This window comes from Rhodamnia argentea, chromosome 4 (assembly GCF_020921035.1).
Source record: "Rhodamnia argentea isolate NSW1041297 chromosome 4, ASM2092103v1, whole genome shotgun sequence".
NCBI classification, from domain to species: domain Eukaryota; kingdom Viridiplantae; phylum Streptophyta; class Magnoliopsida; order Myrtales; family Myrtaceae; genus Rhodamnia; species Rhodamnia argentea.
This window is the reverse complement of record NC_063153.1, coordinates 6,409,352-6,480,779: the sequence shown is the minus strand read 5'-3', so window position 1 is coordinate 6,480,779 and position 71,428 is coordinate 6,409,352. Positions and strand designations below refer to the sequence as shown.

At 39.1% G+C, this 71,428-nt stretch overlaps 4 protein-coding genes across 6 annotated transcripts; all 4 read left to right on the top strand.

The window, feature by feature from the left end:
- Window positions 1–2,156: 2,156 nt before the first annotated feature.
- Window positions 2,157–4,233, top strand: LOC115736047 (PTI1-like tyrosine-protein kinase At3g15890). The gene is made up of 4 exons (XM_048277996.1): window positions 2,157–2,203; window positions 2,320–2,470; window positions 2,911–3,173; window positions 3,519–4,233. The coding sequence occupies exons 1-4, from the start codon at window positions 2,157–2,159 to the stop codon at window positions 4,231–4,233; spliced, it is 1,176 nt and encodes a 391-aa protein (XP_048133953.1).
- Window positions 4,234–42,416: 38,183 nt separating this feature from the next.
- LOC115736224 lies at window positions 42,417–44,873 on the top strand. 2 transcript variants are annotated; one of them, XM_030667805.2, is made up of 7 exons: window positions 42,500–42,536; window positions 42,892–42,938; window positions 43,376–43,499; window positions 43,614–43,715; window positions 44,023–44,093; window positions 44,192–44,254; window positions 44,341–44,873. In XM_030667805.2, exons 3-7 carry the CDS (start codon window positions 43,436–43,438, stop codon window positions 44,659–44,661), a joined length of 621 nt encoding a protein of 206 aa, XP_030523665.1. In that variant the 5' UTR covers window positions 42,500–42,536; window positions 42,892–42,938; window positions 43,376–43,435; the 3' UTR covers window positions 44,662–44,873. The 2 variants fall into 2 exon arrangements, with proteins under 2 accessions (XP_030523664.1, XP_030523665.1); XM_030667804.2 differs by lacking the exon at window positions 42,892–42,938 and having other exon boundaries at window positions 42,417–42,536.
- Window positions 44,874–45,745: 872 nt separating this feature from the next.
- On the top strand, window positions 45,746–49,138 carry LOC115736220 (probable receptor-like serine/threonine-protein kinase At5g57670). Its single transcript, XM_030667795.2, has 10 exons — window positions 45,746–46,164; window positions 46,301–46,419; window positions 46,510–46,628; window positions 46,708–46,829; window positions 46,913–47,302; window positions 47,400–47,654; window positions 47,946–48,103; window positions 48,190–48,405; window positions 48,544–48,693; window positions 48,776–49,138. The coding sequence occupies exons 1-10, from the start codon at window positions 46,032–46,034 to the stop codon at window positions 48,920–48,922; spliced, it is 1,809 nt and encodes a 602-aa protein (XP_030523655.1). The 5' UTR covers window positions 45,746–46,031; the 3' UTR covers window positions 48,923–49,138.
- A 12,681-nt stretch (window positions 49,139–61,819) lies between these two features.
- LOC115736225 (ADP-ribosylation factor 1) lies at window positions 61,820–68,219 on the top strand. Of its 2 annotated transcripts, none has more exons than XM_030667808.2 (9): window positions 61,820–62,120; window positions 62,230–62,410; window positions 62,524–62,562; window positions 62,655–62,717; window positions 64,914–64,932; window positions 65,610–65,721; window positions 66,859–66,906; window positions 67,130–67,260; window positions 68,105–68,219. In XM_030667808.2, exons 2-9 carry the CDS (start codon window positions 62,308–62,310, stop codon window positions 68,136–68,138), a joined length of 549 nt encoding a protein of 182 aa, XP_030523668.1. In that variant the 5' UTR covers window positions 61,820–62,120; window positions 62,230–62,307; the 3' UTR covers window positions 68,139–68,219. The 2 variants fall into 2 exon arrangements, with proteins under 2 accessions (XP_030523668.1, XP_048134201.1); XM_048278244.1 differs by having other exon boundaries at window positions 61,820–62,147.
- The last annotated feature ends 3,209 nt before the right edge of the window (window positions 68,220–71,428 follow it).

Sequence of the window (71,428 nt, the reverse complement as noted above, 5' to 3'; positions counted from 1 at the left end):
TCAAGACTGAAGATACACCTAAACCAAGACTAATCATTCGTGGACTAATGAAAGTTTCCTGAAACTGAGGATAGATTGGGGAATCGAATTTGTAACCTTGGGCTTGCAAACCAATTCTTGGACGACTCGATCAACCACCTAGTTGATTTAACTAATGACTCGGTTACACATTTTGAATATATCTAAAAATGAGTTGGATTATATAAATAGTTTAAGACTGGATTAAATACCAAACGAAGGTTTTAGAACTCACCATGAAAATTTAGTGCCATAAATCTGAAGTGATATCTTCATATTCTATTTTCAAATATTGACGGCTCTACCTCACAGGAATTTCAAAGCCACATGAGCCACCTTATAGACATAAGGTCCATGGACTAGGGGATTTACGTGCATCCATTTGGATTAGACAAGTCAAATAATTCGGACATCCTATTTTATAAAGAAAAATGATAATGGAATTGGCACACCTTATTAATTCAATTACAATCATTGATTAGTTCTACACCGAAGAGTGTGCGTGTGTGTATATATATATTGTGTGTGTGGGGATGATTCTTGAATGGCTTTGTAATATATTAAAACCCCACATTAGAAGGGAGAGCCCCTACCGAGTGATTAATAAGTAAGAGCCACCCCAATTAGTCACAACCCAATATCGTCACTCAATGAACTTATTTTTTATGGTTTGGCTCTCGAGAAACGAGTGAGGTTGTTACATGTTACATTCATTGTCCGATTCAAATTAGACTTGTCAAATGGATGGATCGAGTTGGATCGAAAATAGTCCGATCCAAATTGACATATTTAACTCGTTTTGACCTATTTTCATTTAATACAAATCTAACAACCCATATCCAACCCTTCAATATCTAACCCATATTACTTAAACACTTTCATATAAACCAATCTAGGAAAACTTAATTAAAAAATTATATTACGAAAATACACTTATGCAATAGAAATCTAGTGGACAATTTTGATTACTTTTTTTACAAAAATTCTGATTTTTTATCATTCTTTTTTCTTTATGAAACCCGGTGAGGGTCACCAGCAAGGGTTGGCCGACATTTGCCGGTCATAGGCAAGGCCGTAACCCTAGTTGATAGCAAGCCCGCGCCAAATCGGGGCGAGAGCGTTGATCCTTGCCAACCGCCAACGAGGGCTTCGTGGTCCTCGCCTACAACCAGCGAGGGTTGGCCGATCGACTGTTGTCGAACTTCTTAGGGAAAAAAAGTAAAAGAAAAAAAAATAAAAATAAAAATAAAAGATTAAAAATATAAAAACTATATGACATCTCATGAATGAATTGATTAAACTAATAACCTTTGTAAACTAAATGGGCTATAAATGGGTTTGTCTTTAAGCCCATTTACAACCCACGTATATGAAATGCTTATAACTCAAACCAATTTATTAAAACTTGATTAACCCATATTTGACCAATCTCATTGAATATGGGTTTTCAACCAATTTTTACACCGCTATTTCAAACGAGAGCATAGAGTGATTGCTCAAACAAAGAGATCGGGTAAAATGAAGTTCCCGATAGGTGTTAGATCGGGCTGTAAAAAGGCACAACTTAACCCCCGACCCTATTAAGCAAAGTTCATGTGATGCCAATCTAACACTCCAGCGCCAAATTGTATTGTAGACGCTCTTCTTGATCCAGTATCATCCAAGACTATCACAAATACCACTGACGGATGTAGAAAATTGACAGGTGGTGTGAAATCTAGGTAAACAACACAATGATTCATCTGTGGGAAGACGTCTGAAACCCATTTGGCGGATGGTTCCATGCGTGCTGAACTTGGTTTCTTTCTTGGACTGTATCCAGTTCATCACTGTGCACATCATGGAGTGGAGTGTCAAACTTTGACATTGGAGATTCATAAAATATTCTGGATTTTGGTAATGACCGTTCAAACTGAAAAGAGCAATAATGAAAACGAATATAAAACTTGATAAGCTCCTCCTCGCATAAAGAAAAGAAACCAAAAACCCTAAAAGAAAGCCGGCCAGGGTCGGCTGGCATTAAGCGCGACACCGACAGAAAGGCCACCAGCTCAGTTTAAAAGAGAAAACTCCATTGACAGATTAAAAAATAAGGCTCTAAATAAGCTGAAACTTCGTGAATCCCATAGTGAGAAACTATGGGATCATCTCTCAGTTGCTGCGGTCCGGACAAGGTCGATGAAGGGTGAGCTCAAATCGAAGTCATTGATCGGTTCCTTCGTCTATAACTTTATCAAACATGCATAGCTCTTATGTTTCTGTTTTTTATTTTTTGTTTTCTTTTTCTGGGTGAATTGTAAGGTTCAGTGGAATAGGTGGAGGCAATAATTCATGGAGGATATTCACATACAAGGAACTGCATTCGGCCACTAATGGTTTCAGTGATGACAACAAGCTTGGAGAAGGAGGGTTTGGGAGTGTCTACTGGGGCAAAACCTCCAATGGTCTTCAGGTGAATCGATCAATTTCCCTTTAAATGGAACCAAGTTGTAATGTAGAATTATGGTTTTGTTTCGTATACTCGTTTTTCATGACTTGAACACGATAAACAGAACCGATCATGCTGGGGTAGAACAAGTGCAGACAAGTATTCTCTTGTCTAGTTTGATCTCACTCTTTATCGAACTTTGGTTAATTACTAGGTACTACTTATTGGAACCTTCGCCACGCAACCTCACTCGAGTCAACTGATCATGCTAGACAACCGTTTGTTCTTAGAAAACTTAAGCAAAATTGACAACGATTGGTGTTAGAATTGAAGTTTCGTCTAAACTCCGAGACCATGTTGGACAACCATTTGTTTCGGTTGTTTTTCCCGGCGCATACTGTGGATCGACTGTATTTCTAGACATTATGTTGGAAACTCAGTGTTGGCGTGAATGTTGGTTCTAGATAGCTGTGAAGAAGTTGAAGGCGATGAACTTGAAGGCCGAGATGGAATTCGCGGTGGAGGTCGAGGTCCTTGGCAGAGTCCAGCACAAGAACTTGTTGGGCCTGCGAGGGTATTGTGCTGGGACAGATCAGCGGCTGATTGTGTATGATTACATGCCAAACCTGAGTCTGCTCTCGCACTTGCATGGTCAGTTCGCAACCGATGCTCAGTTGGACTGGAAAAGGAGGATGAAGATTGCGATTGGGTCCGCCGAAGGCTTGGTGTAAGCATCAGTCACCTTGGCCCTTTTCTTTTCTTTAAATTTGTGAGTTTCTGTTCTTGATTTCTGTTCTAAAGATCTATTAGACAGTGTTGAATGAAGGTCCTTTCAAACTTATAAGATAATCCTGAGAAATGGTGTTGAATGAGAATGAATAATAAGAATAAGACAGTGTTGAATTCGTTTTCCCTTAGAGAAGTCTCTTTCAGGTTAGGAGGACAAATTGGCTCAATTTGCTCCTCTTACATTGAGAAGATCCCAAGCATTTCCCTGAATTGCCTGCCTAGCTATGGGCATCAATTGGTCTGTGATATTTGACTTACCCTGTGATTGAACATTCTTTTGCAGGTACCTGCATCATGAGGTAACACCTCACATAATCCACAGGGACATAAAGGCAAGCAATGTCCTTCTAGACTCCCACTTCGAACCGCTCGTAGCCGATTTTGGCTTCGCGAAGCTCATCCCGGAGGGTGTGAGCCACATGACCACTCGTGTCAAGGGCACCCTGGGGTACCTGGCGCCCGAGTACGCCATGTGGGGGAAGGTCTCGGAGAGCTGCGACGTGTACAGCTTCGGGATCCTCCTCCTTGAGATCGTCACGGGGAGGAAGCCCATCGAGAAGCTCCCGGGGGGGATCAAGAGGACGATCACCGAGTGGGCGGAGCCCTACATTGTGAAGGGCAGGTTCCGGGACCTCGCGGACCCAAAGCTCCGGGGGAACTTTGACGAGGCCCAGCTGAAGCAGGCTATCAACGTGGCGGTGCTGTGCGTGCAGAGCGAAGGCGAGAGGAGGCCCACCATGAAGGAAGTGGTGAGCATCCTGAAGGGCCAAGATCCCAAGGCCAAGGTGATGCACATGAGGATGGAGAGCATCAAGTATGGCGAGGACTTGATGGCACAAGATCAAACGGACGACGACCGCGACGACCGTGACCATCATCATCATCATCAAAAAGGGGATGGTGATGAAAGTGATGCATATGGGATTTTTAGTGCAATAGAGGTGCATAAGATTCGAGACCCTCACCAAAGGTTTGGCAATAATAGGAGAGCCATTTGACAAAGAGAAATACTTTCCGGACAGTCTTATCGTAGACGGTACAATTTCAATCATAGATCCACATACCATCATTGTGTGTTTTGCATAAAGCACTCATTGATTAGGAGATCGTGTGATCAAAAATAATTGACGAGACTATCCGACCGTCAGGCTAGCGCTTCTCTTTGACAGATGTTCTCTTTCCAAGCCAAAGTAAAGTTTGCCTGGTCTCCCATATTTAATCATGTATACAACACACATAATTTCATGTAGTGGTTTATATTCCGTGATCTTGGTAACGCCAGGACTTTAGGATCTGATTGTTGATGTTCTTGCCGAAAGAAAGAACATGATTGTTCGATTTCGTTCTTTTCCCTATGTGTGAAAAGAAAGTATTGCTCTAATTCTTGCCATGCCATTTTGCCTTCATTGTCATCATCTACTCTCTTCCTCACTATTCCTATTTTGTCATGGTCAATCTCCCTTTTTTTTTTTTTTTTTTTGGGCCTAATTTATACTCTCCCTATAATCAGCATGAAATGTATGGTATGGTTACACAACCATCGTCTTACTGCGCTTTTTCCTGTTGTTAATATGACTGTGAAGATACCTTAAGTAGATAAATCATGAGCCTGTACACAATCTCATTTATCTCGTGGGCCTGCGCTAAGAGGCATCAAATGCTTTTCGGACTTATTAGCAATTCTTGGTCAAAACGAATCCCCTAACACAGGCAACAATATGTTTGACAAGGGAAAAGTTATTGTTTTGATATCAATTTAGTTTTAAACCTTTTAGTTGTGCCAATTTAGTCCTAAACCTATTGACAAAGTGTCAATTTAGTCATTCCGACTAACTTATCCCGGAAAATGCTTACGTGAATATCCCGTTAAAGCCAACCGCCCTACGTGACCGGATCATCTGATAAAGACGCTCAGTTGTGCATGTTCCTGGCTACATTCTAGTAGGGAATTTCTTAACCCAAGAGATGCAAGAGTAGTTTCGAACAGGAAATGCAAAACTTTTGAAAACTTCTTTCATGTGTGACTCGGGACCATTGTCTTGGACAAGAAGTTGTCAGAGACCGTGGGGTGCATGTCTCAAGTGCATCTGCGTCATTCGATCTCATGGAGTCTGCTGGATTAACTGAGTGAGATTACTACATTCAAAGATACAGATGGATTCAGAGATGCCTCCAATCAACTTCACAATCCAACATCACATGGAATATGAACCGGAATGATTGGAGTAACTAGCTAGGAGCACAAGATGATCGTTGAATAATCTAAAATCTCAAGAAGATATCTTCTAACACCTAAGTTGAAAACAAGTCGTGACCAAAAAAAAATAAAAAATTGCCCATCTAGCGAGCATCTCCGCCATAATGATCCGCACTTGCTAAGTATTTTGAAATACTGGAGAATTATTTATATACACCTGAAATATACCGTTCCTCTCCACCTAAGTCAGTCATCATATACCATAGTTCATGAACTTGACACCAGATGGTTCTAAAAAATCTTGGTTGTCGCCTAAAAAGCACCTAGTAATAGAGAAGTCGCACCAGATGCAAATAGTGAACACAAGTATATCCAAATCCTTCTGGTATCTGTAAATTGCATAGCAAAATATCAAAACAACGACCTAAACCATCCCACCAACGTTATAGCAAACACATTCACTTTGTCCAAAATTCAATTGCAAGCATCCCAAAGTTGGCTAAGCCGTTATTGTATGAAAGAAAACAGAAAAAGAGCTAATTTGATGGTTCTCTCTTATAACGCGCCAATGGATCAGGGCTTAGAACCCTAGCTCGCTATCATCATCTGAATCATCATCACTGGTCATGCGATACTCTCGGCAAGATGGCACAGGTTTGGTTCCGCTACAACCTTCGCCACGCCGGGTTCGGTACTCCCAGAAAGCAAGCTCGCTTTGATGTCGCACAGCCTCCACTGCACGCTCATACTCATCATTCACTCGTTTCAGTTCCATCTCATACTGTAGATTTCTCGCTTCCAAAACTTGGTGAAACAAATATGCGAACATATCGTCACCGACACTCTTTGGCCAACATTCTTGCTTCGGCTGTGATTGCTCTTCATTTCCTTCACCTCTCATGTCATTCACTTGCTCGCCAACCCAGTCACTAACCCAGTCGATGTTTGCTTGGATCTTTCGCGAGAAGTCAGGGAGATTTTCTAACATGTCAGTGGCAAACTTTCGCCAAATCTCATGCTCCGGCTGTAATTGCTCTCCATTCCCTCCAACTCTCATGTCATTCACTTGCTCGCTACCGCCACCAATGTCTTCTTCGTTCTCTGGCAAGCCATCAGCGCGATATTCATGAATCTCATCGCATAACTTTTGCCAATACTCTTCCTCCTCCTGAAATTGCTCTTCATTGCCTCCACCTCTCATGTCATTCACTTGCTCGCTACCGCGGTCAATGTTGTCTTCATTCTCTGGAGAGCGGAGATCTTCCTGAATCTGCACTGTTACTTCGGGAGGGCGGCACCTGCAGGGAATCACATTGCCTTTGATACATGCCAGATGCTGCTTAAGGCGAGTCATGCCTCCCCACATCACCTGTCCACAGAAATTGCAACGGATGCGCCCAGCGTTGTGGTCAACCACAGTGCAATACTGCCATGCCATATCGCTCCGCTTTCTCTTTCCCATCCTGAAATACAAGTCCACACAATGTATCCAATCTTTTATTGCCAAAGTGACAATATGCTAAGACAGAAACTCATTCCCTGAAGTTGAAATGAAGCGCATCTCCATTTTGCTGTGATAAAATTGTACTGTAGGTCTTAACACTCCTAAAGGTGATGGAGAAGTAAATGATTATCACTTGCATAAACACGGAGTTCTTCTCTTTTTCTTTTTCATGATAAAAATGAACAACATGTTGATTCAAGAAGATGAAAAGAAGAAATACCGCTTAAATTCAAGATTGAAGAAATTCGATAAGCTACCTCATTCGTGAATGAGCAAATAATGATTCCACGTTCCACACATCCGAACAAACGACCATATAGGTTAGCACTATTGAAAGAGATTAGAGATCAAACATACATAGTACTCAGGCTTAAGAGATCATCTACTCAAACGGCCATATAGATCAACATGACCTTCCGAACCTCTGAGAACAATAACATAATTATTCGCTTTCAAGACACTTCTAACATGACATTTCAAATGACTTCGAAAGATGCATATGTTTTGCTAGCGAGAAAATTTCGTCATCCTCTTAAGCCTTTTGTAATATAACATTATTTTAAAAAAAAATCTACTCGGCGGTTGATGTGAATGACAATCTGCAAAGTAGTTGCCACGTCATTTCACATTATTACATAAAATCATTCCGGCCTCTAATATAATTTATTAAATGACAATTGTTGGATCTAGGTTCAAGTTTAAGTGAACAACAGAGATGAGAAAGCTCTCTCTCAATCTCGCCGCCACCAATTGGTATCAAATTGTCATTGCGAACATTCCGAATCAAAATGATGGCAAAAGAAAAGATCATTTAAAATGATAGTGGCGATGAGCAGCGACGAGATTGAAAGAAAGAGCCTTATTGTCATAATTTAGACCTAGATCTAACAGTCGTCATCTGCAAATTTTTCTCAAAGGCCGGAATAATTCTATGTAATAATGTGCAACAACATGAAAACCAGGTCACAACTCGTCATTCACATCAGTCGCCATATGATATCAAAATTCTCCCACGAGGTAAAGCTTTTTTTAAAGACAATCTGTAGCATTGGGTAAAAGCTCGCCGAATCTAATGGCAATAACCTAACAAAATAAGAAGATCGCCCTCCCTAGATTGCCCTAGAAGAGAGGGCGAAAGGAAGAACACAAAGTCAATCACATTCATAACATCATTGCGTGTATCGAAAATGATCGTGTCAAAATTTCATGAAATTTCCGAGCAATTACTTCTAGGACTCTTCAATCGTTCTGCAGAATCACAAATTTCTCTATAAACAATGATTCACATTCCAAGACTCATAAAATCAAACTCGAAAAAGAGAGGAATTGACCGACCTTTGCAAGAAGTTGTTCGAATCTTATGATCTACAATGAAAAAGAGCTAGATATTTTCCCTGCTTTATCCACCCTCTCTCCTTCTTCTACTCTTGTTTAGTACAATAGAATCCAGGATAGGATTTAATATATTTCTTCACTTCTCCATTTAAGGTAAAAGTTATCAATTTTCTCCGCTTTTTATCGACAATCAGTAAATGACTTCCATAGTCTAGAATACGACAATTTGATCATTTATTAGGTGAACTTATTTACAATTTTCTCCCAGGTCCGTGACGATTTTAGTGATATTCCTTATATATATTAAATTTTCCATCCAATGACTTGTATATTGTAATTTCCTTATCTTTTACCTTCTTTACCAATTGTGGTAACCGTGTCTTGGTGTGTAGTATTGAGGCCTAACACAGTTTTCACATGCAGGAAGAAAGGACAGTCAATGTAGGAGGTTTGGGGCCACAAGACCTCCATCCGGCTGAGGATATGGATTCAGCAGAATGCGAAGTTACATGTGCAGGCGGAACTGAATCCTTGTTTGGAGTTTCCAGACTCAGATGGTCGACTTTTTGCGAGTTATGAGTGGGATCGAAGGAGCGACCGGAGCCTCTTGACCCACATCTAGGACCACGATGATAACGAACATTTTTGCAGCAAGAATGTTTTCCTTGTTCCATATGTGAATTGTATATGAGGTTTTTGAGAGTCTACATGAGGTGAAGTGATATTTTCGAGAATTTTGAGATGGTTGAAATTTATCGATGTAATTGTTGTCTAGATAATACTCAGAGACATGGAGTCCTTGTAATTTTTGTTGGGGATTTCTGCTCTACCAAATGTCGTGTATTGAATGTATATTCCTAGGTCCATCAAGTTTTGTTCAAAGCCAACTTCGTGAACTACATTGGCAAAACGTGAAGTGGAGAAGTCCGATAAGAGTTAGTGTGTGGTGGATCAAGATTGCATGCAATATTAAAGAAAAGGATGTTCGTGGAAGGCCCTGGGAGTGGCAGAGGAGAATGAATTGCCCACAACTCTTGGAAAGGAGAAGAATGAGTTGATAATGGCTCGATGCATCTCATGTAATGAGACAGACAAACATGTTGAAAATCACCTAAATGAGCTCGAGAAGATTATAACTGATTTTGACGAAGAAGATTTCTAAATTTATCACTGAGGCTTAAGCTCTAGTTGTTTTATCTCATGTACTAGTTTTATCTATTAGTTTTAATAGATTCACGAGCTAAGTCAACAAAATTAGTGTTTTCGTCAACAATTTTTTGGGTTTGGCTCCTTGAGTCGACCCTAAAGCGACGAAGTCAACCACAAGACGACAAACCCTGAATTTGTCGCCTTTAGCTTGCCTTACGGAGACAATTTTTTTTTTTTCCTTTAGAGCACCTTTGGGTATTCTTAAAGAGACAAAAGCAAGTTTCCTCACTATGACTACAATACAAAGTGACAAATTGTTTAATCAGCGATGAAGACAATATTTTTGCGTCCTTGATGTACCTATGGCCATGAAATTTCTTTCAACATATCTAGAAAACACGAAAATTTATCAAAAAAATCATAAACCTATTGTAATTGTGCCAATTCAATCCTTTTTTTTTTTTTATGATTCAAACATAAAACTTTTGTAATTATATTAATTCAGTCAATCCGATCAAATATAGCTAGTCGGCACCGATATAGACACCAGCCGGCCTTTTGGCGATATAATATTTTGATATTATTTTAAATTTTTTATCTTTTCTTTTGTTTCTTCTCTCTTCTTCTTCTAGCCGATGACCCGCTAGAGGTGACAATCAGTGAGGTCGACCTTGCCGGGCACCGGTGAGGGCAAAGTCAGCCGCGCCAACCTAGATCTAGCGGGGTCTCAACTAGCCTTGCCAACACGGATCTATTGCCATTATTGTGAGAGGCCGTTATCGCGTATTTGCCATTTTTCAAAAAAATAAGCTAGAAAAACTAAAAAAGAAAGAGAAAAATTGTGTTGTAGCAGCTAGGGCTTGGAAGCTCTCGCCGTCGCCACCCACTATCGCCGACATTAGGTGGAGGATGGCCGGTGGGGGTCGCTGAGTGGCCGGCGGGGGCGAGACAGCGCCAGGGATGGCGGGGCCTCGCTGTCGCAGATCTAGGTGAGGAACTTCCCACGGAAAAAGAGAGGAAGAAAAAAATAGAGTGTGAGAGATGCACAGTGCGCGATTGCTGGTTTGTTCGGTCTTCGATCTTCTTCCCCCCTTCTTTAACATCCCCGCTTCTCTGAATCCCTTTCTGCGAGTCATCCGTCTCATCCCCTCCTCCATTTTCTTCTCCTTTCTGCAATTACTTCTCTTTCTCGATGCCATCCTCTTCACTTTCCCAGCCTATGTTGTGCCCGGACCCACCTTGCTCCACTGCCTCCATTACCTAGCTATTTCCCAACGGGTTCTCGGTGCAGCAGTCTGGTCCGATCGGGCTCAACCTCAACTACCCATTCCAAATACCCTAGAGGTTGAGCCTCGCTCATATTTGCAACGGCTCTGCAACGGATCAATTTCTATTTTTTTTTTAGTTATTTAGCTAATCTTTTAAATTAAATTTAATTTATTAAAAATATTTTGGCTTAATTTGTAAAAATATATTACACGTGGTGTCCATGTGGACTAGTTTTTTTTCTAACAAATTGCCATGTGGAGGCCATGTGGACTGACTTTTTTTTAAAAAAAATTTCACATAATATTAAAAAATTAATAAAAATACCATGTATACTGTTTGGCCGGAATTGACACTTAAATAATCATTTTTGGCTAGAATTGGCACTTAAAGTGATCATTTTTCCTCCTATTTGGCACTTAAGTGATCCCAAAAAAATATATTAGTACTAAAGTGAGCATCGTACACAAATATTGACACTCCATGTGACTTTTTGCCAATTTAAAAGTCACAAATACATGTCAATTTGATGGTTCCTTATACAATTTGGCTTTGACATTTCAAATTATTCATAGTATGACCAAATGTTGACTTTTTTTATTTTATTTTGTAAAACCAAAGTCTTTGACATTCGATTAAAATTACCAAAAATCATCGACATCTAACATTTTTAGATTTGATTCCTTTTAGACATTTGATGTATGAACTAAGTGTAGGAGTTATCCACATCCCTTGTGAAAATAGCCGATGGCCGGTTCATAACTCTAAGAAAAAACCCCATTGTTTGAATCGGTTTTTGGGGTGAGAGAAGTCCAAAGTCATTCAACACTAGTATCGGAGCCCATTTTATCAACAAGCCTTGATCCAACAGTCATTCGGGAGATATAGGTTATTACTGCTCCGATTCAAGGTTTGATATGTAAGGGGGAGATTGTTAGAGTTAGCCTACATCTTTTGTGAAAGGGACTAACGGTCGGTTTATAAGTGCGAGGGAAAGCGTCGTCCACGACCAATCAACACTAAGGCAATTAAAGATCTCAAGTCTAATTTCAATGATTTTAAACATGGAATTTTGGGAGAGATGATCAACGTTCGGGAATGAATTTGAAGTGATGGTTAACTTTTACGAAGAAATCAGCTTGCACATTTAAATCCAATTAAGTCTAATAAACTCAATTTCAATACCATTTAGATATCCCGAGAGAATTTACAGAAAATGGAGCAATTGAGACAACTTGGATCGATCAGGTCAAGTTGGTTTGACTAAGATTGACCCGAGTCAATCAAGTCAATCCATTCGGCCCACATAACCACATGGCCTGCCCATCTCTCCTATAATTGCAAAGTTGTCATTATCTTCAAATACACAAATAAAATTGCATGCCATCAGTCCTTAAGCACCGACCTTGGCCATCCATTTTCCTTCTAATCTTAGCCATTAGGAGTTTGTCACCTATCCTTGATCCATGTGACCCAACAAGAATCTATCATATAGTTCATTGCTCACTAAGGAATGCATATAAACCATACGATCAAAATGAACATCAAGAGCTAAGATTAGAGGCTAATTTAAAAATTCCCTCCAAAATTTCCCTCTCTTATTCCCCGTTGGCCAAAAAATCACCGGAGTAAATCATTCTTACACCAAAATTTTTTTAAAGGAAAACTCTCTCTCTCTCTCTCTCTCTCTCTCTCTCTCTCTCTCTCTCTCTCTTAGCAGGTGTCCTCTAGTCGGTGGTATTCCAACCTTTTTTCGGCGTGATTATGTTGCCGATCATCAATCTTGTCGTGCAACGAATTTCCTTAATCCGTCCTCAAGCTAGTTGTGCCAATTGTTGTTTATTTCTCATCATGGAATTCTTCTAATTTTATCGAATGTCTCCGATTCCTTGCCCGAAATCATTTCAAGGTAGGTTTACTATAATCACGTGATGATTATTTTAAATAATCATCCCACGGATCCTTGATTCAATCATTGTCCAAAATTGAAGTCACAACTTCAACCTTTGATTGAATTTCAAGGTAGCATGTGAAGAAAGCGAGTAATAGTAGCTTCTTGCGTTTAGTGTAAAAAAATGCATGCTAGTCGTGACTTCCTTGGGCTGAACTAGATGTGATTTTAGTTGATTGGGTGTTAATTCAAGTTAGATTTTCCATGATTAGGTGTTCTAGTTCAATGAGCCTGAGGAATTATGCCCAACTCAATCAGATCCTTGCAAACCTTAGTTAGTCGAAACCGTTAGGAACGAATTTGATGATGATTTGAATGACATTATGGAATTCATAGGAGTTGTGCTTCAATTAGTTCATGATGATGGTTGATGATATTTGAATGTTGGAATGTATTGAATGAACTTAATCGATGGTGTTCAAGGCTTAGATGAATGCACAGGATCACGTGTTGAATGAGTTGAAGGTTTGAATGTTTTTTTGGAAAATTTGAAGTTGTTCCGACCTTTCGGTGTTCAATGATGTTTAGGAGAAATCGGCTTGGAATTATAAAGCTTGTCTTCTAGTAAATTAAAATAGAGATTATTAGCTTAAATTTGATAGGGTTAATAATACGAAAAACTCCAAATTGATACATCTGCGACAAATTTACTCCAAACTATTTTTTTGACCACTAAAACCCCAAATTGATACACCAGTGACAAATTTACCCGAACCTGGTACACCCGTGACAAATTTACTCTCCGTTAGTTTTCGTTAAATTTTATCTTCAAATTGCTGATTTGGATGATGTGGCGGTTGCCACATGTATACGTTTGGGAATTTTACACTTTACTTATCACATGTGTATCAATTTGAGATTTTTCGTGGTATTAACCCAATTTTAAAAAAAATTAACAAAGAGTAAATTTGTCACATGTGTACCAATTTGAGGTTTTTAGTGGTCAAAATAATTAACTTAGGGTAAATTTATCACAGATGTACCAGTTTGGAGTTTTTGGTATACGAAAAATAGTTTGGAGTAAATTTATCGCAAATGTACAAGTTTGGATTTTTTGTGGTAAAAAAATAGTTTGGAATAAATTTGTCACATGTGTGCCAGTTTAGAATTTTTCGTGGTATTAACCCAATTTGATATGAGATTCATAAAATTTGAAGGTCACTAAGGCTATGAACATCAAGTCCAAAATCACCGCAACAATCGTGCCGCAGCCCAATCTTTCTCACATCGAGGGATTAGGAACATGTTTAGAGGTAATACTCAAAAGGCAGGCCAACTACCCTCAATTGGTAGCCCTTACCTCACGTAACGGTTGATTCATTTTAAGTTTTGAATTACTCCCGAGGATTCTACACAATAAGATAATTGCCACTAGACTTTTCAAGTTAGATAAAAATCAAACGAGATGTGGGAGATTGACGCATTTTCTATGCAACTAGAGATTAACTAGCTTGGGGATGAAATTACGCAAACAATCTAACTAGCGCTCTTTCGGTACCTAACTTGATTTGGGTGTTCATTTAAGTTCAAACATCCTTTTACCAATTATGAGCCCTAAAGATCTTGATCTCCGTAACTGTTCATGCAATGTTCTTTAAAAGATTATTATAATCATAGGAGGTAATCCTAACAAATAGGAGTGATAGGTTCCTGGTCCAGTCCAGTTCTTGAGCAGTCCAATGTAATCGGTTACAGCACAACACCTTATTATACCTCCCTCCAAATCTAGTTGCTTCGCACTTTGATTCTTCGCTTCTTTCTCCATCATCCGTAGAACAGACAAAAGAAGGAACCCCACACATTCGGCTTCTAAATACCTCCATCGGGCGCGAAAAAAGAGAGAAAATAGTAGATAAAACCACCAACCTTGAGATCGATAGTCCGGGACCAATCCATGATGTTAAATATAATGTTTATATTAGGATTAATGTTTTTTTCCTTTATTGTATGTATTTATGTTTATACCATTTATTTTATGTATGTTTATATTGGACTTGTGCCCGATGAGAAATGAATTCATTCAATTATCTATTTCTTTAAATCTAACATTGTATCGGAGCAAGGGCATACTTCTCTATGAGTACTGTACACAAATCCCCAACTATGGCGAATTGACCACTTTCGCCCACCCTCTTCATTGCACCTTCATCTCGCACCGACCGCCCGATGTTGTCTTTATCGTGCTGACTTCGTGATTCGTCCAACGTCTTCATCATGATTCGATCTTCTTCGACTTTGTCTTGATCAATTTGGTCTACTTCGTCTTTCACCTCGTTCTCATGATCGACCTCGGGTTTTGTCTTTGTCACTCATATATCTTCTTACTTCCACTTTGATTTATTAATTTCAGAATTATGGTTGATAATAGTGATCGTATTGATGCTAAGTTTGATGACTCTAATTACATTATTTGGAAATCCGCGGTGATGGCTACTCTTGTTTATCGTGATTTAGATGAGCATGTTGATCGTACTCATTCTTGTCCTATATCTTTGTCCGATGTAGTTGAGCTCCAACCTAGTGGTGATCAAATTGCTCAATGCGAATATGAAATTAGAGCTTAGCATGCTGCTAATCAAAAAGCTGGGCAATCTTATTTTGTTCTATTAGCCATGATCTTCGCCCCCAATTTTCTCAAATTGTTAGTGTGAAATAGTTGTGTGATCGGATTGCTGAGATGTTTACATAGCTAGGTTCTATTCATAATTATGAGCTTATGCAGGAACTTCGTCGTGCCACCCAAGGTACATGATCTATTCGCGATTTCTATAGTTATATGACATCTCTTTGGTCCCAACTTGATGTGTTGGCTTGTATAGTATGTCCCACGTATGCTGGTTGCATTGCTTGTTCTATATCTAAGCTTGAAGATCAGAACAAGTATTGTCTTTATGAATTCTTGATGAACTCTCACCAGATTTCGAGGGAGTTCACGGTCGGATTATCTATCATTATCGTGCTCTTTCTGATCCACCCATCGTTTTGCTCGTCTCGACGAGCACAATCCGAATATGTGATAAAATAAAAATCTTCGAAAAAATAGCCAAAACATGATTTCGTGATCGAAATCATGGAGGCTTTGGTACTACATGTAAGCTACAATTATAGCCTTAAACAACGCCTCAAGATCACTATAATTAGATACACGAATTACAATATCGAAGTAGAGGAAATTACACACCCTATTTGGGATCTATCGTTCTTGATGCGGAATATTGATAAACCAAAGCTCAAGAGCTTCTTCTCTATAACCCCTCAATCATTGGTTTCAATGAAACCGCCTCTCACGTATCGCATTATGTGTCGACTCTTTATTTGAGGTTATGTACGCATTAAGGTTAAAGGAGGGACTTGAGCTCTATTTATAGAGTTTGCATTAAACCATCTCATCACGGATACGGTATAATCCCTCAAACACTGGTTTCAGTGAGACCGCCTCTCTCGTATCACATTCTGTGGTGACTCTTTATGTGAGATTATGTACACATTAGAGTTGGCGGAGGGACTTGAGCGATATTGATAGAGTTTGCTCCAAACCCTCTCATCACGGATACGGTTTAACTCGGCTCACACTAACCAGCCTCGTATTTGAATAATTAAGAAATCTCATCTCATTGTTTTATTTGACCAATAAATAATTATAATATTTATTAATTTAGCCCACATAAAAAAAACTCTTACAAGTTCAATTTTGCAAGTCTATTACCTTTAACCCAACCATGTCTCAACCCCCCGGCCCAAACCCCCCCCCCTCCCAAAGAGAACCTATGGCTAGACATCGCCACGGGCCGGTTTGGGCCCAGATCTGACCCGGGTCAAACCCGTAACAGGCCCATTGATCGGGCCCTCCGGTTCCAAATCGAAACAAGCCCGTGCCATAAGGTCCGGTTACGGGCTCTCATTTAGTGGAATTGGCAAACAAGCCAGTAGGATTATGAATAAAAAAAATTAAAAATTTTAAAAACGGGGAAGACTACTCTTTCCCTAGGTTTGCAACGGCCACTGTCGCCCCCCTCCTTTTTTCTTACTTTATTAATTTAAAAATTCTATCCTAAGTTCCTAACCATTATAAATACCCCTTCCATCTTTCATTTTTTTTTTCCTCATAAATTCTCTCAAATTCTATCAAATCTCTCAATTCTCGCAATCCTCTCAATCCTCTCAATTCTCTCAATCCGCTTTCCGCTCAATTTTCTTAAAAAAATGGCAAGTGGAAGTAGAAGTAGAAACAAAGGCAAGATCCCGATTGGGGGAATTCGATTACCCTCTTGATCCTCATGATTATGCAAATTGGGAATTTGATGTTGATGATATCAACATTATTCCCAATGTGGAGCACGTCCCAACGCAAGAAAGTCTTTATCCTTATATCGGTATGGAAGAAATGTCAACAATAAATAAGCCGGAACTGGAGATTACATCCGACATATGGGACTGTTTCATAAAGAAGGAAAGATTTGATTTAGGCGTAAAAAAGTATGAGGTAGCTTGTAAATATTGTGGGGCAACATATAAATATATAAGTGGAGGCAGCTATGGAACATTCAAATGGCATCGTAGGGCGAAATATCCAACCCAAGTGGGAATTGACACCAGGCAACAACAAATTTTCGGGTTCGCCAATCCTAACACTCCTCCTTTATTTCGTTATAATGAAAAAACTTATAAATAAGAATTAGCTAAATGTATTTCTATTGATCATTTATAATTTAATTTTGGTAAAAATTTTGGTTTTAATCATTTTATACAAACCGCATGTATTCCACAAGCAAAATCCGTTCCGAGAAATACACTTAAACGTGCGTTTTTTGATCTTTATAAAAAGGAAAAAAAGATTTATGAAATTATGAATTTTAATGGACATGTGCATATAGGTAGCAATATTTGGAGTGATCCTTGACAAATTCATTCTTATATGGGTAAAACATGTCATTGGATAGATGATGATTTGAATATTCAAAAAAAAAGTTATTGTATTTAGAGTTTTTTATGATAGACATACGGTAAATAATATTTATAGAATAATTAGGCAAATTTTAGAAGAATATTATTTGCTTAATAAAAAATTTTCAGTTAGTTTTGATAATGTCACAGCAAATACCGCTTCAATTGCCGATTTAGAAATGATTTGTAAACCCGCTTTTGGTGGACAATTTTTTCACGTTTGATGTGCTTATCATATTTTAAATTTATGCGTACAATATAGTTTAAAAACTCTTCATGTTTTTCTCAACCCAATAAAAACAACAATACAATTTTTATGGAAATATCCCCAAATTATGAAATAATGGTGTAGATTTTGTAAAGGAAATAGAAAAAGAACAAAAAATTTTCAAGAGATGTTCCAAATCGTTGGAATTCTACTTTTGCATATAAATATTTATTATATGCATTTATTTCGGATAATATTTCTCAAATTAATTTATTCCCACAAGACTGGGATATTTGTAAAAAATTTTTAGATATTTTAAAAGTTTTTAATGATGTAACTTATACTTTATCCAGTGTTTATTATTCTACTACGCATTTATTTTTAATAGAGTGTATTAATATTGTTAGAATTTTAGAAGAAAATGAAAATGATGATAAATTACGTGATACTATTATAGCAATGCGAACAAAATGGCTACATTATTATAGAAAAATTTCTATTATTCATTTAGTTGCTTGTGTTTTTTATCCATGTATCAAATTAGATGGTTTAGATGATTATTTGGGTATGTATTATGAATGTTTATATTTAAATAAAATGGTAAAAGTTAGAGCTATACAAATAGTGGTTAAAAACGCAATCGTAGAATTATATAATGAATTTTGTAGTAGATATAATCTAGATGATATTAGATCTTCTCAACCTAGTGACATACAAAGTGGAGACCCAGGTAAAATTAGTAGAAGGCACAAACTTCTGTTGAATAGGCAAAAAAAAGCAAAATGGAGCAATATGAAATATTTCTGAAATAGAGAGCTATCTAACCATTTCTTTTGAGTTTGCTGAATCCGAAGACAGCATATACTTCACAATTCTAGATTAGTGGAAGAGGCATTCAACCCAATTCCTAATTCTCATTCTTAATGCAAAACAAGTTTTAGTAACCCCTTGTTTAGCAGTTGAGGTTGAACAAGCATTTAGCCCTAAAGGTAATATTTTGGGCGAACGACATTCAAGATTAGCTCTGGGTTCGGTGGAGGCTCAAGCTTGTGTCGATGATTAGACAAAGGCTTAATTTCGATAACAAGAAATAGATTGCAACCATGAAGCCGAATTCTTCAATGATAGAGATACCACCACCACGGGTACCGGTACTAGAACGAGTAGCAACGATTGATGATGAGATAAGTATGGAGTTATCAAAGGTAAAAGAACTACATGTATTTTGATTCTTCTATCCCCAAGAAGATATGTAGGCGTTTAATGATAATTCATTAAGTTCAAGCCCCTTCTCCCTTCCTTTTTTTCCTCCCTATTTTGATTACAATTTACAATTTGATTACAATTTGTATTTGAAATTTATTATTTCATAATTTCATAATTTATTATTTTCTTTTATTTCATAATTCATTGTTTAAAAATTAAATTCAAAAATCGTAATCAGAACAGGAACCAGCGATTCCATTTTCGATTTTGAACTGGAAGTTGGCCCCAAGCCAGCTCGGAACAACCGGTCCAAAACCGAAACCGCCCCTTAAGGTTTTGGTTTCGGTTCCCCTATGCCACGAACCAGAACCGCCGGTTCATGAACCGGAACCAGTCGGTTCCGGCCCATGGCCATGTCTACCTATAGCCATGTCAAGTGGATGTCAATCAATTTATTTAAATTTACGCCACTTTAACCAATGTTCATTCTTGACAAAAACAAGAAAAGAAAAATGAATAACCTCATAAAGGCCCAAAGATTAAAAATAAGGTCCCAATATGTTACACATAAAAGCACATATCTCAATAACGGAACGCTAACGAATGATAAATTTGAAATATTCATCAAACAATCAAATACCAACCGACTTGACTCATCTTGCGTGATTATCTTTGATGTGTTTTCATAAAAGCACGTATTGCCGAAAATTTTGAGCAAATCGACAAAAAAATCGAACATAAAGGTAAAGTGTTTAGATAAATACCTTATATCTCTCGTGATAGGATGGAATCTCTAATTTACCTTGATAAATGAAATATCCATGATTATGAAACTTTGAAACTGATTTCTAACATTTAGCTTGATGAAGATGAACTGAAACGAGAATTAAGGACCATAGGATAGAGAATCAACAACAAGTTCACGACTTAAAGCATTGATTAAATTTTCGGAGATTATTTTCAAATCGGAGAGGTGAGAGAGAATCTTGAACAATGTTGTATTGAGCATCACTGAATAAGAGCTAGACCTTCAATGATGAGGATGACAAGCGTCGGTGAAGAAGAGCTTAAGAAAGGGAAGAAGAGCGAAGGGCGAATGATAAAAAGTGGGGAGACTCATGAAGAAAAGTGAAAGATGAAGAAGAGCAATTTCAGAAAGTGTTTTAACATTTTAAGATTTAAAATTTTACTTTTATAATTTTATGCAAGAATATTTTCATTAACCTGAAAATATTTTCGGTTGACAAGCCATTTTCGTTGAACCAAACGAGTGAAAGTTGAGAAAACTAATTTGTTAAAAATATTTTTAGTGAAACAAACAAACCCCTAATTTATCAATTTACTGCTATTAATGTTGCTAGTGTAGCATAGATTAATTTCGATGATTTAGACAGGGTCCCATTCATCGTTGAGTGATGAATGGTTGCCCGATTTCGCTAGTTAACAACAAGATACCCAATCAATGCATACATGGGGGAAGAGTTCTAATGGCATAAATGAAAAATGCAACTAGTGGGTGCTGAAAAAGCTAATGTAAGGGGTGAGCGGTTTTAGATTCCGTCCATATTTCAATTGGAACCTAAGACATACTCGTCGAAACCAGTTCATCAACTTTTGAAACTTAAAACTTACCCTACATACCCCCAAATAAAGAACTTACCCCGTCACAGTTTTTGGGATCAATTCTAGGGTTTAACCAGGAGCCAGATTTTTTGTTGTTTCATTTTTAGCTAAGTGAAATAAATGTGAATGCAATAACACAAATAAAAATTTCTTATTTGTCAATAGCAACAATCTGTAAATGATGTACACGTATGTGTAAAATAAAATATTCAATAAAAAATTCAAAACACGTGACATAAAACCTAAATTATGGAACTTAGTCCTCAATCATTTATGAAAAATTGCTCCAAACTCTAACCACATGAAACAAAAGAAAGCCAAAGTGTATGATGAGAAAGTCAAAGTGTATAATTAAATTTATATTTTAGGGTCTTCTCGGCTCCCCCAGGAATTGGGAATCAAATCACATATTACAGGTTCCCAATAAGTAGACCGGCAACTAGATCGAGTCTCACCAGAATCTGAAACTAGATCGGTTCCCGCATGTCTAATTCTTTGGTCTTCGGTTTTACCTTTGAACAATGCTCACCCCTAGTTAATGTGAGAATATATGACGTGTGGTTAAGACTTTGATAGAATTAAAGAAGAATCTAATATCTCAAAGCTTTCACAATGTAACAAACTAAGAATTTGTCATTGTAGGGTGGAAATAAGGCGACAAATTTGACATTTGGTCGCCTTAGACTACACCAAGTCTCAATTTGTTTCGTAAAAGAAGAAATGATTTGAAAAATATTTTTTTGAAAATGATCGCTTATGTCCCTTGAAATAATTAGTTAATGAATGTTATTTTCGTTGTTGACAATAATTTATGTCCAAACATTCTCGTGGACGATGAAATAATTTTCATTTATTTCTTTTTGTAAGAGATATAGTATGTCATAGATCTATTAAACTTGTACCAATTGTACTGGTGAACATGGTTCCAGGGTTGGCTTAGTAGAGGTGAAACCCTATAGGGCAAAGTGCCTTTAGATAACTGTCGAGCTACTCGGTCAACACACGAAACCAGGTGGGACACCGACCCTCAAAAGTGAAGACCTAAGATTTCGTGAGACGTGAAAGTGAGAGACTAGGACAAGGAAGATCTAGTGATGTTATTCTAGGTTCGGGTGAAACCCTATGCAATACCCAATTTCATATTTTTAGGTACCTGTACGAATTCCTAAGGGCTAAGTAGCACCGACACCGGCACACTACACTCGACACGACATGATATGACACAATACGCCGACACATCATTTCTAAAAAATAGAGATTTTCGATACGTTAGAACACGTTGTATATTAAATATATATTTTTTGTATACATAATATACCATTGTTTTTATCATTTTTTTATAAAAATGAAAAATTTACAATAAAGAGCTTTTATAATAAATAAATAAAAAAAAGAAATTTTCTACCATGGATACTCTTGTAAATTGACCCCATCCAGCTTAGGAAAAAAATAATAAAATAAAAGGAAAATTAAATCAATTGGATTGGATGCTCCCGAAGTGACTAGATCTTTAAATGCCCTATGTTTTCTCTCCTCTCTCCTCTGTAATCTTGCGTCTTCTACTCTTTCTTCTCTGTCCTCTCTCATCTTGTGTCTTCCCCATGCTCTCTCTCCGCTCTCTTTACTTTTTAACAAAATCTCACACACTTACCCTAGCTCTCTCTCCTCTCTCCTCTCGTCTTCTCGATGCTTTCTATCCTCTCTCTTTACTTTTTGAATGCACATGCCTCACATTACTCTCTCATCTCTATCTCGCGAAGCCAACAACGTGACGACAACCAGCATGATTTTGGCTACCTTGTCTCTCCTCGGGTGCTCTCTTGCTAATTCTTCCACTACTCATTTGCTTTCTACTTCAGTGCCTATGAAGTTCATTCTCTGCTCGGGCACTCGCTGCTTTCCGGCGCTGGCTTGCTTTCCGCTCGGCGTTGCCTCCTCTTCCACCTAAAACTTTGCACTCTGTCTTCTCCTCCAGATTTGCGGTTTCTCCACCCTCCTTCCTCACCGACTTGCGCATCATTGGGTCTCTCCCTTATCTCTCTCACGGCAAGATGAAGACACCCTCCTTCCCTCTCCACTCGATCTCGGAGTTTCAGATCTGTATTGTTTCGCCCTCCTTCCTCACCGACTCACATGTCCCCAGCATGTCGCTAGCGTTGACCACGTGTTGGACCTCCAACATGCGTTGGCCATGTGTCGGACACGTGTCTATATACGACACCAACGCAGTGACCTCCTTGGCATGTCAATGTTTCATAGCTTGGGGGAACAAACTAGGAACCGACAAAACCCTAAAAAAGAGATTGACATAATACACTTTATATATCTCATTCTATACATTGGCTTTCTCATTATACACTTTGGCTTTCTATTGATTTTAGGTGTTTGGAATTTGAAGAAATTTTTCGTGGATGGTCGATGATTGCAATTCTATAATTTAAGTTTTATGTTATGTGTTTGGTACCTTTAATTGTTTATTTTATTTAGTGTGTTCATCTTTTATGGATTGTCCTTATTGACAAATAGGAACCCGTGAGAGGTTAGGTTTCGGGTTCCAAGGTAGGTTCTAATTTCCAAAAATTAGAATCAATTTTGAGGGGTAAGTTTCAAGTTCTAGGTGGAACTTGAAACCGATCACGTCTAGCCAATTCAGTCATAAACCTTTCAATTGTGCCAAATTATTTCAAATTTCTTCACATTTTACCAATTGAGTCCATAAAGCCAATTTAAGGCGATAATGGCTAACCTAGATGTCGACAGTCCTATGTTGCATGGATGACGATGACGGAGACATTTTTTAAATTATATTTTTTATTTTTTATTTTTCTTTACTCTTTTTAAGTTCAGATTGAGTGTAGGTACTAGGCGGTGGTGTCGTGGCCCTTGCCCGCTACAATGAGGGGGTTGTATTCCTCGTCAACTCTAGTAAAGGCCACGAAGTCCTCGCTTCAATCGGGGGGGAGGGGAAATAGGGTTGGGCGGCAAGGTGGCCGATCGCGATGCCCTCGCTAGCTAAAGCGAGAGCGTGTGCTATAGTCCCTCACCTAGATCTAGGCAAACGAGGGTGTTGCAGCCCTCGCCGACCTTGGGTAAGGCCGTGATGCATAAATCCTATGTAGGTCGGCCAATGACTCTTACCGGTCCTTAGTAAAAGAAAATAAACAAAAATTATAAATAAAAAGTGTTTACGTCAACAATTTTCAGCCTAAATTCATAGGGTAGACTTAATTGACAAATTGTGAAAAGATTTAAGACAAAATCGATACAATTAAAAAGATTTAGAACCGAACTAACACATATGTAATATGTTTTTTTTTTTTGGTAATTTTTCCCCAAGTGGAGTGCATGTGACAAAGGGCGGAGGGAATGTGACAAAGTGTTCTTATTCGTCTAAAGCGACAAATGAACTTTTTGTCGACATAACTCAATCTCGGGTGACAAAACTCTGCCTATTCCCCATGCGTCAAGCCTCCAAAAGGAGTACTCAAGAGAAAATCATTGGATAGAGTCTTTACTCATAAGTGACATCCCAATCCCTCTTACATCCAATGTGAGAATTGGCGTTTTGTACACTCCATCAATGAAGCACTTACTCCCTCCTTCATATCGGCCGACAATGTCGCCCAACAAGAGTTTCCTATGTCATGTGTGAATCAGTTTGTTTTAACCTAGTTCACTATCTTAGATGCCTACTAGAATTCGTGTACATCATTTTCTCTTTGGTGGTCGCTCCCATCTCTAGTGAACCTGAAAAAAGATTTTACATGGAAAATCAATGAGGGAAAACACGACGGCCCAAAAACTTTCACTAATCACCGAGAATAACATGATGTACAAAGTTTCTTCTTTGGTCACATATTAGAGGCTCAACATCAACAATACTATAGCATTTCATTACCACAAAGGTGGATTAATACAAATGGTGCAAAAAAACCCTAATCAATCGGAGAAAATGAGAGACAATTTGGAGAAAGTTTTCAACGAAAGAAACCGATGAACTTGTAGCTCTTGATCTCACCACCAACATACTGAAATTTTGAGCCAATTTCGACAAAGTTTGGCCATCAAACCTTCGCCAGAAGCCGCTGCCTTTTTTTCCTTCTCGGCTACTTGTTCTCTCTTGGCCAATAGCTCTCTCCCTCTCTCCTCTCTGGGCACACTTTCTTGTTCTCTCACTCTCCATGAATGGCAGCAACTTTTTCTTTTCTTTTTTGACTTTTCTCTTGTGTTTTTTTGTTTTTGGATTAATACCATGAAAAACTCCAAATTGGTATACTTACGACAAATTTACCCCAAACTGGTCGATGTATTTTGTGCAAGTGTGGGAAGAATGCATCGAAGTGGCAAGTGGAAAGCATACTGAACCAAATCATACTGCTAAATTAACAAGATGATTCTAAATTTGAGGAACACTACTTGAAGAGAAGAGAAGAGAAGAGAATTTAGTGGCTCATGGTTTTTGAAATCATACTAATATTTCCGAAGGCAAGCTTTGAACCGAGCAAGCTCTGCCCGACATATTACATGAGGGAGCCTTTTATAGGTAAAATTACACACAACATGACAACACTCATCGGATGCTCAAATAATTGAGATCCGTATACCAACTTTAGACCCGACTTAACAAAACTTAACAACTTTTGACCACAAGTGATCAATTATTGAAATAAAAGACACATATAATACACTCGTAACCGACATGATGGTCGGGCGGAGTTGACAGCTCATTATGAAGGATAATAATTTGCATCGTCGTTGTCCGAGCTATCTGGTCCATCTTTCCGACGCTTAAAGGCTCTTCATAATTGTGCTTCTTCAAACTCTGATATTTTCCTATCAAGTTCCGGATCATTAGGGATTCCACTGGAACTAGATGGAACATCTCTTGAGCTGGACGGAATATCCCGGCCGAGGAAAATCATAGGAGTCTTGTGACAGTGGACCACCCTATGGATCTTGAGAGCTTTGAGAATCCATGTCCATTGAGGAATCTGGTTGATTTCTTCAAAATTCTTCAAGTGCTTCAAAGGTGCTAGGATGTATGCTACGTTTATCCTATGAAAAACTAGTTGTGTATGGCCAAATTTCCCAAGGAATGTTTGTTTTCCTGGCATAGAATTCTCTGGAGTTCTCTATACTCATGCGAGATCTGCAAGATTGATCTTGGAAAAGTCTGATGGATTCGAGCAATTTGTTCATGGATATCGGGCTTGAAAGTTGAAGTACCAACTTGAGCTGCATCCGATCATCGGTTACCTTTAGGTCCTATGAAAGACCATGATTTGTGAAAAATCACAACTGTGTGTCTCTCCGGTTCTAGCCTGCCAATTTGCCATTGCATTCTAAACAAATTTCTCCATGCTTGGAGTGGTTGGAACCATGTGAGCATATCCATCATTTGTCTTTGGTCATGAGTTACGTAATCTCTAAAAAGGGCTTGAGATAAAATCTTAACGATCTTATCTGTGGAAAATTCTATGGCTACATGATAAAGATTAAACATGTACCAGAACATCCACTTAAGAATCTCAAACTGGTACACTTGTGACAAATTTGCCCCAAACCGGTACATCCGTAATAAATTTACCCTCCATTAGTTTTCGTTAAATCTAACTGTTGAAATGCTAAGCCGTATGACACGTGACAATTGACGGGTATACCAGCTTGGGATTTTTACCATCTGTTTATCACAAATGTATTAGTGTGAAATTTTTCGTGTTATTAACCTAATTTAACCGAGGGCAAATTTATCACAGGTGTTTCGGTTTGAAATTTTTTGTGGTAAAAAATTAGTTTAGGGTAAATTGTTCATAAGTGTATCAGTTTAGGATTTTTGGTAGTTAAAAAAATAGTTTGGGATAAATTTGTTGCAAGTGTACCCATTTGTGATTTTTCATGGTAAAAAAGAATAGTTTGGGATAAGTTTATCACATGTGTACCAGTTTAGGGTTTTTCATGGTATTAACTCTTTGTTTTTCTTGTGTCTTAGCTAGGCTCCACATAGGCGGACCTAGCCAACAGTCTGTATCATTCGATCTTATGGAGTCTACTGGATTTGCTCAATGAGATGACCGAATTCAAAGATGTAGATGGATTCATAGTGTGTCCGCTCACAATCAACTTCATCATTCAAAATCACATGTAATATAAACCCGCGTGAGGGAGTACCAAAGCCAGGCGCACAAACATGATAGTTGAATAATCTAAAATCTAATGAATCTCTAAGGAATTTAGTCATCGCTAGCCCGCAAAAAAAGAAAAAGAAAAAGGACAAAAGGAAATCGGCCACCCATTACATATCTCCACCAATACGATCCACACTTCTTGAGTATTTTTAAATACCAAGTATCTCATGCTTCCGACATTCATCATCACCGTCCATCCAAATCAATCATTACATATCATATCTCATGACCTGGACATATTGCAAGGATTGCAGTATTGCCCATAAATGTTTTAAAATGATTTTGGTATCAGCAAATCACATGGACAAATTTCAAAACAATGAGCTAAACCATACCACCATGCGCCTGTTAACTCAAGCACGCTACATCACCACCGACATTATAATAAACAGTCACTATGTCCCAAATCCAATTGCATAGGCACAGAGCATGCCAAAGTTAAGCTAAGATGCTACTGTATAAAAGAAACAGGAGAGACCTAACTTGATGATTCTCTATTATAAGGCTCACTTGGATCAGGGCTTAGAACCCTAGCTCGCTATCATCATCCGAATCATCGCTGGTCATGCTATGCTCCTGGTAAGATGGCCCAGGTTTTGTCCCGCTACAACCTTCGCCGTGCCGGATCATGTCCTCCCGGAGAGCAAGCTCACCAGCACGTCGCACTGCATCGAGCGCGCGCTTAGACTCTTCGTTCTTTAGCATCAATTCCGTCGCACTATATGGTTTTCTAGCTTCCCAACCATGGCCGGACGTTTCCTCTCTAAAACGTTTGAAGATATCATCACCGTCTCTCCATCGCCAACATACTTGCGTCGGCTGTAATTGCTCTTCATCTCCTTCACATCTCATGTCATTCACTCGCTCGCTTCCACCATCCATGTATTCTTCGTTCTCTTGCGAGTTGCGCGTGACATATTCATGAATCTCATCGGATAACTTTTGCCAACAATCTTGCTCGCTACTACCATTTGTGTTTTCTACGTTCTCTGGCGAGCTATGGTTTTCTACGTTCTTTGGCGAGCTATGGGTGAGATAAACTTGAGCGTCACACTTAAAGTCGTGCCTACCACCATTTGTGTTTTCTTCGTTCTGCGGCGGGCTATGGGTGAGATAAACTTGAACGGAAGACTTAAAGTTGTCCCAGTATTCTTGCCCCTCCTGTGATTGCTCTTCATTTCCTCCATCTCTCACGTCATTCACTTGCTCGCTACAGCCGTCAATGTTTTCTTCGCTCTTTTGAGAGCCCTGGCCGAGATAGTCCTGAATCTGTGCCGCTACATCGGGAGGACAGTGCCTGCAGGGGGCCACGTTGCCTTTGATACATGCCAGATGCTGCTTAAGTCGAGTCACGCCACCCCACATCACGTGTCCACAGAAATTGCAAGAGACATGCCCGACGTTGCCGTCAACCACGGTGCAGTACTGCCATGCGATATCGTTCCGCTTTCTCTTTCTCATCCTGAAACACAAGTCCACCATAATGTCTCAAATCTTTCATTGCCAATCTGAAAACATGTTAGACATAAACTCATCCCCTAAAGATGAAATGAAGTGCATGTCCATTTTGCCATGTTAAAATTGGACTTTCACATCCAGATCATGAATGATTTTTTCTTTTTGGTCAGAAGATCATGAATGATTGGAATTAACACTCCATGAAATCTTCTCTTGCCCTAGGTGAAATGGATGTGATCCATAAGATAGATCGTCTCACCTTTGATGATTTCTCATTTCACCTCCTTCTTCTTCTTGAGATTCCCTCTTCCTATATGTCCTTCTACGCTAAAATGTGATGGTTTTGCCTAAAAACTCAATCACTAAATGAAGAAGTAACATGATCATAACTTGCATAAACATGGAGGAATTTTTTTCTTTTTTTCTTTTTTTATAATCGTTTCAAGAAAATGAAAACAAGAAAGACCACATAAATTCAAAGATTGAAGAAATACGATAAGCCACCTCATTCGTACATGAGCAATAAAGATTCCACGCTCCACACGTCCAAACAAACGGCCATATTGATCACCACCATTGAAAGAGATAAGAGATCAACTAAATCTAGTACTAAGGCTTAAGAGATCATCCAAACAAACGGCCATATAGATTAACAGGACCTTTTGAACCTATAAAAGAAAAAAAGATAACATAATTGTTCACTTTCATGACACTTTTAACATGACATATAGTTAAAAAAAATTAAATACGTGGTTATTGACTTGAATGACAATCCGTGATGTAATCGCCACATCATTGCACATTATTACGTAAAACCATTCTGGCCTTTGATATAATTTATTAAACGACAACCGTTGGATCTAGGGTTGAATTTAAGTGAACGACAGACATGAGAAAGCTCTCTCTCAATCTCGCCGCCGACCATTTGGCATCAAATCGTCATGCCAACATTCCAAATCATAACAATGGCAAAAGAATGGCGACGAGCGGTAGTGAGATTGAGAGGAAGAGCCTTATCACGCGTTCACGGTCATCGTCAGATCCGATTTTTCTTGAAGGGCAAAAAAATTTCATGTGATGATGTGCGACGACATGATAACTAGGTCACAAATAGTCAATCACATCAACCGCCAACAGATGTCAAAACTGTCCCACGAGTACAAGCTTTTTTCACGACGTTCGAAAGGTTGTGTTAGACGTCCTTTTGGGTAGCATTAGGTAAAACTACGTTGAATCTAATGGTGATAACATGACGATGATAAAAAGTTCCCCCTCCCTCGATTGCCTTAGAAGAGAAGTCAAAAGGGAAAACACAAAACGCAAGCACGTTTACAGATCCGTCATCTGTGTTGAAAACTATCGAATCGAAATTGCTTGAAATCGTGCTACAGAATCAAAAATAAATCTCTATAGGAAATGATCATCCAGGACTCATAAAATCAAACGCAAAAATGAGAGAAATCAACTGACCTTTGCGAGAAGTTGTTCAAATCTTTTGATCTACAATGAAAAAGAGCTAGATATTCTTCCTGCTTTATCCACCCTCTCTCCTTCGTCCACTCTTGTTTAGTACAATGGAATCCAGGATAGGCCTTAATATATACTTTCATTTGTCCATTTAAGGTAAAAGTTATCAATTTTCTCCACGTTTTATTGACGACAGGCAATGACTTCCATACTCTAGAACACGACAATTTAATCATTTATTACGTGAATTTATTGAGAATTTCCTCCCCGATTCTCAATAATATTAGCGAAGTTCCTTTCCTTATAACACCTTTTTTTTTTTTTTTGTTTGTTCAATGGCTTGTATATTGTATTGTCATAATTTCCTTCTCTTTTGCCCTTAATGTAGGCCTAACGCAGTTTCGCAAGCATGAAGAAAGGATAATTCAGTGTAGGGGGTTTCGAGCCTCATGACTCCCATCAGGTTGAGGATATGGATTCAGTAGAACGCGAAGTCACATATGGAGGCAAAACTGAATCCACGTTTGGAGATTTCTTACTCAGATGGATGACTTCTTTCGAGTTGTCAATGAGTTTGAAGGAGCGACTTGACCCACATCTAGGACCACGATGATAACGAACTTTTTGTGATATTATTATCAAGTGTTCTAAAAGCTATAGTTTAATATTTGTCTTTTGCCTAGTACTAAGCAAAGGGATCTAGAAAAATTTGAACTTGGGATCTCCTAATATGAATGTTATATTTTGTGACACCACTACCAACTGTTCTAAAAGTTTAAGTTATTAGATAAATGCTTGATTTAATATTTCAGTTATCTATTAGTTTTTGAGAGTTTTATAGAAAATAAAGTGATCTCCTTGATTTAAGATGGCTAATATTTATTGATGTAAGTTCTATCTAGGTAATACTAAGAGATATGGAGTCCTTGTAATTTTTGTTGGGATTTTCTGCTCTTGTTACGAACGTCCATAAAATTTACCAAACCATGCAAATGTCGTTCGCAGAAAGACATTAAAAGTATCAAAAGTTTCGTATGACGCTTACTTTAATACCAAAATTTTTTATCGGCTAACTTAAGTACTAAATGAGAAAAAAAAACAACTTCCTCACTTTCTCTTGCTTCTCTTCCGCCAGTGCCTCATCACATTATCACCACCTGTGTCAACTACGTCGCCGGCGAGGCCGGGTTTTCGCCGTTGCTTCTGCAAGCGAGAGAGCTAACCCTGAGAAACTCCCCCTGCAGTCTTCATTCTCCTTGTTGCCGATCGTTGCCTTCACCGAAGTGCTTCTCATCTCTGTCGGTTCTGCCGCCACAAGGAGTGCCCTGTTCTTGCCCTGGGAGACACGAAGCAAGTTGGTTGAATCCGAAGCTCCATACCCGTTGCTCGTCTTCGCAAGCGACGTTTCCCGGATCTTCCTTGCACCAGCTGGACTAGTGATTGCAGCTGAGAACATTTCCTCAGCAAGATAACTTTGCACTGTAGCCGATTTATGGTGATTCAGGCCATTGTTGTGGATGATGGATAGATTGTGGATGTGAAAACCCCATAACTTCCGTGTTTACCTCCGTTCTTGTGATGCACACGACTTGTTCGACAAATTGCCCAAACTGCGTCTGTGAATTAGTCTTTAGTCCTGACTTGTTTTGCGTGAATAACATATGTCACATGATTGCAACACTTTGTTGATGGTCGCCTTGTGTCTCCTCCCGCGCTTCTTCTCCTCCTGAACGAACTACTCTAAAAATCGGAATAGAGGGAAAAATTCAAAAATTAAGTCGAGCTCAAATGACTCAAATGAATAAGGGTCGGATTTTTACCTTGGGTTGGCTAGGCTCTCATCTTCGATTTGTTGTCTGAAGTCAACATGGAGGATGTTGGGGAGCTTTATCAAGTAGCGATTTGGAGGGGAATATTGTGGTTTTGGGGGAAAATCGAACAGGGGCTTTGAGTTTCTAATTTGGGGCAAACCTCCGAGACGGCGTCATTTAGGGGTTATATACTAACTAGGCACATTGGTGAGTCACGTCGGTCTGGAAAATTAATAAAAATTTGCCATGCAGGATAACTGGCGACTCGAATTAGAATTGATACTAAAGTTATCGTTATATTTTAAAAAGTAGCATTTAAGTTATCAAAAGAAAAATAGCACTAAAGTGAGAACCATACGAAATTTTTGGCACTTCTAGTATCTTTTTGTCAAATGTCGTGTGTTGAATGTTTATTCATAGGTACATTACTTTCGGTTCGAAGCCAACTTCAATGAACTACGATGACAAAACGTGAAAGATAAGTTCGGTAAGAGTTGGTGTATGGTGGATCAAGATGCAATCCACGCAATGCTAAGGGCATGAGGTTGTTGGATGGCCTTGGGAGTTGGAGAGGACGATGAATTCCCCACAACTACGGAAAAGGAGAAGAAGAATGAGTTGATAATGGCTTGTTGTATCTCATATAATGAGATAGATACGCATGCAGAAAATTGCCTAAATAAGTTCAAGAAGATTATCATTGGTCTGACGAAATAGATGTCTAAATTCATCATTGAGGGTTAAGCTCTAACAGTTTTATCTCATGTAATAATTTTAATTAATATTTATATATATATTCATGACCTAAGGCAACAAAATTAGTGTTTCATCAACAAACTTCAGGTTTGTCGACTGACAAAGTAAGGTGTTGGTCACCTTTGGCTCTCGAATTTTTCAACTTTTGTGGCCAGTGAAGGCGAGCTTCACTTGAGCTCGGCGAGTTGCCGGACCTTGTCTTTGGCTGGCTGTCGGACCTCGAGGACCCGCTGGAGGAAGAAAAAGATAGGAAAGCAAAACAAAATGAAAAGATAAAAAAAATTCTAAAAAAATATTAAAATGTTATTATTAAAAATTGCCAGGTCAAAAAGCACCACGTTAGCAATGTTCCTCCAAAATTGGCTAGATGATTTGAATTGGTACAAATACAAAAAGTTTGTGATTGAATTAACACAAATACAAAATGTTTATGACCGAATTGCCATAATTGCAATATAATTAGGAATTTTTTAGTTATTTTCCCATCAAACATCAAGTAAAAATTCAGGGACAACCTATGGCATTATTCCAACAATTTATGTACAAAATGTTTTCAAAAAGAGACCATAATTTGCTCTCTACTACTAGTGTGTCAAGAATGTTTCAGCCTGTCGGATAGTATGACAACATGCTACCTGGTTAGTAATATTAAGATTGGTTCATGAAATATATAGTTGTTTTAAGACTTGTCCAAAAAATTATTATTCTAAATGAAAGGCCTAATACCCAAAAAACCTCCAACTTTAGCATCTATCTCAATTATATCCATTTTTTTTTTGTAAGGATATCCAAATTTTTTTTGTCTCATAAAACACCCAAAATTTTTACTTTGTCTCAATTCTACCTACCTAATATCGAAAAATCCCCCAATTTTAGCATCTGTCTCAATTATATCCAATTTTTTTTATCTCATTAAAACACCCTAACTTTTATGCTCCATGTGTTTCATGAAAAATGAGCCGTTTCTGAAAAATATTTTTCGGAAGGCAATTTCCAATAAAATAACTATATTTTCTAGTGTTTGGCTAAAATATGAAAAAGACTCAGAAAATATTTCCCGTTGGTATGAGAAATTAGATTTAATTTTTATCCATGCACTCCATTCAATAACTTTTTTTCTTTTTTAGGAAAAAAATTCGAATTTTTTAATGTTCTAATTATTTATCCTTATCTTTTTTTCTTTTTTTACTTATTATTTTTTTTATCATTGTTTTATGTCTATCGCCGGCCATGGCGATCGGCCGGAGGCGAGCTCGAGCCTTGCCACATGTTGATGAGGCCTGGCCTTACTCGAGGCAATCGGTCGGCTGAAGGAGAAGAAGGGAAAAAGAAAAAATTGTAAAAAATAAAAAATAGAGAAAAAAATCAAATTTTGAAAAAATAAATAAAATTGAAAAGAAAGTGAAAAAAATAATTAAAAAGAAATGAGATGTGAAATAGAGGGGGAAAGAAAGATGAGAAAGATATTTTCCTCTCCTCAAAAAGAAGAAAATATTTTTCCCTATTTTCAAGGATTTTTTTTTTTATGGGAGGAAAATGTTTTCCTATATTAGCTTATTTTTACAAACCAAATGCCGAAAAATTTGAAAAATATATTCCAGAAAGTTATTTTTCATGAAACAAACGGAACCTTACTTTTATTCCAATTCTACCACCATCAATCTTGCATCCATAATCACCGTTCGTTAATCCATATTTTGACTCGAATTTACGGCTGAATTTGCCGATAAATCTTTGAAATTCAGAAACTGCACTATTCAAGGACAACGAGATTTGAGAACGTTTGTCCAAATAATCAGACCTTCATGTCTAGCCATTTTTTAGGTTGTTGAGTGTGGAGGAGAATCCGAAATGCATCGTCTTTGAGTGGCTTTGTATCTCATAGAAATGTGTAGTGAAAGTAGACAACAATAGTGAAGTTGGGGGGTTTTTTATATCTACATTGTTGAGGTGTAATTCGTTAATGACGTGAATATGCCCGGTGATTGTGGAGGGAAAACTAGCAGGAGTAGAATTTGGACAAAAATAAAAGCTAGGGGTTTTTTTTTTTTAGATAAAAAATACTCTGGATATAATTGGAACATATGCTAAAGTTGGGGAATTTTTTTGGTATTATGTCGGTAGAATTGAGATAAAAGTAAAAGTTGAGAGTTCTTTATGAGATAATTTTTTTTAATATAATTGACATATAAACTAAAGTTTGGGATTTTTTGGATGTTGGGTCCTACATGAAATGGCAAACTACACCATTTCATTATTTTAATAAATGGAGTCACGGATATGGAAAACTATGGGTGCGCATGGTAACACTTGTGAAAATAGATTTGTGTTGTAGAAGTGCTTTTGGAGTACACCATAAATATGTTTAGTAAAAATTTTCACTTCTAAAGTTGTACTTCTCCCAATTTGAGAAGTTAAGAAAAATTGCTTCTCAACTCAAGAAATACTTTTCACCTCACCCACTTTTCATTGTACCCCCGCCTTCTTTTCGACCAAGCCCGCCTCCGCTTGCTGCCGACCTATGCGGCTAGCCACTATTGATCACCACCCACCTCTATCCTCAACCACCGCCACCCACAGCCGCTCGCCGCCAACTACCAACCACCACCGCCACCGACCATCCCAAGCCGCCGCCCATCGCCGACCTCCTCTAGCCGTCACCGATCGACGCCCGCGACCACCACCAACCATCGACCATCGGTCGCTGCCATCCACTATAGACCTTCGTAAGCCGCCGCCCGTGATCGTCACCCCCCACTACCAACCATCGCTAACCGCCGACCACCACCGCCGCCGACCATCGCTCACCGTAGACCTCCGCCGGCCGTTGCCGGCCGATGACCACTGTCAACCTCCGCAGGCCGCCATCCATCGCCTCCCATGATCGACGACCATCGCCCACCATCGGCTGTAATTTTTCATAAAAGATTTTGTGTTAATAATGTTGTTAAGTAGAAATTTTCAATCCTTACCAAATGAATTTTTCTGATCAGAAATCAACTTCCGAAGTAAAAGTAGAAAAATCAATCTCTGTTTCTGAGTAGTAGTAGAAAAATCAATTTCTAATCAAAAGTTGATTTTTGAAGCGAGAACTTTTGATCGAAATTGATTTCTAAAGCAAAAGTGTTGCTATGCGCATCCTATAAGATGGGTAGAGTAGAAATCCAATTTTAATCATTTATGATAGGTCCTAGTATTGGGCCCACCCATACAACAATGACAAAGAAGAATAATGGGCCGACCCGAACCCCATCCCTGTCCAACTGGAATATCATCATCTTCACCGTCCACCTATCTCAGACCCCCCCAAAAAAACTCGCCGGCAACCGAGTGCCGGCTGCTACGACGCTGACAGGTTCTCTCTCTCCTCTCTCTCTCTCTCTCTCTATGTCTCTGCTTCTTCTACTCTGATTCTCCGTCTAGTTTTCCTTTTTCTTTTGTTTCAACCCTTTTGATTCCCAAGGAATCGCCTCGTCAAGATTCCCTTTTTTTACACCCGAGTTATGCATAACAGGAATTTCCGGTTGCAATGGGTGACTTGTGCCTTCAAGGAGTCGAGAAGTTTAATGGGTACTTTCTTTTGGTGACTTCTCTAGTGAATCGGTTACGAGTGATGCTTGCTGATGTCAATTCGGACTCATGTTCCGTTCATTGTAGAACAACATTAGGTGCTGAAGAGTTGATTGCGGTACACTCATTGTTAGCCGTCCATGATCGATGGGCTTTTGTCTTGAGTGCAGGGTTAAATGAGCTGTCTGTCGTTTTGTTCCACGATTTGTTTGCGAGTCTAGGATGATGTACGTTTGATAGCCAGAATGCTGTCAAGGACTCCTTTTTCTTGGCTAAAAAATAATGGGGTCTGGGTGTTCACATGAAATACTAAGACTTGGTTCGAAGAGGATTGAAGACTAGACTCTTGAAAGAAGAGCGGTGGGTTAACTTTGAAGTTACAATTATTCTGTATTAGGCGGAGTTGTATTTGCGTGATTGTTTTTATGTCCTCACGGTATTTTTTGTGAAAAGTGATTGACATCATAGGCAACTAGGACAAACTTTGGTCATTTCTGGCTGCGAATTGTTTAATTACCAAGGCCGTATCAGTTAGGAGAACATCAAGTACCTTCTTTAACTTATGCACGTGTTCTTTTGTTGAAAAGCCGAAAACTCTCTTGGGGCTATAACTGTTGTGTTTCTAGAAAATGTTTTTTAGAGAGCCGATTTTCAAGAAAATGACAATATTTTTTGGCATTTGGTTGAAACCCGAAAATATTTTCCGTCTTTTAGTTTGAAAAGTCGGGGACTTTTTGAGATTTTCCTTCATGCACTCATTTTATAATTTTTTATTTTTCTTTTGTTATCTTTCCTTTTTGAAAAAAATCAATTTTTTTCTTTTTTTTTTTTCTGTTCACATTTTCTGCCGATTGCATGCCGCAGAAACGGCCGTGGAGGCTTGGCCTTACTCAAGGTTGGCGATGTCTCGATTGTGGCCTGGTCACCGGCCATGGTTGTGGCTGGTGATTGGTCGAAGAAGAAAGGAATAGAAAAGAAGGGAAATAAAAAAAAATTAAAATATAAAATTCTGAATTTTTAAAAAATAAATAAAAATAAAAAAAGTAGAAAATAATTTTTTTTTTTTTTTAAAGAAAAGTGATAGAGAGGAGGAAGGATAGATGAGGAAATGTTTTCCTCTTCTTGAAATGGGGAAAAAGTTTTGAAAAAGTTGTTTCCATTTGTGGAAAATGTTTTCATTAACTAGCTTATTTTTTGCAAACCAAATGTCAGAAAATTCGAAAATTATTTTCCCTAAAGTTATTTTTCGTAAAATAAACAGAGCCTAAATCATTGTAAAAACAAATAATTGCCCTTGTATTACATTTCTCCACCAATGGGGAGAATGACCAAAAAGTCATAAACGTATTGTAACTATGCCAACTCAATTCATTTGGTTAGCTACGCCGACATAAACTTTTTAAATAATAATTTAATAATTTTTGAATTTTTTATGATTTTTTCTTATTTCTTTGTTTCTGTTTTCTTTTGCTATCCTTTTTTTATTCCCCAAACCCAAACCCTTAGGGCCGGGACGCCCTCGCCAGCATTGGGAGAGGGCATTGTAGCCCTTGCCTAGTCTAGTCGACGGCCGTGAGATTGGAGGCCGTCGGGATTGGGCGAGGGTGTCCTAGCCCTCACCGGCCCAAAAGGTTTAGGGAAAAAAACTCAAAAAAAAAAAAGAATAAAAAACATTTAAAATATTTAAAATATTATTAAAATATTATTAAAAAGTTCACGTTAGCGTCAGCTTGGTCAAATGGACTAAATTGGCACAAATATAAAATTTTTAGGGATGAATTGGCTCAAAAAAAGTTTAGGATTGAATTAGCACAATTATAATATGTTTATGACACTTTTGGTAATTTCTCCCCATTAATATGTCCACACTTCTTGGGTATTTTGAAATACTAAGTATCTAATACTTCCAACGTTCATCGTCACCATCTACCTAAACCAATCATCGTATATCAGATTTCATGACCTTGACAAATTGCAATTATTGCAATACTTTGAACATAAATAATTCAAATTGATCTCGGTATCAGCAAGTCGCATAGAAAAAATTCATAACAATGAGCTAAAACCATACCACCCATGCACCTGTCGTCCCAAAATCCAATTGCATAGGCACACAGCATGCCAAAGTTAAGCTGAGATGCTACTGTATAAAAGAAACAGAAGAGACCTAACTTGATGGTTCTCTCTTTTAAGGCACACATGGATCAGGGCTTAGAGCCCTTGCTCGCTATCGTCATCCGAATCACCGCCGGTCATGCTATACTCCGGGTAAGATGGCCCAGGTTTTGTTCCGCTGCAACCTTCGCCGCGCCGGATTACGTCCTCCCAGAAAGTAAGCTTGCTGACACGTCGCACAGCCTCGAGCGTGTGCTTATACTCATCGTTCTTTAGCTTCGATTCCGTCTCACGATCTGGATTTCTAGCTCCCCAACCATGGCTGGACGTTTCTTCGCGAAAATATTTGGACATGTCGTCACCAGTACTCCATCCCCAACATACTTGCGTCGGCTGTAATTGCTCTTCATTTCCTTCACATCTCATGTCATTCACTTGCTCGCTACCACCGGCTATGTTCTCTTCGTTCTCTTGCGGGCCGTGCGTGACATGTTCATGATTCTCCTCGGCTAACTTTTGCAGACAACCTTGCTCGCTACCACCATTTGTGTTTTCTTCGTTCTTTGGCGAGCTATGGCTGAAAATAACTTGCGCCATATCCATTAACTTGTGCCAATATTCTTGGTCCTCCTGTGATTCCTCTTCATTTCCTCCGCCTCTCATGTCATTCACTTGCTCGCCACCTCCGTCGACGCTTTCTTCGCCCTTTTGCTCACCCTGGCCGAGATATTCCTGAATGTGCGCCGCTACTTCGGGAGGGCAGCGCCTGCAGGGGATCACGTTGCCCTTGATGCATGCCAGATGCTGCTTAAGTCGAGTCACGCCGCCCCACATCACATGTTCACAGAAATTGCAACGGACACGCCCGACATTGCCTTCAACCACAGTGCAATACTGCCATGCTATATCGTTCCGCTTTCTCTTTCTCATCCTGAAACACAAGTCCACCTTAATGTTTCAAATCTTTCGTTTTCCAATCTGAAAATATGTCAGACATGAACTCATTTTCTGATGATGACATGAAGTGCACGTCCATGAAATCTTCCCTCGCCCTATGTGAAATGGATGTGATCCATAAGATAGATCATCTCACCTTTAATGATTCTCATTTCATCTCCAACTTCTTCTTGCGATTCCCTCTTCCTATGTGATGTTCTACACTTCTGTTACTTCTTCATTAATTGATTCCGACAATTTTTTATTGCTCGCAAAGGTGCAATGACGGACTAAATGTGACGGTTTTGCCCGAAAACTCAATCACTATATGGAGAAGTAACATGATTATAACTTGCATAAACACGGAGGAGTTCTTTTCTTTTTCCTTTTTCTTTAATTAAATTGAAAAAAAAATTGTTTCAAGAAAATGAAAAGAAGAAAGACCACATGAACTCAAGATTGAAGAAATACGAAAGCCTACCTCATTCGGACATTGAGCAAATAACGATTCCATGTTCCACACAGCCAAACTAACGGCCATGTAGATTAACACGACCTTTGGAACCTCTCAAAAAAATCACATAATTGTTCACTTTCTAGACACTTTTAACATGACATATAGTTTAAAATATATATATAGGTGGCGGTTGGCCTAAATGACAATCTGTGACATAATCACCACGTCATTGCACATTATTACATAAAATCATTCTGGCCTTTGATACAATGTATTAAACGACAACCATTGGATCTAGGGTTGAATTCAAGTGAACAACTGACATGAGAAAGCTTTCTCTCAATCTCGCCGCCGACCTTTTGGTATCAAATTGTCAATACTAACATTCCAAATCATAGTGATGGCAAAAGAATGGTGACGAGCGGCAATGAGATTCAGAGAAAGAGCCTTATCACCGTTACTAGTCATCGTTCGATCCAATTTTTCTCATAGGCCGAAAAAAATTTCATGTGATAATGTGCAACGGCATGATAACTAGGTCACAAATCATCATTCACATAAGCCGCCAACAGATATCAAAATCATCCCACAAGTAAAAGCATTTTTGATGACTTTCGAAAGGTCGTGTTAAAGGTTCATTGTCGTAGCATAAGGTAAAACTACGTTGAATCTAATGGCGATAACATAACAATGATCAGAAGTTCCCCCTCCCTCAATTGCCTTAGAAGAGAAGGCAAAAGGAAAAAAACCAAACGCAAGCACATTTACAGATCCTCGTCAGTATTGAAAACTATCAAGCCAAAACTGCATGAAATCGTTCTACAGAACCAAAAAATTCTCTAAAGACAATCATTCACAATCCAAGACTCATAAAATCCAACGCAAAAAGGAGAGAAATCGACTGACCTTTGCAAGAAGTTATTCGAATCTTATGATCTACAATGAAGAAGAGCTAGATATTTTTCCTGCTCTATCCATCCTCTCTCCTTCATCTACTCTTGTTTTGTACAATACAATCCATGATAGGCTTCAATGTATATCCTTTCACTTCTCCATTTAAGGTAAAAGTTCTCGATTTCCTCCGCTTTTTATCGACGATTAGCCAATGACTTCCATATTCTAGAACACGACAATTTAATCATTTATTACGTGAATTTATTGAGATTTTCTCCCCGATTTGCAATAATTTTAGTGACGTTCCTCAAAACATATTTTTCCATTCGATGGCTTGTATATTGTATTGTCATAATTTCCTTCTCTTTCGCTTTTATTAACTATAGGCCTAACCCAGCTTTACATGATGAAGACAAGACTATCCAATGTTGGGGGCTTGGACCTATTTAATTGGGGAGGCAAATGAGACCTATAAAAATTTGAACTCGGTACCTTCTACTCTGATACCATATGAGATTTTATGGAATTGTTGTCAATTGTTCTAAGAGCTTAAGTTTTATAAGTTTTGTCTAGGCAGTACTAACATATATGGAGTCCTTGTAATTTTTGTTGGGGTTTTCTGCTCTTGTTGTGAATGTCGGTACAATTTACCAAACCATGTGAATGTCGGGCGCAGAATGACACTAGAAGTATCAAAAGTTTCACACGACGCCCATTTTAGTGTCAGAAGTTCTTGTCGGCCCACTTAAGTGCCAAATCGGAGGAAAAAACGATCACTTATGAGTGCTTAGTGACAAATTCAAGTCAAAAATACACGTGGCCTTTTAAATTAAATTTTAATATCTAGGTATTTTTTTATATATAAAAAAGTCCACGTGGAGGATGAGTCGGCTTTCAATCACAAAGCTCTCCTGTTTTCGCCGTTGCTTCTGCAAGCGAGAGAGCTAACCCCGAGAAACTCCCCCTGCAGTCTTCATTCTCGTTGTTGTCGATCGTTGCCTTCACCGAAGGGCTTCTCATCTCTGTCAGTTCGGCCGCCACAAGGATGTTCTTGTGGTGCACACAACTTGTTCGACAAATTGCCCGAACTGATTCCGTGAATTTGTCCTTAATCCTGACTTGTTCTGTGTGTATAACATATGTCACAAGATTGCAACCTCTTTGTCGATGGTCGCCTTGTGTCTCCTCTCGCGCTTCTTCTCCTGGCCAACGAACGATTCGAAAAATCGGAATTGAGGAAAAAATTCGAAATTTGTGGCGAGCTCAAATCAATGAGGGTAGGAAGTTTACCTTGGGTTGACGAGGCTCTCATCTTCGTTGCTGTCTGAAGTCAACATGGAGGAGGTTGGGCAGCGATCAAGTCGCGATTTGGAGGAGAATAGCGTGGTTTTGGGGGAAAATCGAATTGGGGAAAATTCAATTAGGGTTTCTAATTTGAGGCAAACCTACGAGACGGCGTCGTTTAGGGTTATATGCTGACTAGGCACGCCGGCGAGTCAGGTCGATATGAGAAATTAATAAAAATTTGTCATGCAAGATATCCGGCGACCTTTAGTCAATCCTAAGTCGACCATAAAACGGTTGAATTTCTCAACTTTAGTGGCCGCTGAGGGGCGAAATTTGCCTAAGTCCTACGAGTCGCCGGCCCTAGCCTTTGGCCGATCGATGGACCTCGGCGAGCGGTTGGAGGAAGAAGATAGGGAAGGAAAAAAAGAAAAAAAATAAACAAATAATATTAAAATATTGCGCATCGGTAACTTTCAGATAAAATTGAAGAGATGGACTGAATTGACAGTAAATTTGATATTGAATTGACACGAATATATAAAATTTAGGACTAAATCAGTCTAATTATAATAGGCTCGCTAATGCTAGTATGTCTAGAATGTATTAGCTTGTCGGATAGTATTTAAGGTTGGTCTGTAAAATTTATAATTGTTTTAAGACCGGTCTATAAAATTGTTATGCTAAATAAAATGACATACTACGCCATTGCATTACTTTATCAATTGAGTCACTGAAATGGAAAACTGTATAAGATGGGTAGAGTAGAAATTCAATCGTAATCATTAGATAAGCAAACTATAAGATGGTCGCTGATATTGGGCCCACGCATACAACGATGACAAAGAAGAATAATGGGCCGACCCGAACCGTATCCCGGTCCAACTCGAATATCATCATCTTGACTTCACCGTCCATCCCCCCTCTCTCAGACGCCCCAAAAAACCCGCCGGCCGCCGAGCGCTAGCTGCTGAGACACAGACAGGTTCTCTCTCTCTCTCTCTCCTCTTCTTCTACTCTAGTTCTCTCTCAAGTTTGCCTTTTTCTTTTGTTTTGATGGCCAAGATTCGTCTTTTTTTACACCCCAGTTATGCATAGTAGGAATTTCCGGTGGCAACAGGTGACTTGTGCCTTCAAGGAATCGGGAAGTTTAAGTTTTGAACAAGCTTGGGTACTTTGTTTTGGTGACTTCTAGTGAGTCACTATGAGTAATCCTTCTGATGTCGATTCGGACTCATGTTGTGTTCACCGTAGAACAACATTGTGGGAACCTTTTTTTTTTTTTTTTATAGTTAGTTTAGGTGCTGAAGAGTTGATTGCGGTATGCTTATTGTTAGCTGTCTATGATCGATGGGCAGGTTTCGGGGGCTTTTGTCTTGAGTACAGGGTTAAATCAGCTGTCTATGAAGCTCGTTTTGCTCTAGGATTTGTTTGTGAGTCTAGGATGATGTACATTTGATTGCCAGAATGCTGTCAAAGACTTTTTTTTTTTTTTTTTTTTGTGGCTAAAAATAATGGAGTTTGGGTGTTTACATGAAATACTAACCCTTGGTTCAAAGAGGATCGAAGAGGAGACTCTTGAAACAAGATTTGTGGGTTAACTTTGAAGTTAGAATTGTTCTCTATTAAGATGAGTTGTATTGTTGTTTTTATGTCCTCTTGGTATTTATTTGTGAAACGTGATTGATATCATAGGCAACTAGGACAAACTTTTGTTAATTCTGGCTGCGAATAGTTTAATTACTAAGCCCTTTTAAGCTAGTAGAATATTTAGTACCTTCTTTCTCCAGACAAAATTATGATCTGATCCTGTTCTACATTCAGTGACATCTTCAATCTCTCGACTTCACTTTTTGCCACAGTGCTTCTACATAGCCAGCAGAGATGGAGACTACAAGTCAAGAGCTTCTGAAATTAGAGAATGAGAGTTTCTCTTCCTCATTAAAAGGTACGGCTTTTACCTTGATCTTTGGGCTGTAACATTGGCTTCTGTTCGCATGGGTCAAATAGGTGTGTTTAATGTCGTCATTCTTTTTTTCTTTGTTATGTGTTTTATATGCAGAGTCCACCTTGTTTATATGTAAAGAAAAGGATTCGGTCTCTAAAAGAAAGCGACCGCCTCCCAATGGAAAGCCATTAACGAGTTCAGTTCCTTCTAGCCAAGGTATTCAATTTGCCTGTCTAATTTTTCGATCAGGATAGCACATGTTTTATGCTTCAGTGGAGATTTCTGCTGAGAGAGGACTTCCAAAATATTATGATTGATTTTATATGGTTGTGTAATGTGTTAGCTTGGTCTCAGGAGCTTGTTCTCTTGTTTGTTTCCTATTAAAGTATCCACATCGCTTGTCTATGGGCTATGTGCCATGTATATATGTAGCCTTGCTCCACCTGGCAGCTTAAGCTTTTAATTGGATTTTCTAGTCCCGAAAGGGGAAAATTTAATACTCGTCTTTTTGGCATTGCTTCAGTTCTTGGAAAAGTGAGAGATTTTCTGGGAGTCATGTCTGAGGCTAATAAAAAACTGCAGGTTGAAGTCAAGGTTTGTTAAATCATCTTGGTCCTTTGTGACGTTGCCTTTTTCAGCACTATTGCTCTGTCTCGTCTTGACCTACCATGCGCAATTCTTGGTTTGTGTAGGACAATCCCGAAAGATATGACATTGAAGTTCTCAACGGGAATGAGTCAGAAATAATAGAAATGGTATTTTTCCGCTGCTCTATGATGTTCCCTGGTATAATTTTGGGTTATGAAATGGTCACCTGATGCTGTTGACCTTAAAATAACAGGACTTAATGCTGGGGGTTGCCGATCTTCATACCCCTGAGGCAGTAGCTGCTGCAGAATCTGCAGTTGCAAGTCATCATCCTCTGAATCCCTTAGCTGCCAGCATTGGTGAAATGGATTCAGAAGATTCTACCAATGACGATGATGATGACAGCGATGATGGCAGTGAGGACAGTGATGACGATTGTGGTACTAGCCAAGCAGGCATGCCCGTAAAGCACGGGAGATCTGAAAATGCCGAAGAAGATTCGCATGGATTGATAGGAAGGAAACGGTCAAGAAAGCAACCAAAAAAGAGGCCTGAGATTGTCGAGTTGTCTTGATTCTGTTTTGTAATTGTGTCCAGTAATATGAGAAGTGCAAAGGCAGGAGTTTCTTAATTCCTTTGCTTAGCGCTTGAATGGAAATTGAACCCAAGAGCAATGTGTGAGGAATTTTGTTGTTTGCTAGCAATGTGTCAGGCATAGAATTCATATTGTTTGACTGGTGGTGAGACAGATATAAGGGAGGTAATAGTGCATCACATTACAAGGAATTGCTCGAATGAGAAGGGGGATTATCGTATGGGAATCATCAGTCATACTTGCAATGCAAGTAGAACCAGCTTTCATGTGGCCAAACCAAGTCTAAGGGGCCGGTTGTTTGAGCTAAGCTAAAAGTGGAAATTTACTCTTTCACCAAATTTAAAAATATTAGCCAAGTTAAAAAAAAGTGTACGTGTTGTCGACATTTGCATTTCGGGAACATTTCAAGTGCTTCAAATTTAACGAATGCCAAAAATAAGGAGCAGCATGAGTTGATTTAAGAGGTCCGACATCTCTCCGTTCAGTGCCATATCCTGCTTACTCCAAACTCGATATCGAAACAACCTGCTTGTTAATCCCCATCAAACTCACCAACATTTCATGAGGACATGCATCAGTAGCACGTGTGACTGGGAAAACCTTGAAGCCACTCTCTCTCTCTCTCGATCTCTTGAAAGTATTGTATACAATCATGGTAAAGGATGATGTGTGGTCTCATGCACAAAACTGAAGTGGCAAGAAAACAGTGAACATCTCCAAGTTTCCCCACTCATCATGGAGTGAAGAGGCCTTCTTAGACTGACTGGCTCTTCACAGACCCCCCCTCCCACCAAACCCCAATAACTGTACCTTTATGCTTTATCTAACCTCTTTTGGAGGGCTTGAGGCCTTCCTTTTGGCTTCCATAGCAAGACAAATCGAATGTATCTCGCCAACCCGCCTTTGCTTATCCTCCAAAGCACCCAAGGAGTCCACCATAACCAATTAAAGAGGAAAAGAACACAAGCAGGCACAGAAGAAAGAGTAATTACTGCAGAGACAGAATTTTTTGGATATGAACCAACCGCATTTTAAAAGTCTGCATATCTCATCTTTGTTCTGTGGATCCCACGAGAGAGCGAGAGAGAGAGAGAGAGAGAGAGAGATCACTTTTTTTTTTTTAACTGTCTGACACTGCAAAAGAGGTCTTTTTTTATGCTTCTTAAACAAGAATGATGGAATGAGGGAGCTGACGTGGTGTCATCCTCTCTCACTGATCACAATCATGTTCTAGTGATTCCCCACTCATTTATAAGCTTGGCCTTGAGTGCTCCTAAGGGCAAGATAGTGACATGAGCAAGTGAAGTACCCCCGCAGATTCCTCTGTCAGCAACCAAAAAAAAAAAAAAATGAGGCCTTCGAGTGCTGCTAACATACTGGTTGGCATCTCTTCAGACCCATCTGAAAGCAGAGATCTTCTCTCATGGGCAGTCACAACCTTAGCTCGTCCTCATGACAATATTGTTGCCCTCCATGTCCTGGGTCAGTTTACCATCTACAGTTGTTCTGTTGAGTAGAATCTGTGTATTGTGCTTTCGTTTACCTAATGACAAATGCCGGTCCTAAACCGGTGATCTTTGATCTAATGATATGTACTTCCCTTCCTTGTAAACAACAGTGGGTGGATACGTGAAGAAGGGACAAATCACCCGGAAATGTCTGCCGAAAATCCGCAGAGCAAAAGCTTATGTTATATCTGTGCTGGGTGAATTCGCTAAGACCTGCCAGTCACACCAGGTGCACTATCTTCAAATTCTTTATGGAATTGTATCAGATTAACTGATTTTGAGTGTCTGTTTCTCGGAGCTCATTGTCCTTACTTTTCAGATAAACTTGGAAGCTAGAGTAGGATTCAGCACAAGTGTTGGGAGAGGTCTAGTTAAAGAAGCGAAATCTATTTCAGCAGAATATCTCCTTCTTCGGGGATCGAGAGGAGAATCTGCTAGGTAACAGTTTTCTTGTGAAAATCTACTTTATGACCTGCAATTTCTGATTCCTTTACCTTTTTTGCCTAATTCAAATCAGATACTCACATGGGATTCTAAGGTATTGTTTTGAGAATGCACCTCAAGACTGTGCAGTCGTCTCGGTGGGGAAATGTACTACGAAACAACAGACTTACACATCTCCTCCCAAGCAATCAAAAGGTTGGTTGTAGTAAAATCTATTAATTTTAATGTTCCGATGGAAGTTATTGTCAGCTGAAAATATCTGTGTTTGCTTCTGACAGTTAAAACTCATCAACTAAGTTCAACATGGCCGAACCAGACAATTTGCAATGGCATAGAACAATCCCATGTTAAGTTTACCGATCTGGAAACAAAGAGTACAAGGTTTTCACCAACAACAGTTCTTGATGATCTTGAAAAGGATTCTTGGACAACCACAGATGAATATACCTCTAGCTTCCGTGACTCTATTGTGGCAGCAACCCCTCCTCGGCCTCAAAATGTCAAGGCAGGATCAATCAGAAGGAAATGTGCATCTCCCTGCAAATTCATATACTCTTTATTGATTTCACCATTTAGAAAAAGAAATACTAAAACAGAGAGCCACCAGCCTCCGCTGCGGTGCTTCAGTCACGAGAAAATCCTGAATGCTACAAATAATTTCCATCCAGGTAAACTTCCGAATCTGGAAGTGACAAAATGAAGCTGTACGAGATTTGGGAATGTGCTTTATCAATTTTTTATTTCCGTTTTCGATTCATCCTGCAGATAATATGGTGGGACAAGGTGGGTTTTCAGAGGTATACCGAGGCAATCTTTCCAATGGACAGGTAATAGCAGTGAAGAGGTTGGCCAAGGACAACAATGATGAAAACAAAGAAAGAGAATTTCTGATGGAATTGGGCACAATAGGACATGTCAGCCATCCCAATACCGCCAGCTTAGTTGGTTATTGTGTTGAAAACGGGCTCTACCTGGTTTTCAACTTCTCTGAGAATGGAAATTTGGCTTCTGCTTTGCATGGTGAGTATCACTTCCCTTGGCCAAAGTAACTGTCAAGCCCATAACTTGCTGCAAAAAATGTCCAAAACTTCAATCATTCTGTAGAGATCAACAGGAAGGTCAAGCCTAATCAACAGCATAGTTAAGAAGCTGAGAAAGATAAGAAAGAAGTGAAAAATCAAAAGTAAAAGATCAGGGCAAGCAAGACTCTGGGAATTATTTGTCCAAAAGTATCGTTTCTAAAGTGGTATGGTTCTTCTTTTAGTTGAAAAATTCCATGTTTCAGTGGCATTATAGCTCTCTCTCTTTCAGGTAAAGCAACCGAGTCACTTGAGTGGCCCATACGATACAGGATTGCCCTGGGCGTTGCAAGAGGTTTGCACTATCTTCACAAATGCTGCAAGCATCGCATTATTCATCGAGACATAAAAGCGTCAAATATCCTTCTCGGCCCTGACTACGAACCACAGGTAGAAAATGATTATATTTTCGCAGCTTCGAGCTGCATAGCGATTTTTCATGCCATTCCGCATAAACTTCGGTGTCCTTTCTGTAGATTACCGACTTTGGTCTAGCAAAGTGGCTACCAAACAAGTGGACTCATCACGCCGTGATTCCAATCGAGGGCACATTCGGTTATATTGCACCAGAGTATTTCATGCATGGGATTGTGGACGAAAAGACGGATGTGTTTGCATTTGGAGTGCTGCTATTGGAAATAGTGACCGGCCGTAGGCCTGTCAATTCATCAAAGCAGAACATTCTCCTCTGGGTATATCATCTTCATTTTTGCGTTTATATCAGTCAAAGAGGCCACTGCAGTGATTCGAATCACAACAATAAGAAAAGTAATCAATTCCTCATTTTCCTTTTCACTCATCTCTAATTGTTCAGCTAATTAACATTGTAGGCAATGCCTCTCATGGAATATGGAAACATTGCCGAATTGGCGGATCCGAAAATGGAGGGAAAGTACGACTCTGATCAATTGCACAAAGTGGTGTTAACTGCTTCCTATTGTGTGAGACAATCCTCTCTATTGCGACCGACGATGAGTGAGGTACATGAAACCTTTTAGCTTAGTGAAAAGCATGTCGCTATATAAAGTTTGCCCTGTCTGAATGAATAATCTCATGAACTAGGTGTTGGAGCTCCTGACTAATGGCCTCGACTCCGACATAGCAAAAAGCTGGAGGACACCCAAATTCTCCTCTGATGAGATGGATGACTACTCCATGGTATTTGGATACGAAGTTCCAACCGATATTTCCTTGGAGGATTCCGTGTGAGTAGGCGATTGCGTTGGCAATTCATTATGTCTAGATGTTGTCGAAATTCTTTGTTTACAAGGTTCAAGCATATTCAACAGAATTCAGTTGCTTTTAGACCAAGTCCTACATTTGTAACTTCAGTTCTGTAAATCTTATATTGAACAAGGTACTGAAACATAGAGGATGTATCTAGCTTGGCTTGACTATTTCCCAATATATATTTTTTCCTCTGCATTTGCTGATTCAGTGCACAGATTTGATGACTGCCAGTAAAGTGACAGGTTGTTATTCCTTAGGTCTGTTTACGTACACATTAGCTTAATTGTCAAGATTATGAAAATGCACCAAGGAATATGCCAGCCATGTTCTTACAACATCCTCGTCTAGCAGTATGTCATGGCAATTGCCAATTAAGTGACTCTAGTGCTGCTTGCAGTAACTGAGGACAGTTCATGGGCTTCTCGATTCAAATTACAAATGTATTTGTGTACTTTGTCTTAAAAGAAACCCCAAGCTAAGGGAGGAAGCATCTCCGCGTCTTGGATCACTCAACTTGATGGCTGAACATAGGACAGATTGACGAATTCATGTTCGATACAGACCGGCTTACCTAGCGAAATTAGCCCTGCTGTCCCCAGAAAAGAAATCAATGAAGTCGACTCAGAGATGATGTGTTCTGTCCTAGAAACGATCTAACAGATTCAGACAAGAACCGTCGCTAGCTTTCTTGGGTTGCTTACATCACTGGATAAATGGAAAGGATCATAACCTCATGGCTTAGAATCAAAGCAGGCTCTGAGTCGTCTGGCCACTCCTGGAATCTTGAAATCACTGAGAAACTCAAGTGTATACTGCAGAACCCGTGTGTTGCCCGTGGATTCAAAGTTTCGCAAATTTTTTCTTTTTTTGGTCTAAAGAAAGATTCCATTCATTGATCAAGATAATATTTGAGAGTTATGGAGAATGCTTTCAAGCTCCCAAATAACTACAAAAAAAATTGAATAACAAAAAGCAAATTCTATAACAAAAAGCAAATTCTACAACAAGAAGCATACTCTCACCCTTCAAGAATAGATCTATTCATCCTTCAAGTTTTGCTAATTTGAAAGCGGAATTTCAATTCTAGATATAGAGAACTTTTAGGGATGCAAGAGAAGGAAACTAAGACAAAAAATTTTTAAGACAACAAGAAATTTTTTTTTTTTTTTTGTGACCCAAGGAACCCCCGCACGGCCGGCGATCGGGAGTAAACCCTGGAGGCAACACGTGCTAGCCACCACACACGTGCCACCGATTAAGTCACCCCGCAACGTCCTTGGGATTCAAACACTCAACCTTTTGCGAGAGGAAGAGTGCGCGAACCAGCGGCGCCACCCGGGTGGGATAGCAAGAAATTAGTTCCAAGCAAAATGTAGGTATCATTTTCTTTCGTAAACTAGGGGAAATGACACAAACAATACCTAAAATTTAGCTCAATGTACAATGTCACCATGAATTATTGGTAAATATTTAATTTAGTCCTTCCATTTGTTCAACCGACAAATCAAAACATATTTTGATGATGTGAGTTATTATATGCTGAGTTGAATTTTAAAAAATGATGAGTCAACTATCCATCATTTTACCAAGGAAAAAAATTTAAGGCTGATGAAGACAAAGATAATTGCGATGAATATCTTATGCAACTAATGCAAATGTAACTTTTCTTTTGGTTTATCGTTCAAACTTGACGGATTGACAGCCGTGTGTGAGTAGATTTCGATAACTTGAATTAATGAAATGACAACATTCAACATTTTTTGCTCACTTTCCTATTTCATTCCTTATTATACGTACCAAGATTAGCATCGAAGGTAATCTCTCTTTTTGTTGCACTCCCTGCCATCAGATCTCGTAGCTCAATTTTCATGGTCATCCTCGATCCTCTGAAAAGAAAACTTGCTATCTCATGGCGTGCCAAGGCCTGAAGCCTCGTGCCAAGGCCTGAAGCCTCGTACCAATCCAATCATCTTGATCTCCATCGCCTCTCTAAGTTCAATAATTCCGATTTTTCACTCAGCCAGATCACTCACAAACCAAAACCCAAATCGCCTGCCATCTCCATCGTCCATCTTCATTGTCTAACAATGGCTATGGTGATACGCAGATCGCTCAAGCCTCGAATGCAATCGCCATCGTCTCGTAGCACGAGGCCTCCGACAAAAACCACCAAGAAAACTGACGTCTGCCACCATTGGCTTGCTTGATACTGCTCCAGAAACCCGTGCTATTTCCTACATGGCAGTGGCGGAGCCAACCAAAGGTTCAAATCACTCCCATCAACGTTGGTCTCTTAGCTACCACCGCATTGCGCAGGATCAAGATCGTCATCATCAATCCCGAAAGCAATAGCCACAGAAACGGAACAAGCTATGCCTGGGCTTCCAGGAATAACTGCACTCGTGGCGAGAACTGTCGATTCTTGCATTTGTGGTCCCTTAGCAGCGAGTTCACCATGCTCGCCCAGCTCCATGGCCACCAACAGGCTATCACTGGCCTTAGCCTCCACTCTGGCACCGGAAGGATCTTCTCAAGCCCCCGTGACAGAATGGTTTGGGGCGTGTGCTAGTGCGTTCCAAGTCAAGCGTGAGGTCGGGTCTCTCCTTATGGAAGGTCCACAGGTGTATGTCGGAGTCCTTGACGCCGTTAAGGCCTACAATGCTGACCTCCATCGAGTTCTCTCTTCTAGGGGCCATCGGGCAAGTCTATGCCGCGATCATGGGCAACAGCACACTGTTCGCCGGCGACCAGGATGGGGCCATCCTTGCCTGGCAGATGCCTCCCGTCTCCGATGCCAAGACCCCTTCCACTTTGTCAGGAAACTCGAGGGCCATCGACTCGCAGTGATCTCGTTCATGATCGGCAACACTCTTGTACTCGGGCTCGATAGACTCGACCATGAGAGCATGGGACAAGCCGACCTTGGAGTGCGCGCACTACGTGCAGACACTGGAGGCTCACTCTAGTGCAGTAACATCTCTGTTGTGCTGGGATTGCTACGGTCAAGGTATGGGGACAGGGAGGATGGCGAGGCGAGCGTTCTTGAACTGGTGCATGAGCTCAAGGAGAGCCATGGCGTGGTGAGGCTCTTCGACATGCACCATGGAGATGCGAGGCCAGTAACGTTCTTCTCCTGTGAGAACGGCACAGCCCGTATGTACAAGTTGCCCTCATTCACAGATAGAGTGAGGATCTTTGCGAGGAAGGAAGTGAAGAACATCCACACAGGTAGTGAAGACCATCCGGACTGGCGACATCGGCTAATTCTTCAACGAACTGGTATTTTCTCAACTTGTATGATCAAGAGAAAAAAAATACAAAAGACTTGAAGTTAGATGTGGATGTCTTGCTTTTATCAAATTTAAGGTTGAGAATGGCATTTATGAAGTAGTATGTTTCCAAGCATAATCATAAACTTACACGGGAACATCAAAAACACTTGATAATATGTGGAAAAATGATTTATGATAATTACAATGGTGTTTTAGTTGACATGGCTAAAGATGGCATTGGGGGGATTATGGCATATAAGTTCTCGGCAAACAAATGAGGAAAAGCCAAAATTTCATCATACAAATCAAGTGTGGTTGTGCTAGTGACGATGATAAATTGATAATACTAAGGCTTCTTTTGTGTGAGATGTCGGTCACAAACCATGTTTTGTGCCATCTGTCATAACTACACTTGAGATAGACCGACATTTCACACAAAGAAATCCATCATCACTAGCATCAAACCGAAGTTTTGACTTCCTCCTCCTTTGTTTGCCAAGAACTTACATGATATAATCCCCCGATACCAATTTTAGCCATGTCAACTAAAACACCTTGTAAGTATCATAAATCATTCTTCCACATCTTATCAAGTGCTTTCAATGTCCCCGAACAAATTTATCATTATGCTCGAGAATATATTTTGTGCCTTCATAAACGACATTATCAACCTTAAATCTGATAAAAGCACAACAACACAAAAGTCTATGCCTTCATAAAGGCCAAGTATTCCATTTTTTTTCTTGAACAGATGAAAGAATACCTCTGACAATTACACACAAAAGTCCTTCCAGTCATTTCTCCTTTGCCTTTGTTTCTTATCTTTCCTCACTCCAAATCCTGTGCCTATTGCACCTATTGCATGCATAGGCCATATGCTTCAAGCTCAAAGCTCACTTGCAAAGTCATTCTTATTGTAGAATCTTTTTCCAAATCACTGGTTACAAGTGCTAGATGGGCAGTTTCATGCTGCAAGCAAAGAACAGAAAATATTTGACGTACTGCTTTTACGAGCGAAATAACATCTTATCCACTTTTTGAGAAAACAAAATCTTTCACAGAGTATGAGTTCAGGATTACCTCTGATTCAGCCATTGGATAACCTTACACATACAAATTAACTAACTAATCGCAAGCGAACCATTGTTAGCCAGAGTTGTAGCACGCAAATCGCGGAGAGTCTCCATGAGATGAAGTAATGCAGTGCTAGCGATGGGCCCAAACTAGGGCCAACCTTAATGCCCAATATGAGAATAGAAAAATGTTGAAAAGGTAGGGAACACACAATAAGTTGGCCAAAGCTGTCTCCACCCCTTCGAATATAATTCATCCCTATTGGAAAACACAATCCTCAAATTCATTAGCATAATACAATCAGCAAAGGCAAATAACGGAACAAACTCCCAAAAAGCAAGCTTCTCTGATGATGGGAAAGGGGTGGGAGAAATTATTAGTTTATAACTGCCATCCTCAAATTTAAATTTCAGAAATTAACGCATGCAAAGAGTTTGACATTGCTGTTTTAGAACTCAAAACAACTCATCTCCATCTGTAAGATAACACTTCCGTTTGAGCCTAGAAGAATTAAGATCCACACCTTGTAGCAATTCTCAAAAACAGAAGTTCTAACATCCCCAAAGAGATACATATAATGCGATAACCATAATCAGAAATGCTAAGGAAGAAGCTGCTGCCATCATATGTCTCTCAGCATATTTGGAGTATTATGCACAATGTGCAAAGCATAGGGATAAATTGGTTTAACAAGACAGTTAGGCATATCAAGCAGGTCCAACTTTCTCCCCTCAGAAGATGGTTAGATTGAACATGCAGAACATAGTGTGCAAAAGAGAAAAAATATGTAAGACAATAAATCAGTGGTTCTAACGTCAACTTAACACGTCAATTCATGAGGTAGCGCTGGCGTTCCAACCCAGTTCCAACAATGCACTTCTCGGACCGAGTAAGTGGAACTGCTTGGCATTGCATATTCAAACTCATTAAAGCTCGATCCGCATCATTATGCTCAACAAAAGGAATGAGAGAACACAAGACGACACGATATGGTTATGGCAATTTTACCACCTCCCAAAATAGAGGACATGCAGGCAAAGAAGGTACACCATACAAGCCCTCGTTACCAGAGAAGCTGTACAACAAAGAATAAGGTTAGAGGGTTATCCAACTTATAAATTAGGATAGTATACTAGAAATCAAAATATGAAGGCATAAAGCATGCACCATTCAGAAAACTACGGAAACAATACATTGTTCCAGATCCAGAACATGAATCATGACTCAACAAAATTGTTATGAAACTTCAGGTATAGCGATCTATTTGTTGCATCTCCAAATGCACATTATGTATTGTTGAGCTATGGAAACCACAAATTTTTTCAAACAGGACTTAGTGGAAAGAGATAACAAGAACATAGTGGGCAAAAAACAAGAACATAGTATGCCAAAAATTGGAAAATTGATGACCAAAGAACAAGCAGTAAACTCACCATCAAGAACATGTTCTGCAGCACTTAGCGGGGTACAGGGGTTCAGGATAACTCCAGCTTTAGCTTGTAGACTTTAAATCTAACCAAAATTCAGTAAAAAGACGCATCAACTGTCGTAATGCAAGGGCAGGTGATGTACAGATGATTGGGAGCACTTCTAGTACGATCACGACGCTAGAGGAAGAGAGACTCACAGAAAACTTCGCCTGTCAGTATTATTCAGCTATGCATATACACAAACATATAGCGCCTAAAGTCCTCACACGTCACCGAGAAATTTCTTCACACCGCAAACCACATCAAACTCTTACGACGCAGCCGGAAAAGAAAGGAAAGTGAACTGATTCTCTTCACTCTATCCTTCGTTTCCTGGACCATACTCAGATCGAATTGCCATAAACAGTTCGTTACTCGCTTAGTTCCAACCAGAAACATGAAATCCGATCGAAACAACTTCCCCCAGAAGATTATACTCTTTCCGCACAGATTTAAACACTAGACAATCTCGAACTCCAAAAGAACATCTATCTATCAAAGAACACCGTTCCAAATTTTAGCTCCACGGACAAAAGCAGCGATAACTTCAATGCCAAGACTAAGGAGGAGGACGAGGAAGCAGCACCTGGTGAAAGCGACATTGCTCTGTCGACGAAGAGAATATCTCTGGAGCTTGAGACCTCCTCTGAATCCACAGATTTGAGATTGGAGTCTCGAAAAGCAAAGCGAAGCAGTTGACATCTCTATCTGTGTTGCTCTCTCCCTCATTCTGAATTGTTCCCTTGGAGGAGATTTTTTTATGGTTAGGTAGAGAGAGAAAGTTCGGTGTTGACGATTAAGGACCTGTTTCTCTGCGGGTATTTCACCAATCGTTCAGAAAGGGAGAGTCCTCTCTTCTGAGTCGGCCGGCTAGATCCACGACCGCACGGACTCTCTCTCTCTCCCTCTCTCTCCCCCCGACGATCCTCTTCTTCAGAGGGAAGCTCGTGCCATCGAGCCCCCCGACCTCGAGCAGCTGCCACCGGCGGGGCCGTTGGGAGTGACTAGTGAGGAGTCCGCAGAGGCGAGCGAGAGAGAAATAGGAGATGGTGGTCCTGATTGATGGATCGCGGCGGCGAGCGGTGGTCGTAGTTAGATTTTGCGAGACAGTGAGGAGAGAGAGAGAGAGAGAGGAGAGTCGGCAGATGCTTCCGGAAAATGAAAGGTGGGACTCGTCACGGTACGTCGGGGCCGATCCACAGTTATTCTATTCTCGAAATTATTTTTGGCCAAAAATAAACTTTTATTCCTAAACGAGTTTTTAAGCAGTCACGTTTAATAAGGACACAACATTAATGTTTTCGAAATATAAATCCGTTTGATAATAAAATAAAATTTTTGCAGTGCAACTGGCGAACGGCAACCTTGACCTACGATCGCCGACCGACGGACGATGATCAATGGCCGGACATCGAGAGAGAGAAGGACACGAGAGAGAAGGAAACTGTACTCGAGAGAGTAATGAAAAGAATTCATATTTCTATTTGGGATAATGACATAAATTGTCTCTGAACTTTAGTCCAATATATAATATTGTCCATGAACTTTTAGTTTGATTAATATGATCCCCGAATTTTAGCCCAATACGCGATATGATCCCCGAACTTAGGGAACATGTTCAACTTAATATTTGAATTATAGAAAGATGTTTGATGTAGTTCTTCCATTAATTCAAGTTTAGGGACAACATTAGATATTTTCTTATAATTTAGGAATTAAATTGAATATGTTATAAAGTTCCAAGGCCACATTAAACAAATTGAGAGTTCAAAGACCACATTAGACATTGAGTTAAAATTAATGGATCATAATGGTCAAATTAAATATTTAAGGATCACATTACACATTGAATGAAAATTTAAAGATTATTTGTGCCATTTTTCCTTTATGTTTCTATTACAAAAATAAAAAATTAAAAATATATACTTTTCATTTTTATTACAAACCTATTTATGGGCTAAAAATATATCCCAAAAATGGGAAAATAGATTTATTTACCAAACGAATTTTTATTCCATACTTGTTTTCAGCAACAGAAAAATTGAAAAAAATAAAGAAATAGAATTGTTATCATTCGTGTCCTAAATGAGCCGATCCCATGGTGACGAAGACAATCTCTCTCTCCGATATGCACACGGATTTTCTCTATTTTGCGTTAATATCATGAAAATTTTTAAATTGATACATCCGTGATAAATTTACCTTAAATTAATTTTTTACCATAAAAAGTCTCAAACTTGTACACTTATGACAAATTTATCCTCAGTTACCATGAAAAATGCTAAATCGGTATACTTGTGACAAACGGAAGGTAAAAACCTCAAATTGATGTAACATGCCATCTAACTTAGCAATTACACTGTAAAATTTAAAAAAATAAATGGATGATAAATTTATCACAAATGTATCAATTTAAATTTAATTTGAGCAAACACTAACGTTCGCATATTTGTTATTGGTAAATTGTTTCGGAAGACTTACAGTTACGTACAATCTTTGACTTTCATCTATGAAAGTCTTCGTTTGAAGTTTGGTCACACAGAAAAATGTATGTCTAAGGGTCAATTTGTTTGAAGAAAAATTAATTTCCAACTTTTTGGTGTTTGCATAAAAGAAAATTAATCGATTTACGAAAAATAACAAAACATTATCCATGGATTCAAAACGACGAGATTAAATTGAAGAAAAACTACTTCCTTTTCTTGAAAGAATGAAATCCTTTTTTATAAATCAACAAATAAATAAAAATTAACTGTTTTTCTTAAAATGATTTAATATTTTCTTTTATCATAAAATTTTGCCTCCGTTAACATTTTCGTTCTCCTTTTTTACTCTAACTGTTGGCGTTGTTCATCGTCTCTCCACCTACAAGGCCTTAGATGTTTACATTGCTCCGTCGAGAGCCGCCGGGTTTTGGTCAACGCTCTTCGAGAGTCGAGGGTTGCTGAGGACGGACGATCAATGGTCACGAGCCTATCTCATGCGAGATTTAGAGGGTCGTGAGTCTGTCTTAGGCAAGATCTGGAGGGTCACCGAGGTCGAGGCTTGCCTGTTTCCGCGACAAGGTTCAACCATGGGCGCTTGCCAAGGCCAAGGCTTGCATGGCTGCCATCGCTTCTAGTCACCGATGATGCTCGCCTTTGGCCACTGCTAATGCTCGGCTGGTAAACCACCCAAAAAAAAAAAAAATTCCCCTCTGTTTTTTCCTTTTTAAAAAAAATCTTAATTGATTAAAAAAAACAAAAGTCAATTATCCAAACTTTATTTGCTTTCAGCAAATAAAACTTGAGTTAAAGATTTTTGGGAATTTGCATTTCTCTAAAATTCTCCCAAACGCACCCTTAGTAAACTTAGTTGCATTGTTAAATGTAAAATGTAAACTAAAAGATCAAGCTCGTTTAACGAAAGAACCATTTCCCTAAATGCGTCGATTTATGAAAAAAATAAGTTCTACTCTCAACTCCGCATTTGTATAATTTAACATGTATGTTGTATGAAATAAGAATTCTATTACGACATAATCATTGTAATCAAGTGGTGGGCGTTTTTTGTTTCATTTTTAAAGTTGTCACCTGAATAGTATCATGCTTGTTAGTTAGGTCTGGTTTTTTTATTCTTTTCATCTCTTTGATTAGTCTACCTTGATTTCCAGCCTCGAGAGCTAAAACGAAAACCATGTAGACTAATTTATAGCAAAATCGCTCTTGTGAAAGTTCTTTGAAAAGATTTATTAGGGCGTCTAGGTTCAAATTTAAAAAAATTGCCAAAAAAATCTCAACCCTTTTGCACTTTTGCTAATTCATCATAAAGCTTCTTCACCTTTTGCTGATTCATTCTTATTGGTCGAAAATTGTTGATGTGTACGCCGACCATTCTTCGTGGCACTGTCCGCGCCGATATAGATAATTTTTAATTATTTTTATATGTTTTCCAAATTTTGCTAATCTTTTAATTTTTTTCTTTCTTTTTGCGTTCAAAGGCCAGCACACACTGGACCTTGGGCATGGGCCGTCGGTGGCCAAATTTGGCCATCGCGAGGGCAAGGGCAAGGACGCTCTTGCAAGGACGTCAACAATTTTCAATCAATAAAACTGAACTGGAAAAATATGAAGATTTAGGATTGATTAGGCAAACTTAAAAGATTTATCACTGAATTGGCAAAAATGCAAAAGGTTTATGACTTTTTTGATAATTTTCCCATTCAAATTACTTCACCACATTTTCCTTACTTTGTTACACATGTCAAAAAATTAATTTCTCCTAAATATTTTGCAATATATTTGTAAAGTATTTTGATTTAGTATTAATTTCATGACACACCCATTCCCAACTATTTTAAGAACAACAAAAGTGTTTGAGTAAGAAATATTCCCACTTACACCTATATATCATTCTCTTCTATTAGCTTTAAATATTTTCTAAAAGAAGTTGCTTGGATGATTAATTTTAGCAATGTACAATTCACTTCCATATCCCACGTTCTCTGTTGTTAACACGAATATTAGATATTTGATTATACCGTTGCAATAGCTAATATGTATCATTTTGAATTACTGAATTACTCCTTGCAAGAAAAACAATTGAGCATATTGGCCCAACTAAATGGAGAAAAAGAAAGGCTTAATATCACTAAAAATCTTAAGCCGATAATTCGAGCCACATTTACTCCAAAATATTTTTCTATCACAAAAAACCCTAAACCGATATATTTATGCCATATTTACCACAAATTAATTTTCTTGTCACAAAAAATTAGGGATTTTAGTAGATTTTTGAAACTTGAGGACGTTGTCCGAAATTTAGCAAGTTTTTCAATTTAAGATTTTGGTGATTTCAGATTTACTATAACTCAAAAAATAAATTATGATAAATGTTACATAAATGTATTGATTTGAAATTTTTCATGGGACGAAAATTAATTTGGATAAATGTAACATGAGTACCAGGCTAAAAAGAAACATGACAATTTTAAATAGGGTTAATACCATGGAAAACCCTAAACTGGTACACTTGTGACAAATTTACCCCAAATTATTTTTTTGACCACAAAAAATCCCAAACCGGTACACCCGTGACAAATTTACCCTAAACTGGTACACATGTGACAAATTTACTCTCCGTTAATTTTCATTAAATTTAACTATCAAATTGTTGATTTAGTGACATGTGATAGTTGACGGGTATACCAATATGGGGTTTTAACCCTCTATTTGTTACAGGTTTATCAATTTGAGATAGGCGATCTTCAGATCCGACAGGTACGGTCTCGTGGAAGGCAAAAGCATTAGAGACGAGGTCTTCGAGCCATCGCCTTTCTTTGTAAGATCGAAGACTTGCTTTCCGTATCATTGTTACCGGGTTATCCCCATGGTCTCCATGGTCGGGATCTTCGCCGCTGGCTACCCCTAAGGCTTACCTATTTATGTCAAATCGTGAACCTCCTTCCTTCGATAGTCTCTTCTTGTATGATGACACCATCCATAGCGCACGGATGGGTGGAGCACCAAGGGTTGTGTCCTCCCATACCGTAGCGGACCAAAAGCCAAAACAAAGTGACGATTTAACGGGGGGTGAATTTGTCACATGTGTACCAGTTTAGAGTATTTCGTGGTCAAAATAATTAGTTTATGGTAAATTTGTCACAAATATACCGGTTTAGGGTTTTTGGTGGTAAAAAAAATAGTTTGGGGTAAATTTGTCACATATGTACCGGTTTGGGGTTTTTCATGGTCAAAAAAATAATTTGGGGTAAATTTGTCACAGGTGTACCAGTTTAGGGTTTTTCATGGTATTAACCCTTTTAAATAAGGGTCCGAAGCGTTTTTATTTTCTCAAATAAAAATCTGATGTGAACATTGTTTCAAAAAAGCACTTGAAGTGTCATCATTATTTCAAAGAAGGGTCCGAACAATAGAATTGTCGTCGTTTGCATTCTCCGATTTTTTTTTTATTTTCTTTCTTTCTTTTGTTTCCCTTTGGGTCTTTCTTTAAAATAATGAGAATACTTCGAGTCTTTTTTTTATTTTTAAATAATGTCTACTTTAGGTACTTTATTTAAAAAAATTAAAAATATTTTAGATTTGGGAAAAATCCAAAAAAGGGCCTGAAGTCCTCTTATTTTTTCAAAAAAGGGCCCAAAGTGAACTATGTTTCAAATAAGCGTCCGAAGTGACATAGTACATTTCAATTGAGGGCCGGGAGTGGTTATAATGTTTCAAAAAAGGGTCCGACACGAAGGGCGTTTTCATCTTTTCACATTTTAATTTTTTTATTAATTTTTTTCTTTTTCTTGATTAAAAAAAAAAAAAAGCTTTGCATAGGCGAGATGGTTGCCCCTCCCGCCCGTGGCCGCCGGCCCACCGCCGGTGGGGGGTCGGCGGGCAAGGCGAAGGCCGGCGGGGTTGCCGGCGACTCCGCCCGGTCGAAGCGAGGGCCTCCGGCCCTCTCCCGAATCTGGGTGAGGCCGGTGGTCCTCGCCCGGATCGAGGACCGCCGGCCGTCGTCCCGTCGTTGGTGGGGAGGTCGCCTAGTCAAGGTGAACTTGGCCCGGTCCTAGGCCATGGCCGGCGACCCCTAATGCGGGCGAGGACCGCCGGCCTCACCCAGATCGGGGAGAGGGCCCGACCCTCTCCCGGTTTTGGCGAGGGCCAGAGGCCCTCGCCACCAGGCTCTTGCCCGCCTACCGCCCTCCGGCGGTGGGACGGTGGCCACAAGCGGGAGGGTTGGCCCTCCCGCTTGTGAACGTATACTTTCTTTTTTTTTTTTTTAAGAAATAGATTACAAAAACTATAATAAAAAAGAAAAAAATTAAATAAGTAAAAAAACTAAAATGTCCTTAAATCATGCTTTTTTTGAGATTTTATGGTCATTTCAAGCTCTTATTTGAAACAGTGTTCACTTGAGACTCTTATTTGAGAAAACATGAGGACTTTGGGTCCTTTTTTGGATTTTTCCCTTCAGATTTTTATTTGGAATTTTTTCAAAAAGAAAAGCTAGAATAAGTACAAACAAACACATGCGTTCGACAAAAAAAGAATGGAAAATACAAATTACATGGAAAATACGATCCAACGGCAAGGAAAATATCGAGCGACGTTAAAGAATTCCACGCCTCCGCGCACAGCGGCTCCTCACTCCCCCTCCCCTTCCCCGGCCCACACGTCGCGGTTCGCGAGGCTGCGAAGGGGAGAGAATCTTGCCCAAAAGAAAGAACAGGCGTACGCAGAAGGGGGAAGCAGCTTGTTTTCGCGCTAAAAAAGCCAGCGATTCGACTAGTTCTACCTGCCGGAACGATTGCGGATTATTCCCTCGCAATCGCGGCCGACCTCGGACGCCGGAGCAGGCCCTCTCCGTAATCTTCAGGCAACCCCCAATTCGCAGATCACTTGTGTACGTTAGGAATTGCAGTCGCCATTGCAAGATCGCGTGCGCTTTGCTGGATTCCACTTCACGGTGCTTCGTTCTTTAGCAGGGAGGAGCAGGGGGTGCTGCTTTTCGCAGATCTGATTCTCCTGATCTCGTTTCATGCTCTGATTCGAGTCGAAGCAAGATGGGGATTCTGTTCACGCGGATGTTCTCGTCTCTGTTCGGCAACAAGGAAGCTCGGATCCTGGTGCTCGGACTCGACAATGCGGGGAAAACCACAATCCTCTGTAGGTTCCTCTGGTTCTGCGGTTACCCTTTTCCTGTTTTGTGGTTTCGTGTGGTGGGTCGGTGTCAGAATTGTTAATTGTGTTTGATGTGGTGATTTGGGTTGTTGCTTCAGATCGCCTGCAGATGGGTGAAGTTGTTTCGACTATTCCAAGTTGGTATCCGTTGTCTTTGCTGTATCTCTGTGTGGGTTTGCCGTATGTGTGGGTGCTAAGAGATGTGTTTGTGATCTTGTATCTTACGCAGCGATTGGATTCAATGTTGAAACAGTCCAGTACAACAATATCAAGTTTCAAGTCTGGGATCTCGGTACGCCAGTTTCTTTTATCCTTTGAAATAATTTTCCGTGTTAACTTCTCCAGAATCATATACGTGTCATGCCGATAGATTCAAAGGATAGAGCGAAGACATTATTCTGAATTATATTAGCTGAGCGACATTGTTTAGTCATTGGATCCATATTGTTATGCTGCAACTTTAGCCATTTTTTGAACTTTGTTTGGGAATTTCTAGAGGAAATGCATATTCATTTTCTTGCTCCTCTTTTTTCATTGTGCTTTAGTTTTTTATGGTTCTTTCCAATCATATACTCTGAGCCCTCAATGCCATTTCAGTGTCTTGTCTGTGGATAAGTAGTAAACCTATCGATATGACACAGAATGCTGATTTGATGGTGAAATTACCAATTCTGATAGTGTTATGTTAGTTAAGATGAGAGCGACAGACTGGATGTAAACATGCCTCTCCATTCAATACCATGAAATAAGGATGAAGTTTGAAAGGTTTCTCGGAGGCCTGTGCGGTGTTTACAGAACTAACTAGATTGGCTTATATTTATCTGATGCATAGTCTTTTATCATAGTGTTGCACAGACAAGCAATAGTAAGAAAGTGTTTTGACAGATTTTGAGATTGCTGAAATGATTATGTTCCATCCTGTTAATTTGTCTTTATGGTTACTTTTCAAAGCATGAGCATGATTTGATCATTCAAATAAAAGGGAGGGTTAGGTCAATCATGTTTAGTGTACAGTATAATTTGTGGACCGCAAATCGTTTGTGCAAATGAAGGGAGAGAGGGAAAATAGGCAATAGAACTGCTCTGTATCAATCCGTATTTTCTCAGTGGCTTTTCTATGGACTGGTAGTTAACATCTGTTATTACCATCCTGTTGACTTTGCGAAAGAGAAGGACGTGTTTGGAAGAGTATGAGAAGTGAGAACCCTGAGAAACAGATTGGTATAGGAGATGTTCTTCATAAATAACGAAATATGTGGATTGCGGTAAATGAGCATTTACATTTGCACTTGCTTAGATGTTTCATGCTGTTAATAATATTGAAACTTATTCTGTTAGATCCAAAGGAAAGCCAACATGTACAAGCGTATGATTCATTTCCTTGACAAGAACATTGAGAAAGGAAGCTAATTGTGGAAAGAGTTGACACCACTGTTGCTAGTCCTGTCATCTCTTTCCGGAGTCTAGGCTATTAGTGCCATTGACTTCTTATGGTAACTGGATAATTGGTTTTGACATTTGAATCGGAATTAGAAACATGATTATTGGGGGATAAGGACAGCACAAGTGCCGTAATTTTCGTACAACGCTTACTTGAGTACCATAACTTATGTACGGTGCTCATTTAATTGCCATAACTCCTTTTTCGATCACTTGAGTGCCTAATAACTTTTAATTGATCACTTAAGTGCCATAACTTTTTAAAAACATTCACCACAAGTGCTATGCCACGTCAGATTTACGCGCTTGGGTGAATGTTTAGAAAAAATGGCGCTTAAGTGATCGATTGAAAGTTATGGCACTCAAGTGAACATTTTTTAGATGTTAAAGGCACTTAAGTGATCGAAAAAAAATTTATGTCAATCAAGTGAGCGCCATACGAAAGTTATGGCACTTGTGCTGTAGTTATCCCTGATTATTGGAATAAGGAATGGAAGTTTAAGATTCGTAAACTGTCTACTTACAAAAAAAAGGAAAGAGGTGACGCATATTTCTATTTAATTTTGAATTGCATGGGCAGATGTTTTAACTTTCATTGACCTTGTACGAGCACACAGAAAGATAATATGTTCCTTGTTTATTTGTCAGGATATGACTTGCTTGCATTCTGTCAACTCTACTGGCTATTGTGAGAGCTTGTGTGTTCGTGTCTAGCGTCCCTCCTGCCTTACCAGTTTTTGATCTCCATAGTTCTTTCAAATATGGTCTTCAGTGTTCTTCATAGAATGTTGTGGCTGGTGCTTGTTCTTAAATTCTAGAGTTCTATAGTTCAGTTTCTACACTTCCCCTCCTCATACTTTCCTAGCCAAAATGAGAAAGGACCATGAGAACCATCAATACATCATTGGGGATGATTACTTTGTTAATGATGATCTTGTGCTTTTAGTATATTTCATGCTTTATATAGAGAAACATTTGCTTAATGGTTTCTATGAGGCAAATTAGGTTTCCTTTATGCTGATGGTACTGTTTTTGTGTGTTGATTCAGGTGGGCAAACAAGTATCAGGTAACTGCTGCATTTGTACGGTTACTCTTTTTTAAGCTGATTGAATTTATAGGAGATTCTGAATTTATTCTTGTTACTCTGTTGTTTTTTTTGGAATTGTTGCTTACTTGTCAATGTAGAAGGTCTGTGCTGATCCTTACTCATACAGAAGCATGATTTACGAATGTTAGACAATAGATATTGTTTGTGTGGATGGCACTTTCATATGCGAGATCCATAATTTTAAAGATGATCTGGCTGGCAACACCAAAGAGTGGTTAAGTAGTTTTGGAACTAGAACTCCTGGTTTTGGAATTATAAAATATAATTGATGAAGATGCGCGTTTTGCTAAAATAGGGGAAGTGAAATCTCTGCTTTTTGAATATAGTCACTGGATAATAGAAAGGACAGATAACCTATTTGTCTTTTGCTGATGTATGGTATATCTGCATCGAGCAAATTAGATTACCATGGCTTTTACATTCATTGAACTTCTTTAACTTTTAGATATTATAATGTCTCTGTTTTCTCTTCTTAGATTGAAATACGCCAAAAGCTATATCCTTGTGCCATCTGCTTATATTCTTAATCACGTCTCTAGCATTTGTGATTTCGTCAATACTTGTTTAAGAATTGTTTGGTATATCATTGCCTTATCAATTCTCTTTATAAACACCCAAAATTATGACCTGTCCAGGCCATATTGGAGATGCTATTTTCCTAACACTCAAGCCATCATCTATGTGGTTGATTCAAGTGACACCGATAGGCTTGTGATAGCAAAAGAAGAATTTCATGCTATCTTGGAGGTATCCCCTCTTCATTTTTTGGGATAAATGCATGGAAAGTACATTCCTTGTTTAGTTAATTTCCATTTGAGTTTGTTAGAATTTTGCAAGTATGTACATATAGTTAAGTATGTCAATCAGTGGGTATATTGAAATTTATGAAAATGCTAACGCGGACTGACATTGACAACATTTGTTGACACATCATGTTTGATTCAGTACCCAACTAGTAATTTTGGTGAGTTTTTCTAATCACACACAATTACCACAAAAAATGAAAAAAATTAGAACACAAAGAAATTCGAAGTCAGCTTACGGCATGATGCAAAGAAAGAAAAGATGGCATACAGGCTTGCATCCATCTGCATGGGGAATGGGTAAATAGAGAGAGCTCTCATTCTGACAAAAGCTGAGTGCATGTAACTGATTGTTCTTCTTTAGGGACTTTTGGTGCATAATAGCACGTGTCCAAAGTTGAAGTGCATTGACCTTGTTTCCTTAGGGTTAGGAATGGCTATGCAATAGACCTTTCCAAGAGATTCTTTTTTCTTTTTCTTTGCAAAAGCAAACTTAGAAAATTTTTGTTTTACCATTTTGGAGAAAATTACATCCAAATGCATGATTTTGGTGATTTAAATCTTAGTAATCAGTCAAACGTGCCACGAGGGAATTTGTGGTCAATGTTGTCCATGTCAGCATTTCAAGGCGATCGTCAGTATGGTTTGACAGTTCAGTAACAATTTCAGAAAAAACTTTAGTCTCAGGTTCTAGTATGGAAATATAAAAAAATACATGCACTTCTCTCTTGCGTATTATAACAGTTAGAAGGAGTCACAAGGATCATTTATGAAGTTTTTTCGTATTTTCAGCCCATGATAACTCAAAACATGGCAAATCCAGCTTATAGTCAGTCATCTTATATTGAACAGCTTAACAGTGGCCCATGTCTGAGGCTTCATAAGTTTTTGTTACCAAATTTGCGAAGTTTGCCAGTGAAAAGTTGTAGCTTAGACCCTATATCTCAGAACGGTGAATCTCAATTATCCAAGGCCATTTTGCTTTTGTCCATCTTGGTGGAATTGACAACTCCTCATTTATGGATCTTTAGGATCTTACCAACTTCTTGCATCTCTTCTAACAGTTCTAGTGTTTTGGCAGGAAGAAGAGTTAAAAGGGGCCGTTGTCCTGATTTTTGCTAACAAGCAGGTGCTACTTTATTTATCTTCTAGTGAATTGCAATTGCGAATAATATTTGAATTTATATGCACCGTGTAATTTCAGCGCTCATCAACATCTAAAGCTTTTCTCTACTCACGAACTGGAGTTTACTTAACGAATCACTTTCACAATTCTTGAACATTCCTGTTTGCTCGTCTTCCTCTTTCTTTTGCCCTTGGGTTTCTTCTGATATTCACTTCGGTCTTCCCAGGATCTTCCTGGAGCGCTTGATGACGCTGCAATAACTGAAGCATTGGAGTTGCATAAGATTAAAAGTCGCCAATGGGCTATCTTTAAAACTTCTGCTATTAAAGGGGAGGGCCTTTTTGAGGGCCTCGACTGGTAAGCCAATGTAGCCAAATTGATTTTGGTTTGCAAGCTTGGTTGACTGAGTAATCGAAGTTTAATATTTTCATATATGTTTTCAATGCATAAAGCTGGATGCTTCCTTAGAAGGTCCGTCAATGTATTACGATGTATGGCTAACAGGTCAACCGCAGTTCAATCAATTCCTAGCAGACCTCACATGATTCCCCTGATACTTCTATAACGGGTCACTGCGTATTTCATGTCTCGAGTTAAGATTTTCCTTGTAGGACCTAAGGCAAAGTGGTGACGAAAGGTCTAACTTGTACAAATCTTTCCATTATAACTACTAAACAACCTGACCAAAAAAAATAAATAAATAAAACTACTAAGCAATCTGACAAAAAAAAAAACAAAGAATAAAACTACTAGGCAATCAGCTCATATCCTGATCACGTGAATACCTATCTATTTTTAGGGGTGAATTGTATCAGCAATGGCCAACTTGTCTTTGTTCTCTCAGTTTTGTCATGCAGCTTCAAGAGGAAACTTTCTTTATGACGTTTTCTTCATCAGTTTCTCTTTCTCTTTGGAAATAGGGCGTACATTGATTTGTGAGTGCTCTATGTGTGTGTGAGGGCTCTAGGATTTTCCAAAACTTATGTGAATGAGCTAAACCCAATTTCACTGTGTCTACAATCATCATGAGACACTTCATATCCTGTGTGGTTGGTCTTCGATTAATATCTGATGTTTTTGTGGGTATCATCTACTTTTTTGCATATTTATGTATTGAATCTGCTTTGTCTTGCTTTTTGCTTAAGGAGCAGTTAGCACTTCTCTGAGGGCTAATGCTGATATTCGCTTTGCGTGTGTTCAGGTTGAGTAATACACTGAAGTCAGGAGGAGGCTAAGGTCGATTATGGGTTGTCGGGATATGAAATTCAGCGAGTGCGAGCATGAAGTAGAAAGGGTTTAGTCTCCACTTGGTTAAACTTGGTGATTGAGTTTGACATTCATCCACTCAAATGATATAATCTGATGTACCGATTTTAGGGATTTTTGGGTGACTTACTCTCGAGAATTGTGAATTTTTCATCCTGCACATGAACAAATGGCCCTCACTTTTCAGTTTTTACATCTTTCCTTTTAAATAGAACGGTTTTTTTTTTTGTTGCCCTTCGCCTCTTTGTGAGGCCCTTTTTCTTCCGAATGCTTCTCTCTTCAGACTTTGGCATTTTTAAGTTCAGGTAAAGTGCTCTTTAGGTCACTCAATCTTCATCCTTTTTCATCAACCGTTTCAAGTTTTAACTCATTGAAAATTTGAGGTGGTGGTCTGCGTGGCTTGTTTTACTATTGTTTCAATCTTAATTGATGCGGCATCTTAAGTATGCAATGATATTTATGAAATGTAAAGAGTGCTGAATGACCTAAACTATCTATAGCCGTCTGACCTACACTGAAATTCATGAAGTTGACTGCTTACAAACAAGGTTTATTTCATTCACACTCATCCAAAGTGGTAATTTTGCGGTATCCAATCGATTAAAGTACTGTCCCATTAGCTGCTACATTAGATTGTCAACGTAATTTCTGTCGCCAGGAGGTCCAGCTACGATTGACTTCATTGGAAGTTGAAAGTTGAAGTCAAAGCAAAGTCGAGTAACGCATTTGTTGAGATTGAGAGACCAGTCTGGAAATTGTGTCAACAGATGAGTAAACTGTAGATTGGTCGAGACGGACCAACTAAATCGAGAACCGGCCAGACCAGATTGAATCGGCCGATTTGGTCTGGTTTTTGGGGCCTCCAGTCTGGTTCCAGTTCCAATTTTATGGGGCTGATTACGGTCGGTTGGTAATTTTTTTTTAAACTTCTTAAATGTAAACCTAGACCTAGTACCAGCCAACGACTCAACGGCAGCAACAGCCTCACGCGCACGCCTCTCTTTCCCTCTTTCACAATCACGATTCATATTGACAATTTCATCAATGGTTGAAGCACAGCGCCGATTCCATCAATTTACAGCCGAGCTGTCTTTTGGAAGATACTCTTGGAGGGACTATGGGTGCACTTTCGGTATGTATGGAGATGTGATTTGGCTGAGTTTCAAGCTCACATATAACCCTAAGCTTTTTCATATCATATTGCTGATCTTTCAATGAAAGGATAGTAAATGAATTATTCATATTTGGAAAATCAGTTTCCCCACCGGTTTCATTGGACCGCCCGAGAATCGGATTGCATCGATCGGTTTGGTTCCTAGACCCCGAAACTGGGAATCGGCCTTTGGTCTGGTTCCCTGTTCTTGGGTGGGGTCGGACCGAACCGAAAACCAACCACCCTAGCAATCTAAGTATGTTTCTTTCAACCAAACATTGGTCAAGTTTGCTGTTAGGAAAACAAGTGATTTTGAGTTGGATTCCAACGGTTTCCCTCTCCTTATCCAGAACAAAATGTCCAGGAGTATAAATTTGGTAGGAATGATGGTTGGGGAATAGGGGGCAGATAGGAGGTCCGCCGTAAATGGATAGATTGAGGGGAGGTGTTATAGCAAGCCTACAGGATTGGCGCAATTGGTTGAAGGGAGGTGATCGAGGCTACTTGTACTGGTAAAAGATTTGGGGGAAAAGTACAAAAAAAAAAAAAAAAGGTCTCAAACATATTGATGCCACTCCAATCCTAAATATTTTAATTGAATCAACTTAGTTAGAAACATATTGTATTTATACCAATTGAGTCCATTCGGGCAATTTTAGCTGAAAATTGATAATAAAGACGTCGGCCGTCCTACGTTAGACAATCGACGCCGACGTGGACAAATTTTATAATTTTTAAATATGTTTAATTATTTGTTCTTTTCTTTTTTCTTTTTATTTTGTTTTTTCCATTTTGGCCGACCCGGCTGCTTGGGTGAGGATCCCGCACCATCGTTGGCCGCGGGGGAGGGCCACTAAGCCCTAGCCAGAGGCCACGAGGGCTCATCGCTCGTTGGTTCTTGCAAGGGCTCGACCCTCGCGACCGGGCGAGGACCAACCTCCCCGGGACGATGGTTGCCCTCGCCGGTGGCCCGATCTAGCAAGGGCTTGGCGGCCCTTGCCCATGGCTAGTGATAGCCTAGGGCCCTCGCCCAAGTAGCTAGGCCAGCGAGGGCTGTCGTTAACCTCGCTAGCCAAAATGAAAAAAAGAAAAGAAAAATAACAAGAAAAAAGAAAAGACAAAATAAGAAAAGTTCAGAAAAATATTTAAAAATTATAAATTTATTTACGTTAGCGCCGGTCGTGCCATAAATTAGTCAGAGATTTCTGATTAAAGTTGGTTGGATTGGTTCAATTGATATTAATGCAATAAGTTTATGAATGAATTGGTACCAATTCAATAAACTTATGATTTTTTGGGTACTTTTCCCAAGATTTGGACTTTCAAAATTCAGAGGACTTGCAAGGTATTTTCGGGGTCTTTCACGTAACCAGGCCTTTGATCCCGTGCTCCCACGATGTATAACAAAACGCGATGTGCGGGGAGTGCATTCATCGTGCTGGTGGCAACAGTGAAGGTTAAAGATCTAAGTCGCGTAGAGTTGGGGAGAGTCGCGGCCTCGGCGGTGGCGGAGTCGATTGCAAAGGGAACACGGTTGCGGGCCTTGCGGCGATAGTGCTGTAGATTGGATTGTTGAAGGACGATCAGATTTAATGTATTTGATTGGTGCATCATACTGAAAATTGTATCAGGAATTTTGATATTCAGGCCCCATGAGTTTCACGGAAAATGAACGGTTTGAAAAAACATTTTCCTTAAAATTATCACTTGTAACACTTAAAATAATTATTCTGTGAAAAAAAATATTGTCATTAACGACGACAATTTAGGTCTAAATATTTTTCGTTCATTCATTTTTATAAATGATTCAAACGACTTTTCTTAAGAAAAGCATTTTCCAGATCATTTGTTTTTTGGGAAAACAAACAAATCCTAGTTATCTATACTCTCTCATTATTGGAGAAAAAAAAAAAAAGAATCTTTTTCGGTTCCTGATTTAGACCGATCTAATTTAGAGGTTTTGGCAATTTTCAAAAATATATCGGTTTGGTCCGGCCCGGACGGTTTGGACCAAATCGATTATTCCCAATTTTAAACTTGTGGAATTTAGTATAGCCCAGAATTAGCTGGTAAGGTCTCGTCCAATTCTCAGGACGGTTTGATCCG

Excerpts from the sequence above, each read along its gene's own strand:
- LOC115736224 (XM_030667804.2), top strand. The coding sequence starts at position 43,436 with ATGGAGACTACAAGTCAAGAGCTTCTGAAATTAGAGAATGAGAGTTTC. Across the intron at positions 44,094-44,191 it reads AACTGCAGGTTGAAGTCAAG|GACAATCCCGAAAGATATGA; the intron begins GTTTGTTAAATC and ends TGGTTTGTGTAG. Across the intron at positions 44,255-44,340 it reads AGTCAGAAATAATAGAAATG|GACTTAATGCTGGGGGTTGC; the intron begins GTATTTTTCCGC and ends TTAAAATAACAG.
- LOC115736047 (XM_048277996.1), top strand. The coding sequence starts at position 2,157 with ATGGGATCATCTCTCAGTTGCTGCGGTCCGGACAAGGTCGATGAAGG. Across the intron at positions 2,204-2,319 it reads CCGGACAAGGTCGATGAAGG|GTTCAGTGGAATAGGTGGAG; the intron begins GTGAGCTCAAAT and ends GTGAATTGTAAG. Across the intron at positions 3,174-3,518 it reads GGGTCCGCCGAAGGCTTGGT|GTACCTGCATCATGAGGTAA; the intron begins GTAAGCATCAGT and ends ATTCTTTTGCAG.
- LOC115736220 (XM_030667795.2), top strand. The coding sequence starts at position 46,032 with ATGAGGCCTTCGAGTGCTGCTAACATACTGGTTGGCATCTCTTCAGAC. Across the intron at positions 47,303-47,399 it reads TACAAATAATTTCCATCCAG|ATAATATGGTGGGACAAGGT; the intron begins GTAAACTTCCGA and ends TTCATCCTGCAG. Across the intron at positions 48,694-48,775 it reads TGCGACCGACGATGAGTGAG|GTGTTGGAGCTCCTGACTAA; the intron begins GTACATGAAACC and ends CTCATGAACTAG.
- LOC115736225 (XM_030667808.2), top strand. The coding sequence starts at position 62,308 with ATGGGGATTCTGTTCACGCGGATGTTCTCGTCTCTGTTCGGCAACAAG. Across the intron at positions 65,722-66,858 it reads AATTTCATGCTATCTTGGAG|GAAGAAGAGTTAAAAGGGGC; the intron begins GTATCCCCTCTT and ends GTGTTTTGGCAG. Across the intron at positions 67,261-68,104 it reads CTTTTTGAGGGCCTCGACTG|GTTGAGTAATACACTGAAGT; the intron begins GTAAGCCAATGT and ends GCGTGTGTTCAG.